Genomic DNA, 71581 nt, shown 5'->3' with positions numbered 1-71581 from the left:
ATTTGGGTCGGTGTGAACACAGTCCGAGACCTCTGAAGTGAACTAAACAACCGGACTCTGGTCCGCTAAAATAGGTGGTCTCGGAGCGCTTGCTTGCGAACTCTGGAGCGGTTCATTGCTGGTGTGAACGCAGTCCGCACCAAAACATAAGAAGCGCAGTATTTACGTGTCACAAGAACGCAGATATCTTCAAAATTCTTTAGCGAAAGAGTCTTTCAAGACATCCGCGGTTGTTTAGTTAAACAGTAAAGCAGAATTAAGTGTTGAACAGTGTCGTGTAAATTAAAAATTCTCCGTCAGCTACATAAAAGTAAGAACACCTGTCGTCGGTGAAACGCCAGGAGCATTAAATATAATAAAATAAAATAAGCATTAAAAGGAAAAATACATGGATAAAAGTTACAGTGCAGTCTAAAATATGAATAGTTCAATTTAACATTAAAAGAAAAAGTTACATGGATAAAAGTTACAGTGCAGTCTAAGATATGAATAGTTCAATTAAAAGCAGCGACAAAGAGAAAAGTCTTCAGCCTGGATTTAAAAGTAGTCAGAGTTGCAGCGGACCTGCAGGTTTCTGGGAGTTTGTTCCAGATATTTGGAGCATAATAACTGAACGCTGCTTCTCCATGTTTAGTTCTGACTCTGGGGACAGAAAGCTGACCAGTCCCTGAAGACCTGAGAGATCTGGATGGTTCATAATTTAGCAGGAGGTCAGAAATGTAATTTGGGCCTAAACCATTCAGTGCTTTATAAACCAGCAGCAGTATTTTGAAATCTATTCTTTGACACACAGAAGCCAGTGTAAAGACTTCAGAACAGGAGTGATGTGATCCACTTTCTTAGTGTTAGTGAGGACTCGAGCAGCGGCGTTCTGAATCAGCTGCAGCTTTCTAATAGATTTTTTAATTTAAATTTTTTTGAGACCTGTGAAGACACCATTGCAGTAGTCCAGTCTACTGAAGATAAAGGCATGGACAAGTTCTTCCAAATCCTGCTGTGACATTAGTCTTTTAATCCTAGATATATTCTTGAGGTGATAGTAGGCTGATTTAGTAACTGTAAATCACGTACACGTGTGTGTGTGTGTGTGTGTGTGTGTGTGTGTGTGTGTGTGTGTGTGTGTGTGTGTGTGTGTGTGTGTGTGTGTGTGTGTGTGTGTGTGTGTGTGTGTGTGTGTGTGTGTGTGTGTGTGTGTGTGTGTGTGTGTGTGTGTGTTTGTTTGGGGGTAGCCAGATGTTCCTCTTTGTGCCTTTAGGCCATAAAAAAAACCCAATGGTCGCTCTGTGGTCTGCTCAGATTCTCTTCCCCTCCAGAGGTCACACCTGTGTCTGACCTCGGGTGCAGAACTTTAGGAGCAGAGGAAGGGGGAGATTCCGTCCAAAAATGTGTGAAATAGCACCATTTATTTATTTGAACTGTCCCTGACTTGTCTTTAAAACGTTCTTTAAGTCCTGTATTAAGTCTTCTGTTATGTAGCGGAAAATCCCATTTAAAAAAAAAATGAAGAGCAAAATAGTTTAGTTGAAAAAAAAAACTTCTCTGTCTGTTCGGATTTGGAAATGTTTATGATTTATTTTGTGTGCTCGTGAACGAGAGAAGGACAAAACAACATCTATCTTTGAACTGCAATTACTTATCTTAAAAATATTGCAACATTATACTCCTTTAAAAAAAATTGCTCAATTAATTTAAACACATTTATTATGTGCACAATAAAACCTCAACAAGTATATTGATCCTGGCTTAACCAGCGACCTTTACTCTATTGTTCATAAGCTCAGTATTTGACAACTATTAGGATTGTAGTAATGTCTGTATAGACCAAATGTACTAGAAATAATTTGAAACAGTTTAATAAAGAATGTTAAACTATATTTAAGCTGTAATTGAACTTCAACGTATATCAATTATCTGATTCCAGTGGCCAGTTGGAAACAGACAATCAACAAGGTTTTCATTTAGCAGCAACAGCGCAAAAAGTTTCAAATACTGTCTGAGTATCATTACATTACATTACATTGCATTTTGCTGACGCTTTTATCCAAAGCGACTTACAATAAGTACATTCGACCAGGAAGACAGAACCTTGAAGAAAACAGAACCATATAAGTACATCAGGTTTCATAGAGCCAAGTACTTCAAGTGCTACTCAACTGGCTATAGATAAGCCAGTCCTCATGCCTGAGTCTGGTTCTGTCTTATCTTCTTTGTTTCGGAATGTGTTCAATACATTAAGTTTTGTTATTCATTATTACCATATAATACATAGATTAAGAATAAATGAAACAAATAATACAACATTGAGCTGTTTGAGCTTTTCATCTTTACATTATTTATTTATTTTTCTCAAGTCATTTAATTTTGGTGAGATAACTGAAGTTTAGTTCATTTTACCCTGGCTGTGGACTGATTCATTATGAGTTGTTACAACGCATGCACAAGACGGCGGGTAGACAAACAAACACGAAACAATTATACAAACAAACATGAACACTCTCAACAACCAACGGCTTGACAAAAACTCTTCCAGCCTAGTTTTAATCCGAATTAGGGAGACTTTCAGAGGGGGTTAGAGAAATATCTTGTTTAATTATGAGAGCCTTCTTACTCATAATCTTGTGTTCAGCAATCCATATTATGACATTCTCACACCACGTATTAACCACTTTCTTTGGTTCAAAAATGGTAATAATCGCGGAAATAATGACTATATAATTGTTCCTCTCTCTTTGTCTGCATGCGCTCTCCACAGGCGGCGGAGAGTCGGCAACTCAGCAGAAATGCTATTGATTTAAGCAGTTTTTTTTTTCTCTCCCCTTTTTTTCTTCAAAACACAACAGCTAGATGCAGCAATTGATATATAACATTCTCATACCACGTATTGACCACTTTCTTTAGTTCAAAAATGGTAATAGTTGTGGAAATAATGCCTATGTAACTATAGGTTACTTACGTAACCCCAGGCCTCAGAGTAACATGAAGTGAGATGTCTCACTATGGGATGCGCCTCATCGCGGAGCAAACAGAAGCATCAATCTCATTACGCCAATCCTGATTGGCCGGTGATTCTTGACGTCAACGTCAGGGGAAATCACCCCCTATAAGTAGCCTGCGCCACGACGCATGCGTCATTCAAAATAAGCACCTCTTCTCGCTTCACCGTAGCAAGGAGGGCCGTCTGGTGAGACATCTCACTTCATGTTACTCTGAGACTGGGGTTACGTAAGTAACCTATAGTTCTCATTCATAACACTCCGTTCGATGTCTCACTATGGGATATTGTAGCTCCCGTATTGCCAGACGAGCTTATCTCGAAGATCACCGATCAACCAGAATTTAACAGGTGGAGTCCCGACTCAACAAGGTGCCCAGCACTGCTCGGGTCACGCTTGGAGCGGAGACGTCCAGCCTGTAAAAGCAGACAACAGTGAGCGGCGAAGACTCGCTTGCCGCTGCACAGATGTCTTGGATGGGAGACATCCTGGACAGAGCCCAGGATGCAGCCAGACCCTGATTTGAAAGAGCTCGCGGACCCGAAGGTGCCTGCAAACTCTGACTCACAAGGGTCTCAAAGCAATAGCCTCCACACGACAGTGGGAGAACCGTTGCTTAGTAACCGGCTTGCCCCCCTTTAAGGGTTAGCCCAGGACACCAGGAGTTGGTCATTATGACCAACACCCCTGATCTGTCCATACAGGTGCGTAAGCACAAACTGGACACAGCAAATCCCGCTGCTGTTCCCCGTAGGGACCCAGCGGCTGAGGAAATGTCACAATATCCATTGGGTACATGTACAGACAGTGCATGAAAACATTACTGGCTCGCCTGGCGGAAGTCAGGGTCAGTAACCGCACTATGTTAGAGAGACCTGGTGTAGGAATCTCTCGCACTCTGAATAGTGTTAACACCCTATGAGGGAGTCTCACTATATTCAGGTTGTACCACCCACGGGCCAGGCCCATAAGGCCAAGCGCTCTGGGTGTGGGTGAAAAATCTCACCCCCCGCCTGGGACAGTATGCCCCTGTGTAGTGGGAGCTGCCATGGCTGCCCGCACAGCAGCTGATAAATCTCCGCCAGCCAGTACATAGCTGGCCAGTGCGGAGCTATCAGAATAAGTGTGTGGCGTTGTTCCCTCACTCTTGCCAGAGTCTGGGGAATCAAAGCCAAGGGTGGGAACGCGTACAGAAGGCCCGAAGGCCAAACGTGTACGAGTGCGTCGACGCCTAACGGTGCGTTTAGGTCGCGCATCGAAAAGAACAGCTGACACTGAGCATTTTCTCTTGATGCGAACAGATCCACCGTGGCTCTGCCATAACGCACCCACAGCTGGCTCACAATCCTTGGATGTAAAGTCCAGTCTGCATAAAGTGGTGTACCTCTGGACAGCAGATCTGCCCCGAGGTTCGACACACCCGGTACGTGCGTCGCTCTCAGGGAGAGGAGACGCCCGCTGCTCCATAGGATCAGTTTGCGTGCCAGCATGTGTAACTGGAGAGAACGCAAACCCCCCTGGCGGTTTATATACGATATTGTCGTCGTATTGTCTGTCCTGACGAGGACATGGTGTCCTCTGAGAAAAGGCAGGAAGTGCTTTAGGGTGAGGCGGGGTGTGCCCGCTGGAGGTCTCTACTCCAGCCGAGCGGCCTTCATAAATACCTCCCCAACCTGTCAGACATGCGTCTGTGGTGACCACCCTCCGTGACTGGACAGCACCCATAGGCACGCCCCGTACTAGAAAAGTCGGGTGCAGCCAGTGGCGCAGTGCCGTTACGCATTTCACAGTAACCATTACCCTCCGCGCGCCATGACGCGCGGGGTTTAGTTTTAAGGCGGCTACCCAGCGCTGAAACTCCCTCATGTGTAAGCGTCCTAGTCGTACGACCAGGATGGCTGACGCCATGAGCCCCATCAACCGCAGGCATGTTCTGAAGAGAACATGTTTGCGACGCTGGAATAAAGCGAGACAAGCTCTGAAAGCTTTCACTCTTTCCGCTGACAGGCGAGCTGAAAAGGGCACTGAGTTCAGGTGTAACCCTAGGAAGAGTATAGTCTGCGCGGGGCACAACATGCTCTTCTCTGAATTTATTATGAACCCCAGGTTGAGCAGGTGCTTTACGAGAACATTTGTCTGCGTAATAGCCTCGTGCTCCGACTGTGCGAGAAGCAGCCAGTCGTCCAGGTAGGTCGCTAAGCGAATACCCTGTTGTCTTAACGGGGCTATCGCGGCTTCCGTACATCGTACAAACACTCTTGGACTGAGAGACAGGCCGAAGGGAAGTACTCTGTATTCGTAACAGATCCCCTGAAATGCGAATCTCAGATATTTCCTGTGTGGATAATATACTGGGACGTGGAAATACGCATCTTTCAGGTCGACTGATGTAAACCAATCATCTTGTCGCACGAGACGCAGCAGAGATGTGTGAGTGAGCATTCTGAATTTATATCTTTTTAGATATCTGTTCAGAACCCTCAAATCCAGTATTGGCCGGATTCCGTTCCCTCCTCGTTTGGGGACGAGGAAGTACTTGGAATAAAAACCACTCTGACTCTGCTCGGCAGGTACAACAGATATAGCTCTCTTTTCTAGAAGTGAGAGGATCTCTCTCTCTAGAATATGGGCTGACTCTCCTCGGGCTTGTGAATACAAAATGCCCGAGAAACGAGGGGGGGGTGACAGCGAATTGGAGCCTGTAACCCTGTGTTACTGTCTTGAAAACCCAAGCAGATGTTGCGAGCATCTTCCACTGTGTGCTCCTTAGAGCCAGCGGAGATGTCACCTCTCTTGCCCTCTGAGACTCTGTTTGTTGTGTCATGGGGCCCTCTAGTGTCTGAACACGGTGGTACCCCATTTCAACAGTCCCCACCGTTACTGCGCACGCACGTGGCGGTGGCTTCACGGACCCGTCAATAATCCGTCCTTTGAGAGATGCCGTAGCTGCTCTTGAAAGGGAAAGGATTGACGGGCCGCTCTTTACAGCTCTAGCCGGCACTGCGTGCACACGTGGCGGTAGTGCCCTTAAAGCCCCAACCGGCACTGTGCATGCGCGTGGCGGTGGTGCCTTCACAGACCCGTTTATTATCCGCCTTTTGAGAGAGGCCATAGCTGCTCTCAGAAGGGGATTTATGGTTAACGGACTGCTTATTGTCTTTCTTTTCATTTTTTTGAGCTGCACCCTTGGCCGAGGCCTGGATGCGTCAGCGAAAAAGCGTCTCCTGCCTGGGCTGGGGACTCGGGGCGGACTGCGACCTCTGCTGATCTGGTACTCTAGATCCAGCAGGGTTCGGAGCAGCTTGGGCGAAGGGTCGCTGTTGCGGAGGCAGCGGCTGGACCCTTCGAGGGAGACAGAGGTGGAGGGCCTCGTCTTCCTTCTTTTTCGACTCGCACCTCCTCTGCATGGAAGCGAGAGCGGAGCCGAAAATTCCCTCGGGAACGATGGGCATATCCAGCACATCTTCTTTTTCCCGGTCTGGGAGGTTGGTGAGGTTGAGCCATCTAGCTCTTTCCTGCACCACCATGATCCCCATCACTTTGCCCGTGGCCTGGACGGCGCAGCGTTGGACACGGAGACAAATGTCTGTGACCGCTGCTATCTCGTCCAGAGTGGCCGGTCCAGAATCGCTCGACAGATCCTCACAGAGCTCCGCTTGGTACGCGGTTAGCATCGAGGAAACGTTCAGAGCTCTGGTCGACTGGAATCGGTCTGTTTTTGCTGGCAGTGTGGGGTTCCTGCTCGGTGACGGGCCCATCCTCGGTAGGAGGTGGGCTGCCACCAGCGGTTCCATAGTCGGTATGTGGAGCAGGCCGAGCCTCTCCATACCGTCACAGTCAAGGGAGGAGGCACCCTGGATTGGGGCCTTGTTGCTAAAGGGCCGGTCTCTCCACGGGACCGACACCTCATCCAACATCTCCGGGAAGACCGGGAGGAGTTGCCTCTTCGTCCTCGTTGTTTGGAAAAACAGTTTTCCTTCATAACGGGACCTGGAGGTCTCCTTGGCCACTTCGGGCCATGGGATGTCTAGTCTGGCCGCAGCACGTTGACACACGGCTTGTAGGTCCATGCTGAGACAGGGCGAAGCTGGTGTGCTATCGCCCGAGAGAGCAGCCATCGCTCCAGGCTTTGCAGCCTGAGCTGGTGACATGAAGACGTCGTCTTCCTGCTCGTCCGAATCAGACAGGAGGAACTCAGAGGCATCCTCTTCGTCCTCCATGTAATTTAATTCCAGGACATCCTCCGCGGGTGAAACCATGGTGAGGTCCAGCCGGGAGCCCCAGCTTGGTAGCGTGGGGTCCCGTTCCCGCGTCCTTTGCCGCCACCGGGGCCCGGCCTGATATGGCGCGGGAAACCGGTTCCGCGGCTGCCGCGGTTGATGGGCCCCAGGCCGTGAAGGCGAGGGGCTCAGTCTCTGCGGCGGACGCCCCCGTGTCTTGGTTGCCAGCCGGCCAACCAGTGGACATGAGGGGATCCTGTCCCGACAGGCTAGCTTGTCGTGCTAACCGTCGGCGAAGGCTCTTTATGGTGAGGCGGGCACAATGCCCGCACGAGCCGGGGTCGTCGATAGCCTCCTGGGCGTGTTCCAGCCCGAGGCAGGACGAGCACACCTGGTGTGAGTCTGTGCCTGCTATCTTCAACCCGCAGTCGCAGAACCGAGCCTTCGAGTCCCTGACTCCTCTGGTGTGAGGGAGAGAGGCGTCCATGGAGAGGACCCGCTCTTAACAGGTATGTCGAAAAAAGTGTCCCAAACTGTCCTTTATCCGGAGAAAAAGGTAGTGTGGGTATTTTCCTCTCAAAGAATATTACCTGGTGTGGCAATATTCTTTTTTAAATCCTTTTATCCTCCGGGGAAGAAAAAAGAATAAAAAACGTCCTCGCTACCGTGGTGTCGGCAGTGAGGGAAAAAAGCACAAGCTAGCAACTGGTGTGTTGCTAACTTGCAAGTCAAAATCTTACCTTACTTCCAGAGGAAGAAATCGGCGAGGTTGACTATGGTACTTCTTCTGAAAGAGAATAGGGTAGCCGGCTAACGCCCGTCGACCGAAAATTAGCTTGGGTTCAATCTGTGGACTGTTAAGCTAGCCCGGCTACCGTTCGAGATGTGCTCTGAAGCGAGAAGAGGTGTTTGAATGACGCATGCGTCGTGGCGCAGGCTACTTATAGGGGGTGATTTCCCCTGACGTTGACGTCAAGAATCACCGGCCAATCAGGATTGGCGTAATGAGATTGATGCTTCTGTTTGCTCCGCGATGAGGCGCATCCCATAGTGAGACATCGAACGGAGTGTTATGAATGAGAACTGTTCCTCTCTCTTTGTCTGCATGCTGCTCTCCACAGGGGGCGGAGAATCGGCACCTCAGCAGAAATTCTGTTGATTTAGGCAATTTATCCTCTGAAATCTCCTTAATTCGGCAATTCGTTTCAATACAAATCTACGACATTGCTTCTAATTCAGAAACTGCACTTTACTGATGTCCTCTTTCAAAGTTTCTCCGAATATTTGCTGTGTGTAATTGTCCGGTGATTTAATTCCGAGAATCACACACAGAGGAAATCGATGAAATTCGATATTCCGAGGTTATTTATTAGCCCCAAATATTCTCATAGTTTTCACATGGGCCGTGCTTGCTCGTAGGCACCTGCCCCAGCAACAATCACGGGGAAATCGGCCAGGACAACGTCCCCCTTGACACCGATTCCCGAGGTTATAATTAGCCTCCAAATGTAAATGAGAAACACAAAAAAACACAAAAAAAATTGCAGCAGCTCAGTTCTTCCAGGTAAATTTATAATACCGTCAATCCCAAACTCTGGTAAGCCAATCTCAAAATAGAAATGTACTTACCAGCCTCTGAAGATCTTTTGGTATCCTGTTCCGTGACGCCAATTTGTGAAGGAAAGTTCTGATCAGCAATGTGAATGGAAGAAATAGAAGACTGGAGTCCACTTTACATCAAACATCGGAGTTTATTGTAGAGTTTACGGCCGGAGCATTGGCAAGATTTCCACACGACTTCCTCATGTAAATCCCAAGCCAACACTAAAGGTTACACAGAAACACAGCGCAAATCTACCCAGAGAATATAGGAGTGGCCTATATTTGCGCTCTTTCCATCCTAATCGATCACACACATGTTTAGAGACAAAGACAGTCTGTTAAAGTCATCTGCACAATTGGCCACACTCCCCCACAGGAAGGCAGGACCTTTGACCTGTGCCCTGTTCTAAGTTACAGGCAGGACACATAGGAAAACACTAAAATTCTCCCCTGCACAGATATCATTAAAATATTCTCTAACAAGGGGTGCAATTTTAGTTATTTTTCACCCAGTTAATATTCAAGAAAATATCCATCCATCCATCTTCTCCCGCTTATCCGTGGTCGGGTCGCGGGGGTAGCAGTTCCAGCAGAGAGCCCCAAACTTCCTTTTCCCTGGGACATCAACCAGCTCTGACTGGGGGATCCCAAGGCGCTCCCAGGCCAGCGAAGAGATATAATCCCTCCACCTGGTCCTAGGTCTACCCCTTGGTCTCTTCCCAGCTGGACGTGACTGGAACACCTCCCTAGGGAGGCGCCCAGGTGGCATCCTAACTAGGTGCCCGAACCACCTCAACTGGCTCCTTTCGACGCGAAGGAGGAGCGGCTCAACTCCGAGTCCCTCCCGGATGACCAAACTTCTCACCTTATCCCTAAGGGAGACACCAGCCACCCTGCGGAGAAAACCCATCTCGGCCGCTTGTATCCACGATCTCGTTCTTTCGGTCATGACCCATCCTTCATGACCATAGGTGAGGGTAGGAACGAAAATGGCCCGGTAGACAGAGAGGTTTGCCTTCTGGCTCAGCTCCCTTTTCGTCACAACGGTGCGGTAAAGCGACTGCAGTACCGCTCCCGCTGCTCCGATTCTCCGGCCCATCTCACGCTTCATTGTTCCCTCACTGGAGAACAAGACCCCGAGATACTTCAACTCCTTCACTTGGGGTAAGGACTCATTCCCTACTTGGAGTGGACAGTCCATCGGTTTCCTGCTGAGAACCATGGCCTCAGATTTGGAGGTGCTGATCCTCATCCCAGCCACTTCACACTCAGTTGCAAACCGATCTAGTGAGTGCTGAAGGTCGCAGACCGATGAAGCCATCAGATCCACATCATCTGCAAAAAGCAGTGGTGCAATCCTTAGTCCACCGAACTGCAGACCCCCTCCCCCATGACTACGCCTCGAAATCCGATCCATGTATATTACAAACAGGATTGGTGACCAAGCGCAGCCCTGGCGGAGGCCAACCCTCACCGGAAATGGGTCCGACTTACTGCCGAGGACCCGGACACAGCTCTCGCTTTGGGAGTACAGAGATTGGATGGCCCTGAGTAGAGACCCCCTCACCCCATACTCCCGCAGCACCTCCCACAGTAACTCCCTGGGAACTCGGTCATACGCCTTCTCCAAGTCTACAAAACACATGTAGACCGGAAAAGCGTACTCCTAGGCCCCCTCCAGGATCCTTGCGAGAGTAAAAAGCTGATCCGTCATTCCACGACCAGGACGGAATCCGCATTGTTTCTCCTCAATCTGAGGTTCGACAATCGGCCTGACCCTCCTTTCGAGTACCTTAGAGTAAACTTTCCCGGGGAGGCTGAGTAGTGTGATGCCTCTGTAATTGGCACACATCCTCTGATCCCCCTTTTCAAAAAGGCGAACCACCACCCCGGTCTGCCACTCCTTCGGTACTGTTTCCGACTTCCACGCAATGTTGACGAGACGTGTCAACCATGACAGTCCCTCAACACCCAGAGCCTTCAGCATTTCTGGGAGGATCTCATCCACCCCCGGGGCTTTGCCACTGTGGAGTTGTTTAACGACCTCAGTGACCTCCCCCCGGGAGATTGGTGTTGATCCCCCGTCATACTCCAGCTCTGCCTCTAACATAGAGGGCGGAGTTGTCGGGTTCAGGAGTTCCTCAAAATGTTCCTTCCAACGCCCTAACACTCCATCAGTTGAGGTCAACAACGTCCCATCCTTACTGTACACAGCTTGGATGGTTCCCTGCTTCCCCCTCCTGAGGTGTCGGACAGTTTTCCAGAACAACTTTAGTGCCGCCCGAAAGTCCTTCTCCATGTCTTCTCCGAACTTCTCCCACACCCACTGCTTTCCCTCGGCCACGGATGAGGCTGCTGCCCTTCGGGCCTGTCGGTACCTTGCAACTGCCTCAGGAGTCCCCCGGGATAACAAATCCCTGAAGGCCTCCTTCTTCAGTCGGACGGCTTCCCTGACCACCGGTGTCCACCAGGAGGTTCGAGGGTTACCGCCCCTTGAGGCACCTAGGACCTTGAGACCACAGCTCCCCGCCGCGGCTTCGGCAATAGAGGCTTTGAACACCGACCACTCTGGTTCAATGTCCCCAACCTCCACAGGAATGCCTGAAAAGCTCCGCCGGAGGTGTGAGTTGAAGGCCTCCTGAACTTGGGCCTCCTCCAGACGTTCCCAGTTCACCCGAACTACACGTTTGGGCTTACCAGGTCTATCCAGAGGCTTCCCCCGCCACTCGACCCAACTCACCACCAGATGGTGATCAGTTGACAACTCCGCCCCTCTCTTTACCCGAGTGTCCAAAACATACGGCCTCAGGTCCGATGATACGATAACGAAATTGATCATGGACCTTCTGCCTAGGGTGCTCTGGTACCATGTACACTTATGAGCATCCTTATGTTCGAACATGGTGTTTGTTATGGCCAATCCATGACTAGCACAGAAGTCTAGTAACAAACCACCACTCCGGTTCAGATCAGGGGGGCCGTTCCTCCCAATCACGCCCCTCCAAGTGTCTCCATCATTGCCCACATGTGCGTTGAAGTCTCCCAGCAAGACTAAAGAGTCCCCTTCAGGAGCCCCATACAGGACTCTTTCCAGGGTCTCCAAGAAGGCCGTATACTCTGAACTGCTGTTGGGTGCATAAGCACACACAACAGTCAGAGTTTTCCCCCCCATAACCCACAGGCGTAGGGAGGCGACCCTCTCGTCCACTGGGGTAAACTCCAACAACGAAGCACCCAACCGGGGACTTGTGAGTATCCCCAAACCTGCCCGGCGCCTCACACCTTGAGCAACTCCGGAGAAGAATAGAGTCCAACCCCTATCCAGAAGTAAGGTTCCAGAGCCGACGCTGTGTGTAGAGGTGAGCCCAACCAGATCCAACTGGTAACGCTCCACCTCCCGCACAAGCTCCGGCTCCTTCCCCCCCAGAGAGGTGACGTTCCACGTCCCCAAAGCCAGCTTCTGTCGCCCGGGTCTGGTCCGTCGAGACCCTCCGCTTTCGCTGCCACCCTTCTGGCAGCGCACCCGACCCCATCGCTGTTTCCCGTAGGTGGTGGGCCCGCGGGATGGAGAAGCGGAGGTGTTGCCCACGTTGCCTTTTCGGGCTGGGCCCGGCCGGGCTCCGTGGCAAGCCCGGCCACCAGACGCTCGCCGACGAGTCCTCCTTCTGGGCCTGGCTCCAGAAAGGGACCCCGGGCTTCCTCCGGACCGGGTATCCTCACTTCTTGTTCTTGTTTCTTTCATGAGGTCTTTTGAACCAATCTTAGTCTGGCCCCTTGCCTGAGACCAATTTGCCATGGGAGACTGTACCAGGAACACAAGGTTCCAGACAACACAGCCCCCAGGTTCATCAGGGCACACAAACCTCTCTAAGAAAATATATAATAAATATATTATATTCATTGAATGTACAGTAGCTGGATTTTTAAATCCTACCTGCTTTCCTTAGACTTTGAACTGTAATAACCAGGAGAAGATTACAGTAAATCCTGTCTATCAGGTGAGGACAAATAAATAATCCAGGTGGGGGCTCGGTGTGCACAGCACCAGCAAGACTGTGGGGTTTGATGGCCATATATACCATCCTTCCTTCTTTTGACTAACCACGCTTTGTTTGCGTTATTGTCATGAAAAATATGCCCCATTTTCCCCCCTGATAGTCACATTATATAACTAAGTGATAGGATGCAGGCTTTAGATGTGGGAGACATTTATGTACCTATACTGACACCTAGTGGTCTTTACAAGTAAGGCATAACATGATGTGCAATAAGGAGCATCATACACTTAAAGGGGCCCTATTGTGCTCATTTTCAGGCTGATATTTGTATTTTCTGTCTCTACTGTGACATGTTTGCATGCTTTAATGTTCAAAAAGCTCTTTATAGATCTCATAATACCTGTGCTGCAGCACCACTTTTCACCCTCTGTCTGAAACCAGAGCCCAGTCTGCTCTGATTGGTTAGCTGGTCGGCTCCGTTTTGATTGGTCAACCGCTTAGAGATGTCCTGACACTAAGCCTATCAGGTACAATGTGCTGGAGCGCTAGGCAACAGAAGCAAATTTGTTATGTAGTGATGTCATTATGTTAGGGAAATAAATAAATGAGTCCAATCGGGGTGTTTCAGGCAGGGGGGGTGGGAGTGTCTTTGAACTTTGGGAATGTACCCTTTGCAGACCATTTACATGCACAAAAACCTACGGACCACACTACAGTAAGGTGAATCTGAAAAAGGATAAAAGATCCGGTTTGAATTTGCTAGTTGTACAGTAATATCTTCTCTATAATAAATAACTTGCATTTCCCAACAAGTTCCTTATTTTTGTTTCGTACAAGTTTCCAAACATTTAAATAAAAGCAAAAAAAACGTTTAATTACACTCTTCTCAAATAAGTCAAATCTGCTTTGGATAAAAGTTTAATTCACAAAAATACATTGACCAATATAATGAAAATGTACTAAAATGTACTTTAATAATCCATAAAAGCTGGAACATCATTGACAGAAAAACACGAAGCATTATTAGAGTTGGTTTAGTATAATATATTTCAGCTTCAAGAGACATAGAAATCAATCCTTATTTTCCCCATATTTCTTCTATAAAAGACCCATTTTTTTCTGAAGCATTATTATGCAAAAAATGGCATTAGAATATATTATGGGAGCTATGACATCCCAGTGACGGAGTATAAAATTAAGTCACATCAGAGAGAGATTTGCTGAAGAGAAGTCCATGAACAACAGGGCGAACAAAGAAAAAAATATATAATAAAAATAATAATACATATTATAGACCTTGATCTATCATCACTGACATGACAGGCATGGAGAATAGGTGTATGGCTATAAAAGAAATTTGCACTTTTCCACTTGATTTCACTTCAAAACATCTACACTTAATAACTGACGCATTTTCTTCCATGCTCGTTTTTGAATATTTATAATCATACAACTAAAAAGAGGTCAACTTCCATGTCTACGATATTGATATTGAAAAAGATGAAAAATACTGAAGTTCTAACTTTGTTTTCCTTCTTTTCATCGCTGTTATTATCTTTTTGTTTAACCTTCCAAAAATGAAAACGAGGGGGGGGGGGGGGGGGGGGGGGGCTGCTCTTGGGCCATGTAGGCGGCTCATGGACACTTTTTTTTTAAACTTTCAGAGGCTTTTATCATCATAAGTTTGTGGCGTTTGTTGGTGCAGAAAATGGAGACTGTCCGTTCTGGGTTCACACTGAAACTGAGACACAGAGGAAGGTCCTCGGAGGCAAGAGAACGGTCTTCTCTCTCTTACTGTCTTTTCCATCTCACTCTTTACTCTCCCCATCTCCCTTTCTCTCGCTGGTGCAGGTCATCCTCGTCTTTGATAGGAGCAGTTCAGCTGATTCTCCGTGTATGGCTGATGGAGGGGGGGGGGGGGGGGGGGAGTGGGTGGGTGGGAGGGGGGTGGGGGTGGGCTGTTGGAATGCTGGCACGTTCCAATCAGAGCAACAGTTCTTCATTACAGCATTTCTGCAACACAACAAAGTTATTTAGTACACATTCAGCCTGACAGAGACTTACAAGCGTTCTTAGCCCTTGATGTGGCCATTAAACAGACAAAGACAAAAAAGATGTAGCACTTAAAGGGTTTCACCTATTTCAGAATCAGAATACCTTTATTAGTCCCACACAGGGGACATTTGCATCGTTACAGCAGGAAAGAGCCACAGACAGCTTAATGTTACATGTGTTAAAAAAAAGTACTAAGTTATTATATAATAAAAAAAATAAAAGTAAAAAAAATACTTATCAAAAGGGTTAGTATTTATCAAAATACAAATCCTGTAGCAGTTCTTAGGATTTAGCAGCCAGGTGCACCTGAGACTAATGCACCAGCACTTTCAATGGCTCTGCTTATTTATAGCAAATATATCTGTATTGTTCTTATTGTTTTGAGTATGTGTCCTTGTGTTTTATTGCAGCCCCTTTGTATAAGTTCAATTAAATGTAATGCCCTCTAGTGGCCGGTGAATGGCATTACATCTGTTGGAGGGAAACGTAGGAGGAAAACATTTAACTCGGGACATTAAAAGCCACGACACAAAGCTAATATTTTGGTCTTAAAAAGGTGAGAAATGCATTCCCAATATATATTCTTAGAATTAAGATGAAGTCAATTCTGTTTACATCGCTCAATATGACAAATGTGCCTTCAGGGTCTTTACAATATGTAAAACATAAAAGGACCCTCTATCCTTACATAATCGATTTGGATAAGGATAGAATCCTAAAAGAAAACCCTTTAAAGAGTTACAAATTGAAGTAACCTCAGGAGGAGCAACACATCTACTATGAAACCATCATGAAATATATATACCATTTGAATAGAATAGACTAATATAGTACAAGTGAAGAACTACGTTCAAAATATAAGTGGTTGTTAATGTGCTTGAGATATTCTTGATGTTCAGAATTTGTATCCTCCTGTTTTTTTTACGTAGCTTACTGAAATGAAAAAAAACGACACTCAATATGACACAATTATAAATAGATTGCACAGGTGCAATAATGATGTATTAGCCGAGCGGTGACACACCTAGTACCTTGTGTTTCTTGCTTTTCTGTGGTTGTATCTTTATGATTTATTGCACTAATTGCAATAAAGCATGGATTTTCCTCTTGGACAGCAGCATCAGCTAAATGTGATGTTACGTAACCGCAAGAACTTTAAAGACAATGACAAAACATTAAAATGACTACTTTTAAATTTGATTCTTAATACAGTAACTTCTTTGTAAACTTTTATGGAACCGTTTAATGTTTTGGTTGGTGACATGTTTTATGTTTTTTATTAAAAGCAAAATGGCTGTCATGGGCAGTGAGGGCTGCAGTTTGCTCTCAGGCTGTGAAGAGTGGAGGTAAACCAGTGGAGTGTTTTCACAGCAGGCATGTTGGCTTATGATATTTACAAAGCACAGAGGTTATAATCAAGATTACGGATGGCTATGCTCCAAATAAATGTTCCAGGGCCTTATGCAATCGACTGCAGCTCGCAGGCATGACCAACCAGGGCACTAACGTGGAAAGCAGCCATGTTCAATGTCATTGGTTACACCTGCTTTTTTGTTGCTGTGACGGTCTGCTTTGAAAAGAGCTTATTGTGAAGTCTGTTAAAGTTGCATTCAAGGCCTCCAGCTGGAGTAACATCTAGTAAGTACAGTCCTAGACTTCAAAGTTCTAAAAGACAACCTGAAGCTCAATTACTCAGTCTATAAAACTGTAATGGCAAAGTAATGCAATGATAAAACAACATGTGGGCACATCTGCCTCAACACTGTGCAGCGAAGAAACAAACTATGTGCAAAAAAAGTATTAAAAAGATGCCTGTAACTATTTTAACAGCAAGTCAGGTTTAAAAACTTCAGCACAAAACTGCAAATGCTCTCCGAGCCTGCATCTTTAGAATCAATATGCCATCATATCAAGTATCAGCTTCATTTCAATTTCTGTCCGAGTGAATACAGCGGCAGCTAAAATCAAAGACTGCAGCTCATGAGGTCAGCAAACTGGAAAATGCCCATGTTGTACAAAGTGAAGGGTCCCATTAACTCTCAGTCTGTGCTGTCCGAGGCTGGCACTGTAACCCCTCTCTCTCTCTACAGTGAATGAGATTGTGTGTGGTGAGCGGTGGAACAGTGGGGCTGTAATCCCATTAGTGTTGGTTCATTGAGCCGGCCAGTGTGTGAACGGAGCAAGGTGCGGGGGGGGGGCAGACACCGCCCCGGGGCCTGCTGACTGAGGCCCCTCTCTCTCACCGGACCACTAACTGACCAACACAGATGGATTCAGACGGGGAACGCAGTGGGTGGCTCAGTGACCCTGATGTCTGGGCCGGGCACAATAGCACTGTCTGTTCACTAATCTCCTGTTATCTGTCATATCAAATGTTTGATTCCCCACCCAACCTGCGAGTGAAAAGTGGAGGTGGGTGTACCATCTCTGCTGTTTGGCACTATGGGGTTTTGTTCTGACAACAATGCCCAAAATGTGTTTTCGGAACAGTTCAGATGTGTTGAAGGTGGGCTGTCTGAGGTACTTCGCCATGGTTAGGGTATCACCTACAGTAGAGGGCAGTCAGCACGCCCCTACTTTAGATAGACAGACAGGAGATTTGATATGGAAGCAAAGCAGCATTTAATAGAGTGGGTGCAACACTAATACCAATAACAGCAAACATGTTATATTAGAGAGGGTTTTATGACCATGGTTAACTTCCTAATACTAGGTCTAAGAAGCTTATAATACATAATTAAAACAACAAATGCCTAGATGTTTTTTTTAATCAAGCCAGATATTGAAATGGTAATCAGATCTTTTGTTGTTTTGTATTTGAAGTGTGTTTTTATTCAAATAACCACTTCAAAATGTTTGGCTTTTATACCAACTTCGGGGTGAATAAAATAAATGTATATTATTAACACAAACATACAAATGAATCGAGGCAGCAGTAGAACAGCAAATCCCCTGTGCAGTGGGGTACAATTACTATTGTTCCTGGTCTGGTATAGTGTATACCTAAACAGATATGAGTTTTTCGTTTTGATATCGATTTCTCCAAACATATAGTTATTATTATGACAATGTGAGACTGAGATCATTGTAATTCAAAGGTTTGTCAACTTAAATAAAAAAGGGCTCAGCTACAGGACAGCAGGCCACACATGGTTAAAAGTCGGCATGTATGACACTTGAGCAAGATGTCAGCCATTTGTTGTCAAGCTATTCTTTTAACTACATTAACTACTACATTCTTAGTGTCTGTATATATAAAGGTCTACACGTATAACACCATGATTGCCTTTGAGGAGACGCAGGTTTTTCCAACCAGCCATAGGGAACAGATTAGGCTATTTCCTTCAATGTTTGGAAATACTGACACCCAGCGTATTAATCTCCATGTGAGGCTGGGGAAAGGTCATGATTTGTCACGAGACATGCTCAAACTAGTGAACCTCAAGTCATCTTTTAAAGGAAACTTTCCACTTCAGGGTGGAAACATTCTGACTGAGACTGAGCGGAGGGTTAACTGGGGTGAAATGTTATCAGGAGCGCATAATAACCCCTGACCTTCTGCTAATGTGGCCAGCAGCTAAAATAAGAATTGGGAAGTATAACAAAAATATACTGTGGGAAGATACCAAATATTTAGCCACACAACTTATACTAAATAAGCTTTTCCTTGAGCATTTCTGGCTGCTAACAGATATGCATAATGGAATTACCATATGTATATAGTGACAGAAGTTGCCAAGCTCCAGCTAAAAAATAGCATGTATAATCTTAAAAGCAACTGAATGTAGAAATACGTCCTTACACTTACAGTAGGATGGAAACAATGAAGCCAATATTTACAAAAAGATCTTTAAGGATAGTAGATGACATGTACTGTCAAGCAGCAATCCAGCGCCTATTATCATTATTGCATCACATACAATGCAGATCATTACCAGGACAGCTTAAAATAAATCGACTCGTTTCTATTTAAGAAAGATTGATGGGAATACGCAGCCTGATTTGGGCTGCTTTCAGCCTTCCTCATTAAGTGTCCGGCCTAATAATAAAAAATGCTGTAAAACGATTACAAAATGAAGAAGCGATACTCATTTTCTCTGGTAAACTAATGACAGATTTGGATTTCCTCAGACTCAACCAGCAGCTGCAGTCTGCTGAGGTCCACATTTAAAGCCAGCCATCATACAGTGACTCATTCATTCAACAGCAACAAGGATGCAGAGGAATTGCTAATGCAAGCACTTCACACGTTTGAAGGCCGACTCGGGGGATGTTGGCATGTCCTGAAACATTTACTGGATCTGTAGCCAATCAGCATCGAAGCAATGCTTTTCTCTGTCACGAGATGACAACTGCTGTCATCTTGGAAAGTGACACGACTTGTCCCACACATACGCCTTATAATAGATGTCTGATCTGTTGTCACGTGGAATAGTTCCTCTTCAGATAATGACTACATTTATAACCCAGTACACAGAAGAAGTACCCTGCAACTCCCATAAACTGCACTAGAATGACAACAAATAAAAACCCTTGATATATAAACAGTGGAAAACACTTATTGGGATAATTTTTTGAATGGGTGAAATTGATGGCATTGCCATTTATTTTATGTTTGTATATTTATTTCATGAATATAGAGTAATTCATTTGACAGCGCTTGTATTTACTGGCTCACTCCCAAGTATTCTGCCTTTGTTCAGGTATTATCAATCCACTTGACGAGGGCGGCATCAGCCACAGGTACTTTCCTTGTGCAAACTTGTTTTCTGTAGGCTGCACAAGGTAGGTTGAGGAACACCAAATGTTTGGCTCCTGAGGCCGCTATGGGTTTTTATTGGGAGAAGATTACTTTATCTTTCCGGTCAGGATTTCTATGCGCACGAAGCACAAGCCTCAGGTAGCCGAGAGGCAAAGGGTTACAGCGGGGCAGAGCATTAAGGGAGTAAATAAAGTATAATATAATTCTAAAAATTACTTACATTTTCCTTATTCGTCTTTTACATGTTTTGTATGAAATTGATACTATAGGACTATTTCCAAAGCATTTGTATAGACTTTTTGATCCACAAAACCTTTACTCCGTCCAGTTCAGGTGTTTATGTGAAGTGAGTTCATTTAGAATAAATGGAACCAATAGCAACTTTCTTTTTTTGTACCATTTCCCAGTTATAATATCTGTTGCACATCTACTCTCCATAAGGGGGGGCTCTCTCTCTCTGAATCGCTCCTCCCGAGTTTCTCCACTCCCTCCTAGCTTCTCAAGTCCTCCTTAACGAGCTCAACAAGGCCCACTGGTGACGTGATGTTAAATCAGATTCATTTGACCGCACTTCACTGCAGGCAAAGAGACCCATAATAGACTGTGATGAACTAAAAGTGAGTAGCATCATGTGGGATGACATAGAAAGATCAAAGCTCTTACGGCCCCTACACACGGCGGCGTGCGTTGCCGCTTCAACGCTTCTGCCCATTCACTTTGAATGGGGTGACGTCACTATTCGCCGAACTGCATTGTGGGAGCAAAGCGTAGCTTCTCTCGCGGTGCTCGCTGCAAAAGTAGAGCAATGTTCTACTTTTGCCGCCTCGACGGAGGCGTCAGCCAATCAAATCCTGCGTATGCAAATCTGACAGTACAAGCGCTAGCCAATCAAACCGCGTGTATGTTGGGAGAGCCAGACCGCAGTTATTTCCCATATGTCAAAAAATGGAGGAGAAAATGATCGTGGCGGTAGGGAATCACCCGGTACTCTATGACCAGTCCCTCTTTACATACAGGGATACAAACCGGAGGAGCCAGGCATGGGGGGAGGTGGCAGAGACAGTGGGGGAAACTGGTAGGTTTTCGCCTGTTTGGGGAGTTTATATCCAGTGTACTTCGTTTGAATGGACAGCTAGCAAGCATAGACAGTATATTTAGCCAGCATGGATGTAGCATGAATGCTTTGCTTTGTCTGTCCGGGGCGGGACATTCATGTGATTGGTTGTTGGTCGCGTTGCTCGCGTTGACTTCCCAAGCTCAAGACACGCCCACCACCAAGCGGCAACGCACGCCGCCGTGTGTAGGCTCCGTTATGCAACACTAATTAACCTGACAGCCAGCCTGGGCATCATGACCTCACAGAAAGGTGAGCTCCTGGGCCTTTGTGACTAGACTATTGGAAATGTTACACACACACACACACACACACACCTGGCTCAGAGCTGCTGCAGGGGCTGGAGGGGTCTTTTAAAGCAGGACACAGTTGGATTTCTTTTTCGCCTTCTTCTTTTCCACTGGCGTTTTCCTATTTATCTGTCTGACCAGGTCATAGAAGATCTGAGAAAAGAGGCGACAAACAAATATTTCAATTATTGAACATCAGTCAAATCATATCTCCTCTTTCAAACAAGGCAGTTCCAAACACACTGTGGCGCCTTTAAGAAATCACTTGAGGCCTCATTACTAAATGGATTGATGCTTACACACATTTGGTTTAACAAGGGTGTATTAAGTATAATCCGACTGAGCTCATTAGCACTTGCATCTTGGATGAACCATACCAGTCTTTGTTTACAGAAAACTCAGATGAGGTTATTCTTACAATTAGGTTAGCGTTTCAATAAATCCCTGAGCGATAAAAGTAATATGGTAGCTGCTCTTTGAAGATGTGTGGGCAGGTTAACCAGTGGTTAGTTTCTGGGTGTACTCACATCGAGCACGTTGATCTTTGACTTAGCAGAGGACTCTAAAAAGGCACAGTGGTTCCACTGTCTGGCCAGGTTCTGGCCCTGCTCCTTCCCCACCACACGCTCATCCTCCAAATCGCACTTGTTCCCCACCAAGATCATCGGCACCTGAGGACAAGCAGAGGAAAGAGTGTGAGCCGCGTGTGTGACTTTGTGTCATAAAAATAGACTTAACTTCATACATGCAATATAAATAGCATTCTCTCTTTTAAAATATGTAATTCATATAACATAGCGGCATAGTGATTATCTCAATACATACAAAATTGTCAGCACCGATAAGTGGAAAAACAACAGATCTGAAGCCCTGAAAGATGCTAATTGAACACAGATGTGTCCTGCAATTATTTTCAGTGGTAAGCCCATAGGTTCATAAGTAAGCCCATACAAATAAACAGAGAAAGTAGAGAGGAGTATTTGTGAAAATGCCAGGAATTCTACGTAAAGCTTGGATATTGCAAAAGTGCTGTACATACGAACATCAGTGTGTTCGATAAAGAAACTCTTTTAAAAGCTGCTGCCTGCCCCTTGAAAGAAAGCTCTCCTTAAACATGACTGCCGAGCACACTGCGGACATAAAAGTCTATATCTGTCCAGTGCAAAGTATTGACATAGGGAAGGAGGAAGTGAGAGTATAAGCAGGACAATATGCACTCACACGCATCCTTAAAGTACACAGTGGAGACATTATTATTATTAAGAGCTTATTCATTTCCATTTGAAGTAGAATTACAGGGTCACAAAGAAAATCAATCCATCCCTGTGGTCAGGCAAACTAATCGTTTAGGTTACACAACGGGGACACAAGAGATTAAGAAATCAATGTGAATTTGCAATGATTGCAGTTTCTTTTGCTTCTTTAGAGAAGGAAATCCTAAGCTGGGAACACAACCACTGACATGTGCAGTTGGTTTTGGAGTCTCCCAAAAACCAGACACTTCTTCTTTTGTGGAACAAGTCAGATGTTTTACCAGCCAAGGTCAAAAAAACAAAAACTCTCTGAGGAAGAGAGAATATTCCGGGCATAACATCGGACCCTAACTGTCACAGTGGGCCGAGTCGGGGCAGCCAGGGTGTCGGGATGCGTCTCATCCTGCCTGCTGTTTCCTGACCGTCTATCTAGGGAGCATGCTGGCCTGAGAGGAAGTCATGGCAGCCCCGCCCGGCCAGGATAACATCGCTTTCCTTCCTGAATTTGAACATTTCAGCTGGATTCCACGCTCTGGCTGCTCTCTGGAATTACATGATAGTGTGTGTGATAGACAGTGTGCGATCAGTCTGCATTTAAACTTGGCTTTACTAACCAGCCACCGTCAAATTGTATGGCAACAGAAAAAGGCTCAAGTCTGAGAAAGAGTTCAATGTTTGCCTCAGTTTTCCAGGGGTTCACAGGGTGTGTGTGTGTGTGTGTGTGTGTGTGTGTGTGTGTGTGTGTGTGTGTGTGTGTGTGTGTGTGTGTGTGTGTGTGTGTGTGTGTGTGTGTGTGTGTGTGTGTGGTGAAGCATAACAGGCAAGAGACGTAATCAGCTGGTGGAAAATGTAGCAGGCAGCACAACAGGCGCCAATAATATATCAGCTGGGGAAATCTATTTGTGGTGGTGAGACTGCAACAAATAAATCCATGAATGGGAAATCCTGCCTTCACTCCCTTCTCATGGTCCAGAAATGACACTTAGACATGTCTGGTGGAAAAACTGAATGTCTGTAAGCAACATGCTAGCACCCTGACATGCGCTAACTTGTTTAAACTTGAGACATTCTTCTACCCACAAGGCTACTGTTCAGGGGTCGTTTTTGACAGCGGTGTGGCCACGCTCCTTCAGAAGATGTAACACTTTTCAAAGCACTGGATGAATATTCCAGGATCCTTTTTTTCCTTTTCTGCCTCGCTCTCTCCGGGCTGTGGGGCAGACGACAGGAAGCTGCGATGTTTAGATTAACCCCGTGGAGGTTGCTGCTTGATGTTTGATATCCAAACAAGCCCACTGCACTGCTGAATGACATTTCTCCCAGGGGTCCTGGGAGAACCAGTGGTATGCCCTCCTAACACAAACTGTGAGCCAAGCTGGAATAAAAAGGATGGAGAGAGGGGATGGTAGGATAGAGGTATGCAGGGAAGAAAAAATGTTCAGAGTCAGCAGCATTAGCAGACTGGAGGAATCCGTGCAGGCCACAGAGAAACCCTTCAGACGCTGTTAACATGCTACAGACAGGTCCCGCCCACAACGGCCTCCTAAAGATCTGACTGTGGGGAACGCAGAAAAGGGGAGTACAAAGTACCCCAAATGAATGGATCTGTGAGTCACAAGCATGGAGTCAGGCATTAGTACCATCCGAGTCACACAAGTAGAGACGGAGATGGACCCAGAAAAATCATAAGATCTTTCTTACATAACAATTGTAGAAAGAAGTAAAGGGAGTGAGCTCTTAATACACTGGTGAGTGCTCACCCACTTCATTCTCCTCTTCTAATTTCACCCTACTGTGTTGAAATGTGCAGTCATTAAAGGCTTGTTAATTGAGCTTGGACATTTCAAGTGAGTCTGTACGTTTTGCCAGCTTTGCAGTCAATTGTGCGTGGAAAAGCCGAGAATGAGAACAGCTGCAGCAGCAACCAGAATGTCTGCTTTAGAAATAGTTTTAAAGCTTTCGCCAAATAAAAGAGACCTTTTTAAGCATTTCCTTAGGCGGTGCATTCCTGCAAAGGGCAAAGAGAGATAAACAGATGTGCTGGTCATTGAAGGTAAAAGCTTGAATCACCAGCGGACTGATAGCTAACGGGTGGCCATAGTACCCAGATAAGAACAAACCTAAGAAATGTTGAGGGACCTCGACTGTTTTCTTGCAGCCACTGATCCTGCAATCCATCTGTTAGCCTGAGGCTAACCTCAGCTCTCTAACCACGTACGCTCTAATGAAGCACCACAGCCTCACGATCCAGTGTGTTTCTGATGAGCTGAAGCTTTCTTTGCACATCGTCCCTGACAGTCCAATCACCCGCACAGAGTGCCAGACCACAGTAAGACCACAAGGAAGGCCATAGAGAAGAGGGGGGGGGGGGCAGAGAGTAACAGGAGTTAACTGGCACAGACACAGAGAACGGGAGCAAGAGAAGGACAAACCAAAAGATGGACACAGAAGATTTGAAAACTTCAGCTACCAGCTGCAGAGCTGCTTTTTAGACGGTTGATAGGGAACAGGGAGAAAGCAAGGAAAGGAAGAAGTAAGGAGAGAGAGGGTTATGGTAACATTCACTCTCTCTTGAGATCACCAAAAAAGGGCATCTGAGATCCTGCTGACGCACTATCTGGGCCAGTAGAGAGTGCATGAAGAGCGTACTCACTCTACTGCCTCACAATTCACCAGATATCCAACAAATGGAAATATGCCTTGAAGAAAAAGCAAACCAGGAAAATAATGACGTGACACGTCTTCTTTTGATTTGCTCCGTTACAGATCCAAGCTGAGGGGCACACTTGGAGGGGAAACCACAGTGCATGTCTGTTAAAAGTAAGACTAAAGAGAAAAAGACATTCCCCTCCTTTGTACTGGCCTCTTAGCTTAGCGGGGACTCTGGCTCCGTCCATTTAAACAGATGAAGTAAAACCACAGAGACCTGCGTGACGCTAACATTAGCTAATGCTAGGCCGAGTACAATACACAAGTTTCAGTGAGTTTCCTTATTGTTCTCACTATATAGCCAACAGACGTGACACCGAGTGCATTATGTTTAGGTAATACAAATGTGTAATTACTGGCATAAGATGCAGTGATTACAGTGTTGAATAGTATCCATAGCAACAGTACAAGCAGGTCCTGATCAATGTAGGCGGCTGAGAACAGAGAAGTGCAGAGCTTGTTTCTGTGCTGTTCATTCCCTGTGGCTCTACAACCCATTTAACCATGATAGAACATGAGAAAAACGTCTGTGAAAATGCGAGGAGCTGATGTTAATATGCTAAGTGCAGACTTACATCCTCTGTGTCCTTTACTCGTAGAATCTGTTCTCTCAGGTCCTGCAGGTCGTTGAAGGTGGACTGTGCTGTGATGGAGTATACCAGGGCGAAGCCTTGGCCGTTCTTCATGTACAGGTCCCTCATCGCCGTGAACTGCTCCTGCACAGCAAGATAAAGGGCAAAGGCATGAGCTCTGTCATATTTCCTCTTAGCATCCATTGTTAATGTCCATTACAACTCATAATCACAATATTGTGACCTGCTCTGAGATTCAGCACATATAGTGACAGATTATGTGTGGTGGGGTGTTGCTGGATCTCCGTCAAGTCTCTCCACAGCACACTCACACCATTGTGCAGTGTGTGTGAGAAATACCAGCACCCCACGATTGTCCACTAGAAACGGGCATGAACATGCATGTTGCTTCTGCATAATCAACATACATACATACAATAACCTTTGACACGTACACTCTTCTGCTGGATTAAAGATGGAGATATTCCTGACAACAAGACTTTGAGTATAAAGACATGCTGTAAGACTTTAAGCTCAATTCTAACAACATCAGTTTACAAGCTATAGTATATTGACCATATTCACCATCTTAGTTCAGTATGTTAGCATGCTTACGTCAAGGATTTGGTTTCACTGTAAATCTTGTGCATATGTAAAATACATTTGAAACATACAATGATGCTCAATGAGATTTGAAGTGACCAGTTAAATCGTAAGTTGATCGCTAACAGAGAGGTGAACATCTGCACCACATATCATGGTAATCCAACAAATAGTCATTTCACTCAAATCTACAAATGTCCACCTCAAGGTAGCGCTAGGGAAACGTGTCAGGGGATCAAGTCAGTAGGATGAATGTCTTTATGGAAAAACATAACAGTGTTTCAGGTCATAACTACATGGCATCTCAGCTGGTTAAGTCTTTGACAGCATAGTACTTCTCAATGTTTCTTACAAAACCCACCCACCTCAAGCCTGGGATTTCTGTTTTACCCCAAAATAAATCACTATCCTAGAAGAAAGGAGTTTCCCATGACCTATAATGTGGTCAATACAGTGGTGCATGGAGTGGATAGAGACTTCAGTGGTACAGGGTTCACTTACTGTGCCTGCTGTGTCGAGAATTTCAAGCATACATTGCTGCCCATCTACCTCCACTTGCTGGGAGAAAAAAGGAAACGGATCATGTCAAGCTGCATTTCAGGTCAATGGGCACATCATAGTCTATCATTAAAATACTGGAATGAATACATGCCAAGAGGCAGATACAACAGTGGAGGAGATAATGAAGGAGGAGATAGTAAGGCTGCTCAATTAAATCGTATTTTAAATCGTATTTTAAATCGCGATTACGATTATGGCTTGCAACGATTACGAAAACAACGTAATCTAAATCAACTGTTAAAAACATACTGTTCTCCAATAAATGGATGTGTCTAAGTCAATGAATAATCGAATTTAATAATCACGATTACAATTAGTGACCCAAATAATCGAGATTATGATTTTTGCCATAATCGAGCAGCCCTAGGAGATAGTACATGTAAAAGCACAGGAATTTACTAAAAGGAGAGAAAAAAAAAAAAGAAGGATGAAGGGAGTTAGATGAGAGAGAATAATATCATGAAGTGAACCTGAAGAACAGCTGCTAACAATCCCTCCTCAAGGGACACTCACCTTTCTGTACGAGTCTTCTATTGTAGGGTCATATTTTTCCACAAAGATTCCCTGTACAAACTGAACTGTCTGTAAGAGAAGACACAGAGGAAGACAACGTCAGATCAATGTGACCTCCCGGGCCACAGCAGCGATATATCCAGAGTGGCAAATGTGTCCCCGCTGCTGGGCTGTCACAACAACACGGCCAGGCACTGAGGAAGAGGGTGTTTGTGATGTTGCCAGTCGGAAGACAAAGTTCAACAGAAGCCCAGCACATCTCTGATTCATCGTATAGAGACACACATGACATTAGGCACTGCGCCTGCCCGTGAGTTTACATTAAGGTGGACCGAGTTCACCTGATAATGTCTGAAGGCGTAAACATGTCCGCCTGCCAGTTTCAGAGAGATTAGCGCGACTGCGACACCTGGACTAAGTTAGCTCAAAAGAACATGTAATATTTCAGACAATTATAGCCTTCTGAAAATATACAAAATAATTGGGCAACAGGATATTTAAAAGTTAATTAAGACTTTTCTTAATGATAATATTGGCAAGGCTAGAATAAGCATAACTGTATTCCTAATACCATGAGAAATTTTGTTTATCTATACTATTTTACTTATAATAGTTCATTTATATTACTTGTATTGTTAGTATTACTCAACAAGTTATAGTTATTACTCTATATAAAAAAGGTATTCTGATATTTTTACGTTTTTTTTGTACTGAGCATTTTCCGGGAATGCAGACATTTGTTAGGAAACACAAGCATGTTACCACCCACAAAAGAAAAGCAAAAGCAAAACTTTTATGGTTAAAAAAGAGGATCAGACAGTTTCACATGTGGTGTTGTGGCAGCCAGTGTCAAAAATTCCCTAAATGATTGAACTAAAAAGTTTTCTCCAACAACTTAAAGCAATATTAGGTTTTTGTCGTCCCAGCGAAGTACAAAGGAAACACACTGCAGAGGTGTTAGAGTGGGAGGGGGGCAGGAAGGGGTTCAGGAGGGAATACTCACCAGAGCAGACTTGCCCACACCTCCAGAGCCTAACACCACGAGCTTGTATTCACGCATGGCGGGTTTGCTTCACCGGACAGCCCAACAATCTGCTCTGGACGAATGAGGAAAAGCAAAATGGGAGAAACAAGATGAGAAAAGGGTGTAAAGATAGAGGAGAAAACAAAACAAGATCTAATTTTTCAAAACAAAGGAATTTCCCAGTCTCTGTTCTCAGAGTTTTTCCCCTCAAGAGGAAGGATTCTAGTCATTCCTGGAACTTATGGACAAGAAGCAGCACCACAATGGAGGGAACACCCATAAGTGGAGCTGTTTCAGGGTGGAGGAGGTGAATAGTATGTGACCCCTCTCTAACACAAACCAGCTGTGGGGTGTGTGTGTGTGTGTGTGTGTGTGTGTGTGTGTGTGTGTGTGTGTGTGTGTGTGTGTGTGTGTGTGTGTGTGTGTGTGTGTGTGTGTGTGTGTGTGTGTGTGTGTGTGTGTGTGTGTGTGTGTGTGTGTGTGTGTGTGTGTGTTCTGTATAACTTCAGAACTTCTTTGCAATTTTTTTTACTTTTACTTGTATTAGCAACCAACTTTTTGGAGTAAAAACCTTCCCCTTTTTGCACTATCAACAGAAACATGACAACTTGTCAAACAAACACCATACAAAATGATTTAAAGACGAGATAAGACTATTTTCAAGATTGTTACACAGTGATAACTGAAATAGGGGACCAGTGTACACTGATATTATTTACTTGCTTCCTTTCTTGCAGAAAATACTTCCGGTTTAAGGATCCGGTTCTTTATCATACCCGAGCTATCAAAGATGTTGGTATTTGCAGATATAATATTGCACGTAGCTTTCCTGTCTGAGGTAAGAGTCCGAGTTAATGCTTACAAAAAGAGCATTCTTATGACTTTACAAAAACCCTCACATTTTTCACAAATGTTGACGATGGTGTGTGTGTGCGCGCGCGTGCATGCGTGGAACTAAAGGGAGATGATCCATGGATCTGGCAGATATTCCTCATAATGACACAAGCATCTGGCATTCACAACCCAAAACACACCCTGCTGTCAGATGTTGAAGTCACTCCAGTTTGTTTTTGTAAGACAGCAGTATAGTGTCAGTGTTTTTGACTAATGACAGCAAACAGCTGAAAGTGAAACCTGCAGTGGGGAGGACATTGGGAAATAACTGGAATATCCCGGTTTAAAGGGATGCAGAGGCTCCTAATTACTGGCACACATTGTGGCATAAAGTCAGTGGAGTTGGCCAACTGTGTCACTGCAGAGAGAGAGCCCGCTACACTGAGGGGTGGTGGGGAAAGAAGAGGGGGATTTCTGGATCATAACAAATTAGATTTATATGAAAAGCTATTGTTCACCAGCCAAGTAATTATTTATTTGAAGTACAAAACATATAGAAAAAAGCCCTACTCTGAGAGAACACAGGCTGAGCTACACAGCCTGATAATAGGCTTTTATATATACACACACACGCTATTAAATTCAACCCTGCCTACACGTCTGTATTAGAGGTACGTTATTTAAAAGCCAGAGTTTCAGTGTTACCTTAAATGTGACTAGGTTTGTAGTGAGGGGAAAACAGACACCAGGTTGCTTAGGCCTCACATCAAAGGACTAGCCCTGAGAGGACAGCATCTCCAGCATGAGTTGAAGTGCATGCTGTGTTGAAAATCAGAAAGTGGCTTCAAGTTCAAATCAGGTCTAAAGGGACAAAGTATAGCCACACGTTAATAGTCAACTCTTTTGCCCAAATAAAAAGCTAATCAGAAAGCACTCTGGGAAGCAGATGATCCCCTCCTGCACTGTTCTTTTTGCAGCACACTCCATCAAAAATACTCAGGGGGGGTGGATGAAGGAACCAAGGACCTCCAACTTCAATTGCAAGCAGTGACCATGTGGGATATGAAGCCCGGACTGTGAATAATTCATATTCACTAATCCTCTACACAACAAAGAGAAGTTCTCCTTGCACGATTAGGGAGGAGCCATGGGAAGAAAGAAAAAAAAAAGAAACCAGGGCGCACGAGTGCTATGCAAATAGTGCCTGCTGCACTCATGTAAACATTCAAGACCAGAGGCAAGTGCATGCACAGTGTAACATATACAATGTCATAAAGAGAATGTCTCACTTACATTTAGGCCTTACTGTCAGCTATCCACATGTCATGGTTGTTGTATGAACACTGAGGGTTCACAAGATAAGAGAGGTGACATCAGGAACCCACTCTGTGATAGTCACTGTTAGATTAAAGGCAACGCTGAGATGCTGCAGATCTGTGTTAGGACCCAAAGCTGAGGTATTCATAAGGCTTATTGGTTTCATTTTACAACAAAAATACTTTTTAAAAAGGACTGGTTGTGTTTAAACTTAATCCCTTGCATTTTTCATAAAACTATTGTTTGTTTTTTTCTGATGTTGGAGGAAGTGATTTACTTTTTTTCCAGGAAAGGTGAGATAGACATTCTAAGGGATAACAAATGTAGTTGTGTGTCCTGTGTCAACAAAAGGGAATGATGTTCAACTAATCTTAAAATAGATTATGTTACCAGCTCATAAAAGTATGGTAAAAAGATTTTCAAATATGTATAACAAAAACTGATGCTACTGAACACATTTTCAATACATAAATAGAGCATTGGGGCAATAGTCATTTGGGAAATAAACGTCATAATTAGTTATTTTGCCATTAACTTATTGCACACAACCAGAAGGGCAGTTTAAGAGCTCAGAACTCAGTAAATCATCTTCATAAATTAAAATATTGGTCTATGTAGGCGTGGTGAGAAAAATTAATATCTTAATATTTGTAATGCTGTTGAGCTACGCTTAACTTTTGCTTACAAATACATTTTGAAGTTAAAATGCGTTGTTGAGCCGAGCGTCAAAAGGCAAGACAGTGTACTTCTCTCTAAGCTCGAGTAGCAGTGAAGGACAACGTTTTGCAGCTCGAGTGTGTTAAATGAGGTTCTCGAGAATAGCAAAGTGGATGTGCTTGATGCCTGCCAAGACAAAAATACCACTTTCCCCCAACTCAAATGACATTCCCAATCAAGCCCCCAAAAATGCTGCTTTATATTCAATGAGTGAACAACTTTCTCCTTTGAACTCTGGTCTTATTGAGCTTCCTACTCATAACTGTAGCATCTTCTGCAAAGGATGCTCTTAATTTGACTCCTTTTCTACAAACTTTCACAGACACTCACTACACGCTGCACTGTACTCCCTCAACGGCCTGCCTACACACTCATGACACACACAAACAGACACACACGGATGGCCATTTAAGGACATCTCCCTTTAAAAACCAAACCTCTCCTTCTTTCCATCGCCCTGAACTACACACTGTCATTCCCAACAAAACAAACACATCGCTGCCGTTCCTCTGCTCTCGTAGTAACCCCAGCAAATAAGGAGCGAGGGAAAGCCACATGCCACAGAAAACATGCTCTACCATGACATCACCGCATCACTCACCCTCTACAGCCAAAGGTATGTATCCATCTAAGGCTGGAAACTGGACGAGGTGGTGCTGCTAAGCAAGAATATGCAGCAAATGTGTCTGTATAAACTACGCCTCAGTCGAGAGGAAGCTGAAATAAGAGAGCAGGAGGCTTCACAGCTATGCTACAACATTCAGGATGCACCGTTTCCTGCTGTAGCGAGGCTAATCCAACAGATGTGAAGCTGTCACAGCGCCTGACTCAGCAGGGCGGTTTGATTGACAGCTGCCCTCTGTATCCTCCGCCCAATGTAGATGGTGAAAATGCACACATCCGTTGGTTAAGCTGGCAGCTTGATACCGACTTGTGTCATCTTCCGATTTGCTTGCTTGTTGACCTACATGACAATTACGGGAGCGACGCTGATAAAAAAATACCCCTTGAGGTTTTAAGGCGAAAACAGGGTGACATAATAGTGGTTCTGGTGGAGCGCGTTTTAATGTTGATAAGCTCATTGTTACTCATTACCTCAACCACAACCACAGTCCACATCACTTGTTCACACAGCACTTGTTCACACATCACTTGTTCACACAGCATAAGAAACCCACACACTAACAGGGAAATCACCCAGGAACTACTGACAGCAGAAAATCTGTCAAGCAAAGGTCTTGAGTAAAGAAGACATAACGCTTTATTTTACATATAATTTATTATCCTCTTTTTTTATGATGTCTTTTGGTGCCATTAGTAGAAGACACCGTTTATTGGCTTGGGTTGAGTTCAAAATCAGCTGTTGAATATTCAGAGGAGTTTCCCTATAAGTACTGTTCAATTTAAAATCGGGTTGAAATGTATTTTATTTTCATCAAATTACTTGATTAATTTGCTATTAAACATGTTAATCTTCATATGTTAAACTGGATGATGCCTATACTCAAATTGCACTTTTGGGATGTTTTTGATGACCTGCTTTCGCCAACTGAAAGACTAGCAAGCTTAGCAGTTAATTGGAATTAATTAATTGGAACGACACCAACACTAATTTGACCTATAATGAGTGCCAAACTTACAAAGTTCTTTCTAGGAAACATCCTAGTAAATAAAAACATTTACAAGCCTATAAAATAAATTGCTACCACCAGAACTTAAAAAATAAAAGCTAGTTTATTACAACAGCAACTACCGGTACTCATGAAAGCTGACATTCACATGTAATAGATAACACTGCATTTACATTACTCATGAACATTTAAACTGATGTAAAGGCCAATTGAAATGTTATCTCTCCTTAAGATGGTATCAAACTTCCTACGCATCTTCTCTTTCAAAATTATACCTCAAGACTGAATAAGGAACCAAAAGCTTTGAAGTTATCTAGTTAGATAGTTGTGACATCTCTCTTCAGGTCCCTGAATGTCCCACCGCGAGTCAAAACCAAACTGCAGCCCGGCAAACGAAACTTCGTGTGACTAAGTTATGACAAATATCTGTAACTGACAAACACCCACAGAATGCATGTGTTTGGCTGAGGCTTTGACCTGTAACCACATCCTCTTTCCAGAGAGCAAGAAGGATTCATGCTGATAGGATGGAAAAGGAGTAGCTATCTTCTAAAATAGATTCTTCCAGTCTCGGTTCCTGTTCAAAGCTCCAGACAACTAGGCTTGCTTAGGGAGGAAGTGGGTTTTATAGCCTATACCTGATTATGAGCTATGGGGAGATTCAGGGCACAGGATGAGGCGGATGCATCATTTCAGTTAACACATGTTGAAAAGGAGACGATAATCCACCTCTGCAGGGATGCCTACACCTCTTGATACTCTATTTTTAATAAAGCATCCCGACTGTGTGTTTATAGTTTGAGGATGTAGTACACCTTTCCTGTTTCACATCACTCTCCATGCAGCAGTAAAAAACCTGCAACAGGCAACCCATAAAATAAGAGCTTGGCCCCAGACAGGAGAAAGTCAAATGAGCTCTTGGGTTATATCCCTGTGAATCTACCTAATTTGCTTACGGCAGTGGCATATGTTTATCACTCCAGGTCATGCTAAATCCCTACAATCTGTGGCTGGCTCTATAACCACAGAGCAGCAACTAACACTCCGTCGATGCATGATTACACCCTTCAGCTTCATAACACCAATCAAATCAAATCACAAACCCGCTTACAGATACTTAAAATAACAATCTTTAATCCAGACAGCATCTGTCCATAAACAATCTAGGTTCACATCGGCGACTACGCTAAATCCCGTTTTCAAAGCTCGTTAGCACAATGCCGCTAACTAGCTAGCTTTAACTGCCTGCGACGGGCCGCCGACACTTAACAACCGCTAGCTACAGCTCCGTTAGCATCAAGCTAGCTAGCCGACACATTCCTGTCCTCCGTGTACAATCAAAACACAGCTAGGCTGTCAGAAACACGCTGGAATCAAGCGCATTTTACAGCTCACACGTCAACCGGGCCTGGCAGGTCTTAAGTCAACCCCTATCACGGTGTATTTTCTCAAGAAAGAGCGATTGCTGCTAACGTTACCTGCCCTTCCGCCTGGCCTTGACTAAAATGGGAGTGCACACTCCGTTTTGTACTTGCGGACAATTTCTTTTCATTTAAACTACACACGCCATGTATTCGATACTAATCCCGCATGTGTCGACAAGACGTGCTCCCAAGCAAATGGGTTATTTGTCCGCGTTTAGCATGTAGTAAAGTTTGTGGTTTGCACTCACCGTTTCTCTCGCTGTCTCTCGCCGCTCCGCAAGTGTCAGTTTGCCTCCGGCCTGTGTGCGCAGCAGACGTCACTCCCCACTATTTCTCATTTTTCTTAAAAGGGCATGACACATCGGCCTCTCGTCCCGCATCATTTGCATGATAACGGGGCAGCACAGTAAAGATGAGTGTCAGAACACACACACATCATTTTATCCATTATTACATATTTACTGCGAAAAACATTTCTTCCTGGTGAAGACATTACACATTCTTGAGGATGAGTTACTACTTTATTACTTTCAAAATGTAAAACAAAGATATATTGAAATATGCCACTTTGTTGTGTTGGTAAGTACCGAAGTAGCAGTTAACAGTTACTCAAGTACTGCAGCATACTTAACTTTGAGGAACGTGTAGGTTATTCAAGTATTTACATGTTATGCTACTTTATTATACTATTCCAATAGATATACTTTCTACTCAATGACTGAGAACTGTAAGTCTTTTGTCCAGTTTAAAGTCAAGTCTCATGTGGTAAAGAAACATAACGTACACATGTCCTTTATTGAGCCGTTTTGTTTTGTGTCATTCTTAGTCATTAACAACTTTTTTGTCAATTTCAAGTTTCACTCACATACACCATTGGACATGTTTCTTTTACTTTGTTAACATTGTTTTTTGATTTATTAGAGAGGAGAGCATATGTATTTTCATCAAAATAGTAGGATATATAAAATGTAATACAAAGAATGTCCCTAAAACTAACGTTTCATTTGATCAAATGTGAATATTTGCTGTTTTGAAGTGCCGGTTTTACATAAGTTGAATTCTGAACAAGTATAACCAAAATGTCAAGTCTTAAAATCTAACATTCAAATAAACTTAAAAGTCTCCACATAAGGTCTCTGACTCTGAGTCTGAATACTGGCCAATAAAACGACTGGTTAACCCACATCTTTTATGAAAGCATACTGAATTTCTTTGCAGTTTTTTGGGGATTTGATTTGTCAAAACAAGCCCTTGTGTTTTCCCTAAATGCTTGGACATTTTATTGATAACACGACTTGAATGATCAAGCAAATAGGTGGATACATTCCTGAAATCCTTTAGTAGATATTAGTCCGAGATAGTTAGTCCCTAATAGCTAAGGTGTGTTAATTAGAATGGAATCACCATATTAAACCTTTTACTTGTTAAAACTGCATCAAGTATTATGCAGTAAGTTTTCTAGTATCTTTTTTGTGACTAAAGAAATAAATGAACCCTGACCCTACATATCAAACTGGTGACGTTGAAGTTGCATCAACAGTTCCTTCCCCGTGTCCTTCACCTGTAGCTGCACAGAGCCGGCTTCAAACAGATAACGTGTGTGTGTGTGTGTGTGTGTGTGTGTGTGTGTGTGTGTGTGTGTGTGTGAGGAAAGTACTCCCTTATGTGGCTTTTATACACACATCCTAAAGGAGTCAGTAACACAATTGTTGGCCAAGTAAAGAAAGAGCCATACTTTTAGCAAGGACTGCCCTCTAGCGGAGAATGAGCAATCCTGCAAAGGCAGCATGAATTACGGGCATGTGTAGCTGTTTAACAAACTCATTCTTAAATTTACACTTTTCCTATAAGCCAGGACAAAGACCATGGCTTAAATGTATTCATACAACTACAACAGTCACTTTAACAACTTGTTTCTTTATTGTACCATAGTCAATCTATCATACAGACTTCATACAATATGCATCGATCCCTTGCTTGAGTTTCTCCATTCATTTGTACTGCCTATGCCATCCTTTGTCATCAGCAGCCTCTTGCACACCTTTGTGGTGAATGTAAAAGCATGGTCACATAAAAGGGAACAATCAGGTACTACTCTTCACAAAATAAAATAAATAAAATCACTCTTTATAAAAACTAGGAATAGCATTGTATCTGATTTGTATTTGCCTTCATAAATCTAAAATCTAAACGGCTAGCCCAAGCAGGTGACATATTTAAAAAGGCAAATAAAGACTGACATGGGTGAATACAAGCAGAAAGCCTTTACTTTATATATACATAAGTATACCACATATTTATAATTCAATAAGTTCGGTATGTGGCATGTTTTTGATAGATTAAACATTATCCAGCAAGGGTTTAGAAAAAGGCCTAGTGGAAAAGAAGCGGGGCAGTCCTCTCACTGGTATTGTCTGTAGTCTCCGAAGGGAGAGGGCGGCGTGGGAGGAGGGGCGGGCTCCTCTGCAAACTGGGGTCCTGGGGAGACAAAATAAAGTTCAATTCAGATTTACCCTAAATCAGAGGTCCAACAGCTGTTAACTAGGTGGGGTGATACCTTAATTAAAAATAAATGTACTCCTGAGCTGTGCCAAGATTCCATATATACAAGGCAGATTGTTTAAAGTATGTTGTGTAGTGGTGCTTATAATTATGCTTAATATTATTGTGCAGATTTATTTGAATGATTTGCCGCTAATATAAAACATTGAAAAATAAAAACACTCATAATAAATGTTATTTATTATATCTGGGCTTTTCCTGTTATGAAATGTCATAATGTATTGTATTAATTAATTGATAAATAATCTATTGAGATTCATGTTTTTGACATAATTAGGTGAACATATTTTGTGTTTTACCTTCAAATATGGTCTTTGGGTCAGGACACTTTACACAAGGATTACAAATTGTTAACCCAACTGCATAAACTGAAAATAAGTAGTCAAGCTACACTAGATGTTTTACTCAGTCTGTGGACAAATATCTTTCATATCACACTACACCTGGTAACTACAGTAAAATCTAAATTTAGTAGTTTTTGGGAATTTACCCATATTATATCGACAATTCATAGATGTTTTAGGTATTTGATCTCCCAGCCTGATGTTTTAGTAGGCTATGAATGGGGATTGGAAGCTGTTTGTGTAAAGCATGGTAGCAGGTGGGAATGTGACTAATGTATCACAAGTAATCCAAATGTAGAAAAACTTGTCAGGTGTAGGGCGACCATAGAAATAGCCGTTACAGACGGTTACTACTTATTTACCACCGCAGAGGTCATCTCTCATACATACATGGCTGAGTTAATCGTCTTTGTTATGATAGCGTCTGTCTGACAAATAAAGGTCAGGATAGACGGACACAGCCAAAGCAAGCTCCTCCATTTTTCTATAGTCAAGTTAACGGGTGAGATATGTTCAACTAACAGCACACAGAGCTGCCGCACATAGATGCAGAAGTCTCTGAAAAAAGACGCTGGGAGCTGCAGTTGTTTGCTCCTCAATGGGAACATTATTATTTTTAAAAGGTGGCACTCTGGAAAAAAATGATATGTGGAGACCCACTCACTTCAAGGTTTTAATATCTGGTGTAAAGGAGGCAGACAGACAGCTGCGTTTTCATTTAGGCAAATGCTTAACATCCCTAAATATAAATGACACAAACTTCAAATATCATAAGAAGTACTCACCAGTTGGGAACTGTGAAGAGGCGAACCTAGTGAGCAAGATTCCTGCGCCCTCTATCAAACCCAGCAGGATGCCTCCCATGGCTGCAGAGCCCATCATAGCAACCGGACCATCTACAGAGGAACAGGATGGTTAACACACAACATGGAAGGGTACACATTGCACAAAGCTGGTAGATTTACTTTAAACTCTTTGTTCAGTGTAAAACAGCAACACCACCATTTGCCTCTTGCATGTATACGCTGTCTGTTGACTGTAAACTGCCAACTTCTTCTCAGCTTACTCACTTCTTGCAGCAAGGATAGCTCCCGTCAAGGCCCCACTTGTTATTGAGTTCCAGGGATCCTCCTTCCCTCGTACTTTTACTAAACCACAGTCAATCATGGAGAAAAGGCCTCCCCAAACTGCAAAGCTTCCTGAAACCCAACATTGTTTCTTAAAACAAGTTAAACTAGACAGTTACGACATGCTTTGCACTTTGTTAGGCACTTTGTTATGTGAGGTCAAGTTAAAAACTACCTAGTACTAGTCTCTCCTGTCCCTAGTAAGATTCTATGGACCAAACATCCATAAAACAACGAACATTATTAAATTGCTTTTACCCCGTCAGGTTGTTGATTTGACCTACAGGCAGATAATATATACATTCAGCTGTTATTCTTACCTCCAAGCTGTGGGGCTCTGGTCTTGATTGCAGTCAGGCTACCTTTCATTCTGTGGTTCATTCCCTACAGGAGAGCAACACAAAACACAGGTGAATGGAAATGTATTTAGCATACTCAGTTGTAACTTGTAATGACAAAGAATTGTAATATTTATGTTTTCTTAATATTTTCCAAGCGGCGGGTAATACAGCAAAGAACAGAGTCCATCTACATGACTGAACTTACTGAGGGTGAGTTTCTGAAGCCTTTGACTGCCTGAAATATCCCTCCTCCAATAGCTCCCATGGTGAAGGCTCCCCCACAGTCGTCCACGATCCTCCAGGGGCTGGAAGCATAAAACCGCCATCAGCTATCCTTGTTTAATGTGCAGTACATAGTGTGAAGCGGCAGGAGCCAATGTCATAATCATTCATGGCAGGTTCAGCCTAGATAAGCTCTACAAGTATTGGATTTCAATCCAAAGGAGAGTCTCAAGGAATAAGCATATGCAAATGTATAATAATAATCATTTATGGAACATAATTTAATTTCTCTTTACAGTTTACTTGTGTATTTTAGAAAATGTGATTTTTAAAATACAATGTCCATATTAAATTACTCTCTCAGAGCATACTGACTAAAGACACTTGAAAATGTAATTATCATTTAAATCACTCATTTTCAACATTTCTGCATTAAATCATATCACATTGTTGGATGTAAGATATGTGGTGTCATCTGCTCTGCAGAGAAGGTGATCGGCTGCAATCTGCCACCCCTCCACGACCTGCATGCCTCCAGGACCCTGAGGCGGGCAGGGAAGATAGTGGCCGACCCCTCCCACCCTGGACACAAACTGTTTTCCCCCCTCCCCTCTGGCAGGAGGCTGCGCTCCATCGGGACCAGAACCTCTCGCCACCTGAACAGTTTCTCTGCCACATCATAGACTATATGCATTACATTAATGCACACAATGTCATACACCTTTCTGCACATATTCTGATTTCACATTTCATAGTTTATATGCAAAAATGCATTCTATTTCCATGTAAATTACTGCTTTATTTAATTGTTATTTTATTGCTATTTAACTGTATTTTATTACGGTGTAAACGATTTTGTGATTTATATTATATTTCTTGTTTTTTATATTTTATGTATGCACCATGACATCAAGTCAAATTCCTAGTATGTGCGAACCTACCTGGCAATAAACCTGTTTCTGATTCTGATGTTTGTGTGCATGTTGTTGAGTCTTGTTAAAAGCAGAATATCTTCTATACGTATCCATGAAAGGTCAGTAGTTTATTCAAATCTATCTTGTTTTGTCAGTTTTTTTAAGAATGCAGGAGGGTTACCTTGCAGATGTAATTTAAGGTGTTTTAATGAAAATCTGGTGATTGTGAAGCAAGAAATATTTTTCGTGAAAATGGACGATAACATTTAATCATATTTTAACAATTAAAAAGCTAAATTAGTTGCTTTATTTTACTGGAATTCAGACGTTTCATTAAAATGTTCGATTCATTAAGCAATGCATACATCCATTTACAAAAAGCGCTTTTGTTATGCTGTAAAATGTTACAAACTTATTTTTTAAATGCCCTGGTTGATAACTAAACCTGATCCAGGACTGTCTAACTGCATGAAACCGGACCATGGTATAATCGGTGTCCCTTATCCTGATCAATAGCAAAGTAAAATACCTTATGTCCGCATTGACACGGATTTAAATTGCAGTGTTGCTAGATAAATGGGACAAACCTTCAAGTAACCTTCTCCAGCTGTTGTACAATCCGTATTCCCCAGGCAGATAACATTAGCACACAGGTGGCTAACATAGATAGCTTACTAACATGCTAAAGCAACATCCTTTACTCCAATTTAACATATGATATTGCCGAAACATTGCTTGACACTCAAATCTAAATCACATGTCAACTCATGGGCAGTGACTAGAGTCAGTTAAGTAAATGTAATGACATGTGGGCGAGTAAACTAACAAGGTCAATAACGTGATTTAGCAACTGATGCTAGCACACACCGCCAATGCATTTCTATGTAGAGTTAGCATTAGTGCTACAGCTAGGAAACTAGCAGTGTTGGAGATGTTTTGGGTAATGCCACCTTTTGTAACAAAGACTAGTTATACACACTTTAAGTGTTAGTGACTTCAAATAGATGAATTATTAAAACAAATGATAAATAAGTATATATATCTGGTTATAAGACTCACCATGGTTCTCTAGCATATTCCTCCATCTTGTTCTTTTGCTGTTCCCTCTGACGTAGACCACGTGACGCTTATCGAGTATCTGACGTAACGCGAGGTCTTAAAGGGACAATTCATGGTTTTGAAATTAAAAAACGTTTCCGCGAGTTTAAATTGCGGTTCATGGTAAGCATGACAACGTTTTAGGTAAGTATGAGAAAGTAATGTTACTCTGTGGGAACAGCAGGTTCTTATCTGTTGGGATAAGACAATATACACGTTGAGCTTATTGTTTGGTTATCCTCTGAGTGTTAAGAAGAAAACATATTTTTGGCACTTCAGGGACCACGCCTTGCCTCCAGCAATTGTGTATTTAATGACGTCGACGGCTCTCTACGTTCTTATTATACACCCTTGCTCTCTACCTCTACCAACATTAGACCCTGGGGCTCCAGTTCCAAGGTAGCCTAACGCCCGTGGGTGTTTTCAAGGAGGCATGTTTTGCTGCCATATAGTTATAGAAGTAATAATAAAGATCAAATCAGAATTTAAATGGTGTTTTATGGGAGGATGATATAGACTTGGAAAACAAGTAGACAGAGTTCAGACAATACACAACAGCTAATTATAAATGACAGCGGAAACAAGCAGTTGTAGGTTGCTCTTCCCAGCTGTGCATTGATTTGAACTTTTTGGCACTTTTGGGAGGCTGGCATTACAGTTTTACTTGTTGGAGTTTACCATCCAGTAATCTCAACATTTTCATTCCTTCCCCTCTCTTTCCTCCATGTGAGATTGTGCTGCTGGTCAGGGGAGCAGCTAGCCGAGAGACAGACCGCTGGCCTGCAGCCCATTATTAGGAACGAGAAAGGAATGAATTGCAGGGCAAGCTTCCATTAAGAAATGCCCAAATAAAGGCATATCGTGGATGCAGAGGCTGAGGCAGGGCGATGGAGACACAAACTGGCCTGGTGCTGTTCACAGGATGACGGCTGCTTCACTAGCTGGAGGGATCACAGCTTCATGTTTAAGATGTATAAAGCTGAAGTGCTTTGTGTTAAGAAATGGAAAGATGCATAGTTATTTTAATTAGAATAATGATGGAGAGATTCTGCTCTGAGCCTACATTTGTTGCCAGGATTCACATTACAGGTCTATCTATTATTCATGCTGCAGGTTAGTTGTTGGCTATTGATACATATCTATATATATATATGGCTCTGTATATAATTAGCATATCTTCTTAGCAACAGCTATAGATCTGAAGTTAAATGCAAATAATCTAAATTGATACACCTGTGTATACTACTAAAAGTGAACACTTACATACAGACCATAAACCAACTAAGATTGATAATAGCTCATTATTTATATATACTATAAAATAATGCAAAGTCAGTTATATTTCATTTCACATTTCATATTCTCCTTACTAATATCAGCCATTACACTTGTGATTTATCAATGCAAACATACCAAAATATGTTATTGAAGACATACAGGCTCGGTAAGAAAGACATGTGTAATCATATATAGCAGAATTGTTACACGGCGCACACATGAAAGGCACTCTTTGTTCATCACATTAAACCCCTTTAGAAATGACATTCACTTAAAAATATGGTATTGAAAAGTATGCCAGTAATCGTTTTACAATACGCTTACGTTTAAGACATGTGGATGCATTTCATTACAAGTTATGGAAGGTATTAGAAAGACTGTACAAAATATAACATCAGATACTGAAGGGCAGCCATTTTCACTTTCTGTTCAAATGCATCAGGTCATTATTTCTATGTTAAAACTCTTTCGTCATGCACCTGGATTCCAATGGGCTTCTTTCCAATCCATTAAACCCTGCCTGAGATGTTTTGAGATATGGGAATGAGACACACAATCAAAGACCACTTGACCTTTCTCTTTTTTATTACCCAGATTTTTCTTAAGCCATGTTTGTTATTTCCTGATCATTAATATCAGAATTCCCAGTTTGAACAGATTTACGACGTACAAGTATAAGAAAGATTCTCTCTCAAAAAATAAATAAATGGTCAAACTAATGTCCACTATATCAACGATAAACTTTTTTTTGTATATTAGAATTTTATAAAGAATTCATTGTATCTCTTATTAATAAACTAATCACACTCTCATCACGCTCACATTCAGATGCATACAGAAGCCAACATGTTATATGATGGGTTTCATATTATCTAGTGCAAATAACCAGCAAAGCGGAAATATGTACTGAAGACAAACAACCACAGAACGTGGCAGTCGGTTGTCAGAGAGCCCTGCATCACTCATCATTCCCCACAGGGTACTTTTGGTCCAGTGTTGAGGGGAGAACTCATAGTGTGGGCTCGTCATCAGACCTATGGGCATCTCATGTTTCTCTTTTCTCCGTCCCAAAGTGCAATTCTTCAACTGCATCTGGAGGGTGTAGAGTTCATGTTGAAAACCACTTCTCCCTCTTTCTTCCCTTTCATGGCACATTCCAAAGGAAATATCATTGCAACCACTTTGGCACTTCCACCTGTGGGAAGAATAAAATGTAAGTATGTGATGTGAGAATGTATTATGGCAGAGCTAACCTTATACACAGGGCTGTGCATTAGCAACAATCAGGCAATACGATAAGTATCATTATACAGGTGTGACACTTCTATTTGTAGCAGCATATTGTTATTCTTAAAATATCATTTAAAGGAAAACTGTATACATTTGCTTTCCTGGGATCTGCGTTTGCATTTATCACAGCCCCCGTCACAGTACCATCCAACATCATAGTGCTACATATTATGCAATTTTAGCGAAGGAATTCACATTTTCCTATGTCAGTAAGCAAATGCTTGCAGGATGTTTAGGTTACCAAATTAGGAAACATGAAACGTATACTAACACACTGCATATAGTTTAACTATTGATTGAAATAGAGAAACATCAGTAATGGAGGAAAATGATAGACTATCAAACTTACATTTTAAAAGAGCATCTGCACACTAAAGATCGATGCAAACATCTTTTGGGCAGAGACCTTCTTCAAAGTAAGAACAGGAAGCCATTGAATGCAACAGCACTAAAGATCAAAGGGGAATCCCCTAATTAGCACAAATGCATCAGTTGACCTGTGTATGTGCATATTGATAGTTTTTGCACATATTTGAGTAAACAGATGCTCCCTTTCATACAATTAGTATGTTGAAATAGTATCAAAAACATAATATTGTGATACCCAAAGTGCGTCAATATTTTCGCGCAGCCCTACGTACCTTCTTGAGTTGTTTCTTAGTGTTCCCTCTGATTGAGGAGAGCAGTTGGTCCCTCGTGTTCTCACTACCGCCCGGGCTTTTTCCATCCAGCTTCCTCTGGGACACGGGGGTCAGAGAGTTCCTCAGGGCGTCTACATTCAGCATGGGAGGGGGAGGAGGCGGTGGTCCACCCCCAGGTGGAGGCGGGGGTGGTGGTGGAGCCCCAGCTCCAGCTCCTCTTTTAGGAGTCAGCTTTGGTGATGGCATAGGCGAGGGTACGGGAGAAGGTTTAGGGGACGCTCTTGGCGAGTTTCTCAGAGATCCTCCACCCCCTGTTTTGGGGACCTCAAGCGCCCCCTTCTTCTCTCCGTTGGCCTGGGCCAGCTTCTGCTCCTGCAGGCGCTTCTGCCTCTGTCGGTCCATGTTGCGACTCAGGGTGTTTGTCGTAGTCATCCTGGGTCCGGCTAACTCAAAGTGGTAGCCCAGTTTGAGCAGCGTGAAGTTCTCCTTCAGGACCTTGGTCATCTCCATCTCGGTCTTCCCGCCACAGATGTGACGCTGGTTTTGAAAGCGGAGCTCAGTCAGGGTGGCGTTGTGTGGCAGCGCCTGGATCAGAGACAGGATGCCCTTGCCGGTGAGATGGTTGGAGTCCACGTTGATGCTGGTGATGGTCTTGTTGTTGCGCAGCGTGCCCGAGATGGCATAAGCCACGTGGTCGTCCGCACGGCAGTTAGCCAAAGCAAACTTCTTAATATTGGTGTTCTTGTGCAAAGCCTCTGCAAACTCAATGAGCGTTTTGGTCTTTATGACCTCTGAGTTGTTGACGTTGAGCTCAGTGAGGGAGGGGTCGTTGCTCCGAACCTGCTCCATCAGCTCATCAAACATGCTTGAGTCTTCTTCCTCGTCCTCCTCTTCCTTGGCCTTGCTGATTGGACTGTTTTTGGCCACACAGTTGCCAAGTTTCTCACTTTCCTCAGCTTTCTTTACTTTTTCTTTTTTCTCCTCGTCATCCTTTTTCTCCTCTACTTTCTTCTCCTTCTCTTTGATGTGGTCACTATGGTTAACCAGCTCTTCTCTGTCACTTCTGTTCTCGGCCTTGTCTTGTTTCACCTGCACCTCACCTTTCTCTGATGCCTGTCGCTCAAGTTTCACCTCAGGCTTCTTTGTATCTTCAGATTTCTTCTCCTCAGCTTTAGGCTTCTTCTCTTCGGGTTTACTCTCCGGAGCCGGGCTTTCTTGGGCCTTGCTCTGCTTCTCCAACATTTTAGAGACAAGTCCTGATGTCCTGAAACCTTCAGATCGCCTGTCCTTCTCCTTGCCGACTTCCTTCTCTTGTTTTTCTCGTAGCTTCGAGATAATGTCTTTGGTTTTGCTTTCATCTTTTCTCCTGCAGTCTTCTTTCCTGTCTTTGCTGTCATCCTTTTTTTCCTGTAGCTTAGAGATCATATCCTTTGTTTTGCTACCTGTGCTCTCTCTGTTGTCTCTTCGGTCTCTTATCTTGTTGTCTTCCTGTTTCTCACTGTCCTCTTTCACATCACTCTCTCTGCTTTCCTGCTTCCTGTACCGGCTCGAAAGACGACTCCCCTCCTCGTTCGAGTTTCCAGGACCTTTGCTGTTTCTGTCCTCCACCTTAATATCTTTTTCACTTGAGACACTAGCTTGTCTTCGTAGCCCGACTGTCACGTCGTCGTTCCCCTCCTGGCTCAGGCCCATCTTCCTCAGATATTCCTGCTTCCGGCTTTCCTTCTTTGTGTCTCCCTGCAGGAGAATGCATTTGAGGATATAGAGTTATGTCACAAAGTAAACCACCTAAATGTAATCTAATACCATTTTCTCGCAGACATAGTATACAATGTATGGCATGTCTAGTATGATATAACACCAATACCTAAATATTGTGTTCCTTTTCTGTCAAACAGCTCCTCGTCCATCTGCTCACTTTAAACACACACACCCTCCTGGACACAACATGCCATGTGTGTTTACATTCAGCGCAGGGATACATTTGTGGGGAGTAGCTTGCAAAGTGTTTGATTTGTGAGTCTCAATCTGTTTTGCTGTGTGACGTCGTGGCCCTGGCAGATGTAACCTTAAAAGGCAGTGAGCGTAGGAGCAATCAACCAAGGAATTCCATCAGGCCGGGATTAAGCAGCTCCGCAGGGCCTCTGCTCCATCCACTGAAGTGCCTCTCGTCTAAACACACACTGCAAGAAACCTGGCTCTCAGACAAGGAGGGCTCTTTTCAGAATAACATAAATGTCTTCCTGTGTTTTTGATACTGTTGTGAGACATTGATCAAGAATGTGAAATGTGATTAAGCCTCAGAGGGAAAACTGTCTTATCCCTGGCACAGAAGCCAACACTATTTATGAGCTGATGGAGTCAGTGTTCATGAGGTCCAGTTGGCGCTTTACTTCAAGCTAAATGAAAAATGGCACATGAAAGCTATCATTAGACTACCTCGGGGACAGTGGATGTTACATAAGATTGACCTTTATTGATCCCTGTAGGCAAATACTGTACTCTATTAGACATGAGTACATAGATTGCCATTTGAGTTTGAACTCATCTAAGAACACTCAAATACAAACAACATAAGATGGTAGTGGGTTTAGTCTAATCTAATATAAGGTGACACTTCATCAGACAAAGATTCACAAACCTCCAATGACGGCTCCCTCTCGCTGAGCCTCCCTTTACGGTCACTCTCTCGCCTGCTGTCCAGTTTACAGTCCCGGTCGTTGTTGCTCGTAGACGGCGCCGCAGCTTGGCTCTCCCCTGGGGCGAGGACCTTATCATCCTCCGGCTTGAGGTCCGGCACTTTCAACATGTCCTGCTGCAGCTCCTCCACCTCCTCCGGGGAGAGGGTGGACAGCAGGTTGTCTAAATCTGGGTCCTCGCTGACCTGCCGGCCTATACGGGTCAGGGCTTTCATCCTTCTCCTGGACATGGTTTCCTTAAACTTCACACCCGTGAAGAAGAGCAGGGAAATGTGGTTTCTCTGGAGGAGCTGAATCTGATTATTTAGAAGACAGAATAGGTCTGGAAACACTAATATTTGTGTGGCTTTTCTCTTCTTCTTTCAATAGTTACCCAGACTTGGAAGAAACTAAAACCAAATCCCATCCCTGTCCATACTGTGTGGTAAGTTCTCCCCTAAGGTAAGGAGGCGAGTATTCCCATTGACAGAGCTGGTGTCCTGCTGTGCCGTCGCACCCTGCTCACCAAAAAGCCAGCGGAGGCATGAATCCTTCTGCAAAGAGGCTGGACTCTCAGCCTTACAGAGAGGGGTACCAGTGATGAACTGTGAGAGCCTCGCATCATCAAAGCGGACTGTGAGGCTGGGACATTCTTCGAAATCCAGTAAAAGTGCATGTCCATATTTAGATCAGGGTACACACTCCTTTAAAGGTAATGGGGAGGGCTGAAGTTTACAGAGGCGCCAGAGCACAGACTTCCTATTACACAACTTATGTTTATATTGAAACCAGTCCCTAATATTTCTGTTTAGTACGGCTAATTTTAAACACATTTTTCTGCCATAGTTAACACATCAGTGTTTCTGTTAGGAACTGTGTTCCTAGTTTCTTGAATCAATGCCAACCTTTTTTGGGAGAAAAAGTTCAAGTTAAAAAATAAAGTTTTGTTTTTATAGGAGCTCAATAAAACCCCAACAGGCCAATGACTAAAGAGGGAACATGTGAATGACGTGTTGGATTAACGTGGTCAATAAATAAATGCAGTGAAATGCAGATTGGCTTAACTCTTGTGCTAACGGCTAGAGGTTCAAACGAAGACAGTAAAATAAAGAAGCAGGAAATCATGTTGTTCCAATTGCATCCTAAAATGATCCAATAATGTTTCAAATGATTTGAGAATACCAAATAAACCAAAATAAATAATGTCAGATATAAATTCAATGGTTTAAGCATAATATAAATAAATGTAATGATTGTATTTATATATTGTTTGTTCCATGCTTACTATATTATGAATGGCTATACATGTACTGTGTAGTCATAAAAGTACAAATAAAATGTGAATCTAATGTAAGTAATACACAGCTAAATGTATCAGCTGTGTGTGTAGGTGGGCTGTGAAATTGTAAAATGTACATATGCCACAGTTTAAAAGGCATAATATACACTATAATCATGTTTAGCTTGAGCACAAATATGTAATTGAACAAATAATTAACAATCAGTGTGTTTCGTGGCACATATTTCTGTTGGATAAGATATTCCCTCTGATGACAACGAAATAATGTATTCAGCCAACATGTGAACATTGTTTTAAGGTTAATACCACAGTCTATGGTTAATACAGACCTCTGGTGGTCAAATGTATGTAAACACATAATAACCTCCTTCTCAAAATGTTTAAATTAGATTTCTTGACAAAAATAAGACACATCAGACAGTTGTATTTTTACATTCCAAAGTAACATTTTATGTTAATAGAAATAAAAACGTTTCACTTTATGTTACAGTGCCATACCATCCATATGACAAGACAAAAAGTAATATCTAGACAAAGTTATTTTGCCACCTGATTTCAGTTTCAGCAAACACACTCATGGAGTTGGTTTAGAAGCACAAATAATCATAAATATCATTGAGCAAATGTTATGCCAAACTACTATGAAAGCATCTCACTAAGAAAAAGTCCAGTTCTCTTTGTGCTTTACAATGGCTCAACAAATCTGTACAAATGGACGTCGCCATTTAAGGAAACAATTTATTCTGTAAACTAGCCGTTATAGTTCTTGTTTGGGGACAAGTTACAGCAGTGAGTCCCAAACAAGTGCCAGGCTTCTCAAACCCAACAGCATATTATTATCTAATGTCTCATTTCGACATGAGATAGATACATTACACCCGAATAAAGATCATCATCACCTATTAGTCGGACCGCTTACTGTACAACACATGCTCCATGTTTCACAGCTCACACATCTTACAAAGGGAACAGGGCTGAGCACGATGCTAAACCCAATTACAGAATCATTACAGGTTACAGGCCCTGACCTCACATGAGCCCACGTCTGTAAGTGTGAATTAAAAAGAAGAAGTTTGACATTTTGGGAGACGCACCTATCTGCTTTCTTTTCGTTGACCGCCAGATCAGAAGACTGATACAACTATTCACTTCTGTGTGGTAACTGTAGCTCTAAAAGTTAGCTTAGCAATTAGCTTAGAATTTGAAATAAAATAATTACCAAGCGATTTCTTGATTTTCTTAATTACATTATGGAATTCATATTACAATTATGATGAGGAACAATTCCAATTGTTCATATCTGAAATCATGTTTATAAATGTACATTCTATAAATCATAAAAGTTGCCAAATTATGACTGGCAAATGTGACAGTTTTATGTTTAGGAAGAATGAGATTGTTGATATCTGAAATCTTTTTTTTACAAGAATAATATATATATAGATAACTGCAGTTTAAATCCATTCTATCACTTTATTGTTCAAATTAATACTTTCTAAGATATCCCAGATTTATTCCCAAAATGTCAAACTATAATTTTAAAGAGAGGTGATCAATAAAATAGACTGTTTTCAAACAGATGTTTGGCCTTGTAGCTAGTCCACAAGGTGAGAACCCATTCACAGTAAAAAAGTACACTCAATTATTATAATAAATACCAAATGGAAAAATGTCGTATTTTATGTTAGGATTTACCATTATGATTAAAATAACTATAATATTTAATATATTACAATATCATAACATATTCAGCTGAAGAAAAGATTTGCAAAATAAGATTTTAAATGTTAATCAGTTTTTTGCTCGTTATGCTTATTTAATGAAGTGGGAACATTTGTTTTAACTGAGCAGCATAGACCTGCAACACCCTTGACCCGATATGTTACAAAAAAATGAACATTTAACATGAAATCACTGGAAAACATCCTACCTGGCATTATGGGATTAATCTAAAGACTTCTCATCCATTTAAAACCAGAAGAGGACAGATCACTTTGACTGGGGTAGCATGTTGATGTCGAGATGTTACTCTATGTGGTGCAGCTAATATAGCACCACGACGTAAATTAGTCAAGTCAGATACAAAGAAGAAGAAAAGTTGAAACAAAAGACGACTAAAGGCTTCATACATGGATGGAATAAGGAGTACCTTAAAGTCCTGCACATCTAAGACAGGATCACACTGCCTTTTTGAGCCATACATGTCACCCTTTTCTCAAACATGTAGTTTGGTTTTCCTTTCTGCCCCTATCACATTACAGGGGGGAGAAAAACATCAAATGCAGAAATAAATACATCATGTAATCATATTTGTGGAGTGTTTGACCTGGGATGTAGCTTCAGGCAGTTTTACATTGATTCAAATGTATCAAAAGTGACAAACTAAATCACTCTAAAACTAAAGAGGAAGTGCGTTATAGTTTTTAGGAAATTCCTTCTGACCCCTCTCCTGTAAGGTAATGAGCCCTGTCTTCAGACGACATCTTGTCATTGAGGTGAGCGTTCCAGAGCACAGAGTCACTTTGAGGGAGAGTGTGATGGCCTCCACAAAACTGACAGGAACAATTGGTCACCAGGATGCTGACCAGATTTTGACTTGCGTAAACACTCCAGAAAAGTAGGACAACATTGTAAATATACATAGAAAAACACTAACTTAAAGTGCCTGCTGCTGGTCGAGCTGTAGTGTTCATTTGAGTGTGTGTATGCGAGTGTGTTGGAGTGCGAGATTGTTGCTGCCTTTTTATTTTCAAACAGTCCTTTTTCTCAATTGCTATTGTTTCCCACTCTTGTGTGTGTGTGTGTGTGTGTGTGTGTGTGTGTGTGTGTGTGTGTGTGTGTGTGTGTGTGTGTGTGTGTGTGTGTGTGTGTGTGTGTGTGTGTGTGTGTGTGTGTGTAGTTGAGCCCATCAATGACCAGGATACTGAGGTGGAGAGTAAGGTGGAGGGGCTGAAAAACAAACATAGAAACATAAAGAAAGTCAGATCTTCATGTACTGCTATGACTACGTTAAAAACAATGGAGTCATTAATTGGTAGCATAAAATGTGCACATTTCAATCTGCCTCTTAAGTCGTGAGATGTCTTGCATCAAAATGTAGCTTTTTAACCGTGGCATGTTTACTGTGGCTGTTGGAAGAAGCACTCACTGTCTTTCTCCCCGTGTATAGTGGCTTGAGCAGGAGTGGTGTCATATTCTATGATCATTTTTCATGAGTAGATCCACTTTCCCAAAAGTAGGTGACACCATTTGGATTTTGTATAGAATAAATGCACAGTTTTTGTTAGCATTTATTTATATGCAAAGAATGTATTTGTAAATAAAAATAACACTTTTTTTTTTTCATTATCAATACATATGCTGATTCAATATAGATTAAAGCTTCAGAAGTCTTTTGTCTTTCCGAATGTCTTGTTTTGTCAATCCACAACCCAGGGGTAGACATTAAGGGTACAATTGTATTGTCACTGGCCCCACCATTGTAACCACTGGCCCGGAACATTCGTCCAAAAAAAATCGACCAGTAATGAAGAAAATTAACACATTTGTTGCAATAGTAATTTATGCACTAACTACATTACTACTTGTACTACAACATTTGAATCATCAGTTCTTCCTCATTTTCCTCAATTGTTCATATTTGGTTTATTAAAATAATGATATTGTGGTCATTGTTAAAAAATGTCTGCTATTATTATGAGTATTATTATTTGTATAATGCGCTTTCTGGCTTCCTGTCATTAGGAGTTAGAAATGTAATGGCTATGTAATTGATTGGATTAGAACCTTCATTATTCTAAACTGCTGGGACATTTCGCCAATACCTTTATATTGTCTACTCTTCACTTACTTGTCAGCAATCAGCATAGGTCGGCATTGATGTACAGAGCCGACAGAAGACCTTGTTTATATTGGCATCATATTGAGAGCAGTGCAGCCAGTGATGCGTCCTAAAACCAGGAATTAAGCTGCTGGTTCCCTCGACAAAAAGCAACGGGATTTCTCCACAGGGTTTTGGAAAATAGCTGGAAATAAGGTCTGTGGAAACAAACCTGTTTGATAAATGCACGTTTTGTTCAGCCGAATAATCTCCACATGTCTACCCTACTTTTAGAATTTTCGAATCTTAAATGTAATCGACAGATTATAAAAGGGTTTTAGGACGCGTCACTGCACCACTCTATAGAAGCCAACTCCATCGATCAAGCTGGCTGAAACTTTCTCTCCCTCTTCTTCTCATGCTCCCTGTCACTCTCCTTTAACTCCTCCGGTGACTTTCTTTTATTTGAAGATTGTTTTTTGCCCGGCTACCGCTGGTATTAAAAACATTTTTGGCGAATGGTTAGGTGGCGCGATAGTCTGTAGTGAAGGAGCGCGCTGCCGCTCACGGTAGCCTGCTCGCGCTGCGCTCCGCAGCAAACAGCTGTTTGCTTTTCACCCAACAACGACAACCGACTCAGGAAACGCTATATTGTAGCGTTGATAAACAAAACAATTCAACAAAATTGCTAGTCAAAATACCAATACCACAGGAAACATTTTTTTTAAAAAAAAACAATATTTTTAGTTGCCCGAGCGGGCAAGTGGAAAGTACGTTATGCTGGCCCGGGGTGTCTAAATAGTGCTTCCGGGCCAGCGGGCCATTTATAATGTCGAGCCCTGACAACCCATAATGTAGATATTCAGTTTAATATGATTTAAAACAGAGAAAAGCAAGAAACCTTCAGATTTAAGAGGCAGCACTTTCACATAAATATTTTTGATGATTTATCGATATTTAAAATGGTAATAGGTTATTTTTCCTTTCAATTGACTTATCGTTGCAGCTCCATATGTGAAGTCACTCTTACCCTGGCCGTATGTAGGATCCATCATGTGTGGAGGATAGTGTCCAGGCGGCATCATAGGGTAGTGTGGGGGCATGCCGGGGTAGTGGGGCGCCATTGGATACCCTGCATGTAGATACTGAGAGGGTCCCAGGGGTTTCCCGTAAGCATCATACATCGGCTCCACTGGATAGCTGGCCATGGGGATGTGCTGGGCTGTGGGTAAAAAAGGGCAGACTGTCATAAAGGGAAACTAATGGTATATATAAAAGAAGGACATCATTAAGAGGAGGGGTCTCACCATCGTAGGGCGTCCTGCCCCTCCGCTGCCTCCTCTGGTAGAGGTAGCAGCAGGAGCACATGAAGCAGCAGACCATGGTGGCGATGATGGCCACAAACAGGAGGATGGAGGAGGCGATGCCGGCTAAAGTAGTGGAGCTGAGGAGAGACAAAGGAGGACTTAAAGCAGCTTTACTTTCATCACCAAGCCTCGTGTGGAGGATTAAAGTGGAGATGTGAAGCCTTTGATTCAGACACCACGTTAACCACCGGCTGACCCTGAAATCACACCCGAGTTAATGTCGTACACCACGCATCTCTCCATCTCTGCGTGGTCTCAGGGAAGCTACAAAGCCCTCCATTTTCAGCCCAGCCTCCTCCGCCCGCTGCTCTGATCCCCCTCCAGATTTAATAAGCTGCAGGTTGTCTGCTCGCTGCCAGATAGTGATGGATGCTGTGGTGGAAAGTGCCATGTTGCAGTCTCTCAGGTATGATAGCTTAGTCCAGAACTATAACGATCCCCCCCACGGGAGGTTCGGTGTGATAGAACGACTAATGAGAACATATTACACTTGTGGGGACAAACGCAGGGCAATTCAAGTCAAATGCAGTCAGTGGGACATGAGCAAAAGTGACTAATGATGATCTGCACAACGCAGGGTGATGCTGGAAAATCTTTTCTATATTTGTTTAAATAATGCCGTCAATTCTCCTTCCGACTCAAATCCCATGATGATTATCCAGTACTGATATGCAACTCCTTACAGTTAACATTTACAAAATTATTAACACTGCTATCTGCACACACTGGACAGTCAACCCATCGCCAAATTCACATACTCACAAAAACTAGTTTTCGCAAATGATAAATTACTTAACACTCTGTTTTGGAATACCTGTGTCTTAATTTTAATATCTATTATGGGGATATATTGTTTTTTGTCTCCATACTGCATATAGATGCTCATAACATACAGTTTTTCCATATATCCTTTAGTAACGTTTGCAACTTTGATACTTCAATTTATTTTCCATGCTTGGATTATAAATTGATCTAATGTTGCTACATGCTTGTAATGGTGGCAGACATTTGTTTTGGTATTTAATGGAAGCTCCTTGTTGCAAATGTCCAGCATTTAGACGTCGTCATCACTAATGAGACCTTATGCCAAAACATGCCTGCATCAATCACAGGAATTGAAAAACAAACAATACTGATCATCCGACAATTGGAACCTGCTCTCGATGCCGATCCCTACTTTATCTTGGTCAGACGTTATTGTCAGGACAGTGTGTACTTTGTATAGATGTATGTTTGTAGATGTTGGAGCCCATATCTGATCGTGCAATGTCCCCAATCAGGATGTCCAAGCATCTCTCTGCCTTGAGAAAAGAGAAGATATCTGATCCTGCAGTGATGGCCTTGAATTGTGAACACAGACAGTGACTCTTGGTGTGGAGAAAATAAAAACAAGTCGTTCATTTAACCCCTGCCGCTGCCCACCTGAACTGGAAGAGCATGCAGCGCTTCTGCTCCCTCTCTGTGATAATCTTGAAGGCGTCCAGGCAGCAGTAGCGTCGGTGGCAGTTCCCGCAGCAGAACGTGATGAGAGGGCAGTCGAAGCCGTTGTGCCAGGTGCCGTTCTTATCCACGTACCACAGACAGTCCTCATTCGCACTGACTGCAAAACAAATGTCACATTACAGGGAAGATCACGATGATCAAAAAGACTTCAGCTTGTACTCTGGAGACTGTATTGTCCTCTTTTTGATCTCTCACTTTCTCTCAGTTTGACCAACATGCTGTTGTTTTATCGCACATTTGCAAAGTGAGGAAATGCTTCCACTTACAGATACTGCTTTGTTCTGCCTTGAGGAGAACATTTATATTTATATTGACGCTGTACGAGCTCTTTTCGTCCTTTACAGTCAAATGGTTCCAGGCTAAATACAGTCATAATACATCATTCATTAGTTCACTGTGGCAGGAGATGAAAAGTTATAAGGTGAATAATAAAAAATAATCCTTTTTTTATAGTTCTACGGCAACTGAGAAATATTTTCTTTGATCATTTGGTCTATAACAACACGGCCCTGAATCAAAACTATGATCTGTGGAGTTATATTCCTGTGGCACAAAGGCTTGCTGACTGACTGAGATACATTTGGCACATTGTGTGTCATAAGAATAAACACATAGCAAGTCATCCATTGAGTTGAAAGGAACTGGTATGATTATGTTTTTCACAACATAGCATTTCAGGCACTTCAAATGACAGCCCGCTCACAGCCACATTAGTGGAAGGCTTCTAAAAGTCACACCTAATTGTTCATTTTACACAAGTTTTCTTACGTCTGTGTGAGCAATGGTATACATAAAGCGTCCTTGACTATACAAACTGACTGAATACTGTAAACTAAACTTTATTTAGTTACTAAACAGTATTCCCAGAGAGCTGCTGTTCCTTTATTGATTTCTCTGTGTGTATAACACGGATGGAAACTTTGGACGTCTGCAATACATTGTTGAGTCTCTATCTATTTATACTGGCACCTAAAACAGTTTAGACTTTTGGACAGAGACCTTTGGAAGGCTGGCATGGAGATGACTTATTCTGTCATTTAAGCTGACTTTAAGCTTAAGCACTGATATTACAACTATTATTTGATGTAGAACTATTATTGTCTGGTTGTTTACACAGCGCGTCTTAATATGAATCTTTGCTTAACATGTTGACTAGCAGTTAAGTTAATGCACAATTACATATTATTGATATTATTATTGTAACTGCATATTTTAAGGAAAGCTTAAATATCGATAAGCAATACTCAAAAGACATGCCTCCTAATAATATAATTTATTTTGTGAATAAATCTATATTTATTTAACTGTTTTTTGTATCAAGAGTTTGTCCAGAGGTGGAAGAAGTACTCAGATCTTGAACTTACTTACAAGTAGAAGTACCCAAGTGTAGGAATACTTTGTTACAAGTAAAAGTCCTCCATTCAAAATGTTACTCGTGTAAAAGTACAAAAGTATCAGCATCAAATTATACTTAAAGTACCAACAGTAAAAAATAATCATTATGCAGATTGGCCCATTTTTAGAATAGCATATTGTATATTTTGATCCTAATTATTGATGCATTAAAGTTTGTATCAAAGTTTGTACATGAGCAGCTAATTTGTATTATTTTGTATACTGCAGGGTAGCTTGTACATTTTGCTCCAGGTTTTTTAAGTGTTGATTATGTCAAATCTTATTTCTAAATCTGCAAAGTAACTCAAGGTATTAAATGTATTTAGTGGAGCAAAAGTAAACAATTGACCTCTGAATGGTAGTGGGGTTGAAGTACAAAGTAGAAAAACATTGAAATACTCAAGTAAAGTACAGGTTAGTTACTTTACACCACTGGCAACCAATAATATCAGTGGAAAAAAAAGAATGCATGAAATAATAAAAACAAACAAAGCAATTTAAAAAATGGTCTGTATTGCAAAAGACACAAAACTAATGCAATAAAGTAACACTAATTTCTTAAGCATTGAGTTATTTATTTGTTTTACAGGGATACTTACTACGTTACTATACTAGCCGTAATGTTATCAATATTAGTGAGCGAACAATCAATATTATTTGCCATTTAGGTATAAAAACTCCTAGAAAGCTCGCACATACTTTGGATAAACAAACGCATGAACAGCAGTAGTGCACAGGGGACTGAACTAATGGGTGCTAACAACATAATGTGGACGGTCAGTGGAACAGTTATCCGGGCCTCACATAAACCTCGAGGTTTGGAAGTAAACAGCCGGACCGCAGCATTCGGCTGCTGCATTAATAACGGCGCGCGGAGCAGACGTTGTTAGCTAGCCGAGCGGCCTGCACCGTGATCCGTAATCTTACCGTGAGAAGAGCAGAGGACCACGGTGAGCAGCGCCAAACCCGCCGCCATGAGCGACATGTTGCCCGCTGCAAACATCCTCCTAATTCAACACCAAGAGAGGGATATTGTGAAGAACAGGTGTAATTAACAATAATAACCCGACTAACTGTCGTTTGCAGACATTGTCTAGGCTTCGGAACAGCATAGAGTAGCGGTAATTTATCCGTCGCGATGACACATCGCAGCGACGCCGTGAAGCCCGGAGAGCAGGGTGATGCCTTTACGTGCTGCGTGAACCGTCGGAGAGAAATCTCCATTAAGAAGCCCATTATGAGGGACCATTAATAAGATGAAATACATCCTGTAAGTCACCAAATGACAAACTAACATAGCATGAAGTATCTCGAATAATGACTAATCTAAAAAAAAAAATGAAATTCTAAGTCATCATTTTGAGAACGCTTGTTTGTCATTTTGAACAACCATTTGGATTTAAGTCATTCTTTTGAGATGCTAAGCATTAATTTATTGACATATGTTCTCATTGTTTTGGACTATGTTATTATTTCCATATCAAAAAGTCATTATATTGAGATACTTAGCATTATTTTAAGAATGGTTCTTATTATCAATTATGTTTACGAGCAGCATTGAATGCACCTTGAGGTCAGTTTTCTCCCTCCCTCCCAAAACGAAGAGGATTTGACCGCTTTGATTTTGCATTTACAAAAAACCTCGTCATAAAGTGAGAACAACTACTCAAGACATGTTCTGTGTTGGTAAATTAAACATAAATAAATATAAAATAAAGTTAAATAAAAAGATAAAGAAATATAGTTGGGTATCATCGGTCAAAGTTTAGGTTGACTGTAAAATATAAATGCACAATGACAATTCAAATCATCTTTTAGGTAAGCACATTTCTATTTTAAGGATTAATGATGAAGCCAGTGGGTAACACCTCCCCCTTGTGGAACATCTGGAGCCTGCTGTATGATAGTGTAAGACCAGATGTGCCATGCATCTAAAAATGATAAAGTCAGGAGGATGAGCATTAAACAAGGTAACCCTGTTAAAGACCATGCACAGGTGTTTCCCCTTTGCCTGATTAGACATCTGCAGCAGACTGTAGTTTGTGGCAGAAATGACAGCCTAATCAGTAGTACTTTATTTGACACCCCCCTATTTAGCATTCGTAAGCAGCATATAAACATTAAATGTAGTTTATAATGAAATTGTAAGATGATAGGACAATTATTGTGTAGTAATGTAGTGTTATGGTCCACAACGTTTTACTTTTCGTATAAAGTTGTTTGTTATATGATTACAACTGTGTTTTACTATATTGTCAAACAATGGGACTTTGAGTATTGTCAATGTAGTAAAATGAATTTATAATTGACTGTTTATTAAAATGAATTATTCTTGGAATAACATTTAATTGACCTTTGGTGTAACTTACCAAGTTTCACATGGTACTATGATTTATCCCCTTTATTTTAAACACCTTGAGATTTCCATGTCATTTTCAGTGTTTTATTTAAATAAAATTCATTAAAATAATGTCTACATTTTTACTGTATACTTTATTTGAGCTGAAATGGTTAAGAAATATAAAACACAAATCACCACCAACTTCAACTGTACAGTGAACCAGAATATGTAAACCAATACACTTTCAATTTCCATAAATAGGTAAAAGAAAAATGTAAATAACATGTATTTTACAGTTTTAGATTTATTTGAACACGTGATTAAAAAGGACTTGCATATTTCAGTATTTCCCACATTTCGGGGAGACAAGAGAGGAATCTGGACATCTGGAAATCTTGTCCTTTCTGGACTTTTATTTAGAAATCTATCCACCCCATATTTCAATGGGTATACAAGGAAATGACAATGCTGCGAATCACCGTGGCAACAGTTAGAATTTCCCAAATACCCATCGTACCCCGAGACATGACAGCCGGTATAAGAACTTTTTATTTCCTGTCAGAAACAGTTAACGTTTTTTGTGGAATAAAAGGCTGCCAATATTTCTCTCCCTCCCCCAAATATCACAATGTTTGTTTTTATTTGACTTCCTTCAAATCAGTGTAGTCTGTTGAAAGCATTTTCTATGTTGCATTTTTTACAGAAATGACAAAAAGAATGGGCTAAGTTACAAATAGCACATAGCAAAATAGTCTGTTCATATTTCATGTTTCACCTGTCCCACTGTGAAGCCTCAAGCTCTTTGTCCAATGCTCTCGTCCGTCTGAAGTTTCTCTAAAATGACGAGTCCTCTGAGTAGCGCCAGGAACAGACCAGGGAGTCTCTCACCTCCTCGCTTTAACATCTGCAAAATCCTTCATCCCGTGAGCACGTAGAAAAAGGGAGTTATGGGTAAGTGCTGTCCGTCTCTTTTAACCCGTTTCCCTCCTCGCTCATTCCATTTCTCCTTTCCATTGATACGTTGTTTTAAATTTAAATGTAAGCGCACAAGTATTAGGAGAGTTCAGATGGAAGAGGAGCTCAGGCTAGAGTCCTATGTTGCCCTACAAAGGCAAAAGACCTTAACTCGCCCGCCAGAGTGTAGAACTGAGAAAAATGACTTTAAAGTTGTTTTGTTGTCCAGCCAAATGAATTGTAGGCAGAATATTGAAAATGTTGCAATTCTTTGTTTTTTTAAAGAAATTAAATATCTACATAAAAATCTTGAGCTCAAACTTAACCTTTGACCTTTTTTCGGAAGTTAATGTACTCTGCCTTTGCATTGTCTGCAAAATAACAAGGGGTCATACCAAGGCAAAAGGCATTAACTTCCATTTAATCGCTCACTTGGTTGCTGATCACAATATAAAATCAGTTTATGTTACTAATGATAACATCTACATAAAATATAGTGATCATGGTGCAAATTAGGCTCAATATAATATAAACCTAAATAAAATATAATGCAAATGAGATGGAATTAACATGTATTTGAAGGTGACAAAGTTGCATTACCAACTCACATCATTATGACCTATTTTATAAACCCATTGTTGTATTGAATTGAAACAACACTAACACTCCTCTTCTTATTCCTTAAATTGCAAGTTACATCTGATTTTGCAATGGCAATAATAGGTAACAATGCCCTAGGTTAAATATCAGTTAATGTTTTCAGATAAAACGTAGAGGGAATAAAACTTGTTGATGATGTAGTGTGTATGTTTTCTAATAGTGTATAAAAGTCACATCCTACAAATAAATTCACTTGCATAGAAAGTCAAATAGTATTTAATGCAAATGCTGATGGTATACAAAATTAGAATTTATGTTCTTTCCATAAAGTTCTCTCCCATAAATTAGATACTAGATTAAATCGAATGTGATGCAAATGCCTTATTGGTAACAATTAAACAGAGAGCTCCAGAATAGCCTCCTGTTGGGTGGCATGAGGGGACCAAGCTTCTTGAGGATATCCCTCTTCTTTGCCTCCTCTATGCCCTTGTCTTGTGGCCTCAAGGTGGTGGGTATTGTTAGAAATTAAAATCAATGTTTTATGGCATAATGTACCTTAAACATACCGTCAGTTTAAATGCTATTTTATTCTGGAAAAACCCGGAAGTTCTCAATACCAAGCTTTTATTCTGAAAATCCGTCATGACGACATACGGGACTACTGCCCATTAGTATCATTAAAGTGGCTATTGACGCCGTTAACATGTATTACATATAAAGTTATGAAAGAGATAAGGAGGAGAAAAGGCATGTGGAAGTAAGCAATGAATGTAAAATGTCGAAATCCTCTGTTTAACGCGATATCGGACACAGACGAACGAGGGGGGAAGTCCCCTACGTCACTACAACTCCCAGAGCAACCTGATCTCACCAGAATGCGTGACTCCACCACGACTCCTTAACACCGCATTGCGTGGTGGTGTCACGAACTTTGTTACATTTACGTGTCTGCACCACGCAAACAACCCCAATGTAAAGTGAATGAGGCTCCTTTGTCGTGGTGCACACACGCATTTCTACAACGTCCTGCAGTGAGCTTTTATTCTATAAAACGTTTTTAAAATCTACTTTATAGCACGGGAGGCTTCTTTTATTTTATTTGTATTTATAATAATTTTTATTTTTCGTCAGAATGTATTATGGTGCATTAGTTACGAATTTTTGTTCTCAAAAAACAGTGCATTGTGTGTAATACAACTGTGATTTGTATTACATTAGTTAGTTTTTAAGGAAGGCCAGAGCTTCAGCTGTGTCAAATAGATTGTTCCCTTTAGTTAACGTTTTTTAAAAGAACATTATATTCCGATTTGATCATGTCCCCTTTATTGTATTACGGAGAGCAATGTGAGCGTCCATTCCCATTGGACAACGGAGGATTTTACACCCGGAAGTAAGTATACTCTTTACTGTCGATTGATTTTACAGTGATATCTGCACTACTCATCAACTAAAAAACACCAGATTATCCTTGTTGATTACACAACATTGATTGGTTTAAATTGTGTACAATGCTTTTGTAATTTTCCCCTTCGAGTCGGAGAAACAAACATTTGTTCAGTTTAGGATGGCCGAAGACACTACACTACCCAGAATCCTCAGCTATCGTTTGGGACTACACCATGTGCTTTGCTTGACAATGTTGAAGTTTATGCTGAGCGACAAACAGCATTTTGAAATGGAATGAAACCCATCGACGGCACACTATTCAAAACAGGAATCGAACGTCTCCTACCCCCCCTTAGGTCACAGGCTCCTCCTGTAGTGCAAGTCAATACAAAAAGAAAAATAGTAAAAAGTGAAATAGTGCAATAAGAGTCTATACAAGTGATTGGAATATATGATATATTAGACAAATCATTTCTAAGTAGCAGCCAGATGAATGTTATGGATGTTATTTCAAAGTTCAGGTGTTTAATAGTCTTATGGCCTGTGGGATGAAACTGTCCCTGAGTCTGGTGGTTTTGGTCCGGATGTAAGATAAGATAAGATAGGATGGTACTTTATTGATACCAATTTGGGAAATTGTTTTTGTTGCAGCAGCATAAAAGACAAGGCATTTTACAATAAAACAAAACCACAAATAAACAATAATAGAAAGAAAAGAAAATAGAAAATATACGTGTTGAAATAGAAAATATACATGTAGATATTATATATGCAAATATACATATTCAAAAATATATGACAATGGAATATGGAATATCAAATATTGAACAGATTATATATGTGTACAATGTACAGTGAGGTTGTATTAGAGAAACTACGGAGCAGAGAGTTCTCTTCCAGCCAGAGGTGATTTATTGTACAGAGTTATTGCAGTAGGCAGGAATGTGTTCCTGTATCGGTCCTTGTGACAGCGGAGCTGCAGCAGTCTGTTGGAGAAGGAGCTCCGTTGTCTGTCCAGCTGCAGGTGGAGAGGATGGGTGGGTTATCCATCATGGACAACAGCCTGTTCAGTGTCCTCCTCTCCACCACAGCTTCAAAGGGGTCCAGCTTGATGCCGATGACAGACCCAGCTTTCCTGATCAGTTTATTGATCCTGCTGGTGTCACCGGCTCTGATGCTGCCCCCCCCAGCAGACCGCAGCAAAGAAGAGTGCACTGGCCACAACAGACTAGAAGATCTCCAGCATCTTGCTGCACACGTGGAAGGATCTCAGCTTCCTCAGAAAATAGAGTCTGCTCATCCCCTTCTTGTACACAGCGTCAGTGTTGATCCTCCAGTTCAGCCATAAGTGCACTCCCAGGTACTGTAGTCCTCCACAACAGCCACATCCTCTCCTAGAATGTAGCTGTCGTGCCAGACGGCAGCAGACAGAACAGTTTGTGGCTGGGGTGATGGGGGTCTTTTATAATCCTGAGGGCTTTCTTTAAGGTTAACCTGGTATTTTTACTGCACCACATTTATTTTAGTTACTTTACAAATTCTGATTAATGATGTGAAATATAAACAACCCTTAAAGCAGACTTTAGTTACACCTGAGTAAAATTCAGGGAAGGTGATTGTCAAGTGCCAACAATCAGGAGAGATATTTCATTGGAGTACTGGCTTATCTAAAGCCAGTTGAGTAGCACTTGAAATGTTTTGGCTCTATGAAACCTGATGTACTTTATGATTCTGTTTTCTTCAAGCTTGTATTTTGTTGGTCGAATGTACTTATTGTAAGTCGCTTTGGATAAAAGCGTCAGCTAAATGCAATGTAATGATTGTTGGTGCTTGAGAAGACTACATATGTATCTGCAGATCCCTATAAAGTATATACACTACTCGTTATTCTCTACAAATAGTTAATTAAAAACTGTATATAATTGCTATTTTGGACATCCCTTTTCAAGATTTCAATATTACTCTAAACGTGTAATAACGTGCTTTAACCAGCAGGTGGTTTGGGTTAAAAAGCTGTCAAGTTTACAGTGTTAACAAAATAAAATATACTGCTGTTTCTGGTTTAGTTTACGACGGATATATTTAGTTATTGTTTTGATATTTGTAACACAAAAGCGATGGAAAAACCCCACAGCAACACAGAAAAGATAGTTTTAACATGAGTAGTTAATAAAAAAACAATAATATCAAAACAAATTATTACTACTAACTTTATTGTGAAATTAAAACAGAACGGTAAAAGAATAGTTTCCGGTCTATTCTGAGCCAGATCTCTGTAGATAAATACAAATACAGAACTACGACAGATGTGTAATATTTAATGCAGCCAAACCATTTATTACAATGCATTTATGTGATGACTTTCAAAGAGTAAAGCAAGCACTGCTGAATAAAGTATGATTTATCTTTTACGAAACGTTTTTTTTTATATGGAATGCAGTCAACCAATCACAGAGCTTGAGGCAACGCAGACAATAGCTGAGGATTCTGGGTAGTGTAGTGTCTTCGGCCATCCTAAACTGAACAAATATTTGTTTCTCCGAATCGAAGGGGAAAATTACAAAAGCATTGTACACAATTTAAACCAATCAATGTTGTGTAATCAACAAGGATAATCTGGTGTTTTTGAATTGATGAGTAGTGCAGATAGCACTGTAAAATAAATCGACAGTAAGGGGAATACTTACTTCCGGGTGTAAAATCCTGCGTTATCCAATGGGAATGGACGCTCACATTGCTCTCCGTAATACAATAAAGGGGACATGATCAAATCGGAATATAATGTTTCTGGTTTAGTTTACGACGGATATATTTAGTTATTGTTTTGATATTTGTAACACAAAAGCGATGGAAAAACCCCACAGCAACACAGAAAAGATAGTTTTAACATGAGTAGTTAATAAAAAACAATAATATCAAAACAAATTATTACTACTAACTTTATTGTGAAATTAAAACAGAACGGTAAAAGAATAGTTTCCGCTCTATTCTGAGCCAGATCTCTGTAGATAAATACAAATACAGAACTACGACAGATGTGTAATATTTAATGCAGCCAAACCATTTATTACAATGCATTTATGTGATGACTTTCAAAGAGTAAAGCAAGCACTGCTGAATAAAGTATGATTTATCTTTTACGAAACGTTTTTTTTATATGGAATGCAGTCAACCAATCACAGAGCTTGAGGCAACGCAGACAATAGCTGAGGATTCTGGGTAGTGTAGTGTCTTCGGCCATCCTAATCTGAACAAATATTTGTTTCTCCGAATCGAAGGGGAAAATTACAAAAGCATTGTACACAATTTAAACCAATCAATGTTGTGTAATCAACAAGGATAATCTGGTGTTTTTGAGTTGATGAGTAGTGCAGATAGCACTGTAAAATCAATCGACAGTAAGGGGAATACTTACTTCCGGGTGTAAAATCCTGCGTTATCCAATGGGAATGGACGCTCACATTGCTCTCCGTAATACAATAAAGGGGACATGATCAAATCGGAATATAATGTTCTTTTAAAAAACGTTAACTAAAGGGAACAATCTATTGGACACAGCTGAAGCTCTGGCCTTCCTTAAAAACAAACTAATGTAATACAAATCACAGTTGTATTACACACAATGCACTGTTTTTTGAGACCAACAATTCGTAACTAATGCACCATAATACATTCTGACGAAAAATAAAAATTATTATGAATATAAATAAAATAAAAGAAGCCTCCCGTGAGTTACTAAAGCTATAAAGTAGATTTTAAAAACGTTTTATAGAATAAAAGCTCACTGCAGGATGTGGTAGAAATGCGTGTGTGCACCACGACAAAAGAGCCTCATTCACTTTACATTGGGGTTGTTTGCGTGGTGCAGACACGTAAATGTAACAAAGTTCGTGACACCACCACGCAATGCGGTGTTAAGGAGTCGTGGTGGAGTCACGCATTCTGGTGAGATCAGGTTGCCCAGAGAGGAGGAGCGAACAGCCAGCAAGCGGGAAAGACGAATGCTTGGAAGCTCTCTTCTGCACGGCCATCACAGGGAGAGGAAGCTGCAGACTTTCTCTCCTGACTGAACAATATCCTGCTTGTAACATTACCGCGCTTTTTATTAATTAAAGTACCAATTTTGAACCTTCTCAGAGACTCCATTTAGTCTCCTTTTTTAAGCTTCTTACCTGGACGCGAGAATAACGAACACAGCATAACATTTGGTGTTAACCCCGACGTGATCTCGTTTCGCCAGGAAGAGCAGTTGCAGTTTTCAAAGGAGTTTGAACAATGCTAGCAGATATACACTCGGGCCCAATAAAGAAAGGTAAAAGAAGTACCTGTTTATTCAAAATCTTCAATAGATTACATAGTGAACAATAGGAGTGTGTGTCTGTCTGGTAAGTTGGACTCCTGAGAGACTGCCTAAATTAATGTTAAAACAACCACATTTATAACAATAACAATTGTATACCTTGGGGCGTGGCTTTGTCACAAGGGTGAGTTCATATTTCTTCTTTTTCTTACATTTAACCCTGCATGTTACTAATTTGTGTGTGTTAGTATTTTAACTATAAATGTGTGTGGTCATTGTACTTTGGATAGGTGTCTTGTTGCGTTTTCATGTAGGTGTCTCTTGTTACGTTAGTAGTTAGTTAGCCTATGACGTAAGGATATATATGTCCATTTAACGATTATTGTTAAGATCTATGAGACATAGCGAGTTGGTTACGGGCCAAGTAATTGAAAACCAACAAGGCATAGCGAGTCAACTTCGGGTTGAGTAACTGAAGACAGTGCTAGTCGAAAACAGTTGAGAACTGTTTTAAAAAAGTCCTTTTTTGAGGAAAAGGCTTGATTTAAGGTGTAAGCCTTTATCAGTGGTCATAACTGTTCTATTTTCAACCAAGATATTGCGGGTGGAATACAGTATTTGGGGTTACGACAGCATTACGTTAAATTGACGACGGTCATTTAATAGTCGCTGATTGGTTCCCATACTACATCCACCTAGCGTGTCTAAATGGCAGCAGTTGACTGTAGTGGACTATAAAGTCAAATATTACGCAGATAAGTTTATGGCTTAAGCGTAAAGGGTTCCTAACTTTAAGTGATGATATCAATAAGATAAAGCCCATTTGTTCATAGTAAACTAGATAGAAATGTTATTTTAAACTGCAGTGTTGTTTTGTGTTGAATTTTCTTGACAAGATTGCCCCGCCATTATTTAAACCACCCCTGTGAGAGACAGGAGGTGTGTTATCAAATCCCTTTGTTCTTCAGGTTAAAGGTTGGAAAATCAGTTGCCATCTTGTTTTGCCCTAGTAGTTATACAAATGCCACATTCATCTCATTAGTATGCATGGAATGTGACAGGTCGCCCCGCCCCTTTTTGGCATTTTGACCGGAAGTCCCGCCTCTTTTGACCGGAAGTCCCGCCCTGCTTGACCGGAAGTCCCGCCTCTTTTAACCGGAAGTCCCACCCCGTTCGACCGGAAGTCCCGCCCCGTTCGACCAGAAGTCCCGCCCCATTCGACCGGATGTCCCGCCCCCACTTCCGGCGGATGTCCCGCCCCCGCTTCCGGTTTACAAAATTAAATTAAAATTAAATTAAAAAAATTAGAAAAATAAAATGCCGTTGTTTCAATCAATTAGTATGCATAGGATATATGTCCCGCCTCCTAACCACTTCCTGTGTGGTTAATCCTGTATACAGTATTGAATGTAACTTACAAATACTTGCAAATAACATGAAATTAATCAAAGTAAAGCATCTAAAAAAAAACATATATTTAAAAAAAGTCAGCCTCTCTGTTTTTGCGAACAGGACATGGGGGGAACACACACACACACACACACACACACACACTTTCCCCGCCCCTCTCCCGTTAGAGGTTGTTTAAATAAAAGCCAGCGTCTTTTGGTCACTCTTCAATATTTTTCAAGTCGAGAGAAAATGGCCAAGAGACGTCTTGATATGAGTTTAATCAGCGAATGCAGTTTGTATGCCGGGTTCAGGCGCCTACAGCCGAAGAACTTCACGAAGAATGGATTCTGAAAAATGGCGATGTTTGGGGTTATATATTCAACTATATGGCTAATGAACTGCATTTCTACAATCTGAAGAGTGGAGAAACGTATGGACCCCGTAGTGTTAAAGCGACACTGACCTCAACAGATTGGGCTGTGTTAACTCTGGTGTCTTCCCGAGATCTACACGCAACCATTGTATCGGAAGAAGTAGTGCATCAAGAAACCATCGTGGAACCACCGGCGTACAAGATATTTGCAAAGAAAAGCAAAGAAACACAAACAGCATGCGAGATTAAAGAAGAGTTTGCATCGTTACCCCTCGATGTGAAGGAAGAAGAAGGAGATATTTCCACACAGCCAGAAGGGAGAAGAGTCCTGACAAGCACCGTCTGGGAAACTAAAAGCGGACCCTCTGGGCGTTGGTATTACCGCTCAAGCCGTTTGGTGACGTTGGGTAAGGATCCCTCTGATGATTTTGTTTTGGAGTATTTTAATTCTACCTGCGGGGTATTTCAAACGTCCTTGAGGGTGCCTCTGACTGCATGGCTGGAAATGATTGATGGAAAAGCTACAAAGCTTAAAGAACTTTTTAAACAGAGTCAGACATCGATGGACATTATACTGGTGAAAAAGACCCTCACGTTTGCAGAGGACTCCGCCCCCCAATCAACATAACAAGTCCCACCCACCTCAGCAGATCATTTTAAAAGTAAGGACCCCGCAAGGACATTTTTAGAGAGCAGCAACCATGGATCTGAGAAAAACCAAGTCTCCCCCCACGATCTGCAGCATGGATCAAACGCCTACAGGACCGCCATCCTCACCAACAATTTGGACACCAGATCTCGACAACTATATGGCGGGTATTGATATCACGGGGTGGCTGGATATGCCTCAACATCCATCTACTCCACCTGAGTCTCCAGAGGAATCAACAGCAGTAGGCATTGATTCGCCATGCTTTCCTTGTGCTCCAGAGGTTGGCGTTGATATGCCATGCTTTCCTTGTGCTCCCGAGGGTGATGCTACAGAACGTGCTAGGACATCAGCATTCCTGAATACGGTAAAAGCAGTTGTAGTTCATCTGTTGGATAGAGTCGTATACCTTTACAGAAAGGAAACATGTAACTGATGTCAAGTCGATCACCCCAGTCAGATGCAGCACGAGTGTTTATTCCCTACCGGTGAATACTATCTGGATCGAAAACTATGATGAAGTGGTAAAGAGACTATGGACCGTTCGTTTCATTCCAGCCATTCGGGACGCTCTGCACCAGAACCACCTTCATGTGTCGGAGAGGAGAGTCTTTGGAGCTACCGAGGCGATTCTGTACAACCTCAGAAACACCAGACTCTTTGAGGCTAAAATCGAGAAGCTATACGAACAGCTTGTAGAGAACGACGAGACCCAACTGAAGATTACAAGAGCAGCTTGGGCCTTCTGGCAGCATTAGGAAGAGTCTTTATTTATTTTTGATACTTTTTCGTTAAAGTATGTTTTATTTTAATTTTACTTGATATAGTGTGTCCTTCCTTTTATTATTCTCTGCTTGGAGAAATGTTGTATATACATATCAATAAAATGCATTGTAAGAAAAAACTGTTGTACTCATTACCTCATCGGGCTGTAACAGGAAACATGTCTGAGAAACGTGTTATACATAGGGTGTATTACACTCCATCTAATCCAGGGAGTTTAGGAGGTGTGGATAAACTCCATAGAGCTGTACAGAATGAAATGGGTAAACAAATAAATGTAGAGAAAGTCAGAGAATATTTATCTGAGCAGGACGCATATACTTTGCACAAGCCGGCTAAGGTGCATTTTGTAAGAAACAGAGTTTTCGTACTCAGACCGCTGCAGCAATTTCAAGCAGATCTCTGCGATATGCAAAAAAGCTGCTGCCAAAATGAACTTTAAGGAGGGCGAACTTGTAAGGATATCCAAATTGAGAGGGGTATTTGATAAAAAATATGAGCAGAGTTATACTGACGAACTATTTACGGTGTCTGAAGGCTTACCTCGGCAGCCACCTGTTTACAAGTTCAAAGATTATGAGGGTATTTCAGTGAAACAAGGCTGTTTTGAACATTTGACAGATTTATGCTTAAATTCTCTGAGAAAGTTACTGAAAGATACACTTTTCTTTTTAAAAAAGCTGAAAAGTAGATAATGAAGTGTGCTGTGTGTGTACAGACACACAGAAAACACTGAAAAACACAACACGAAGGACTGTAATACACATGTATCAGACACGCTCAATAGTTATACTGATTGTAGCATCCCCAGGACAGTCTCCAGCTTAGCATTCCCCATATTACTGGAGATATCGTGATGGAGTTTTTTCACTTCAGTCAAAATATTCACGTGTATGCTGTTTTTGACGCAAAGATGCATTACATCTACAAACAGAGCATACAATGAGAGCACATGATACACTTTTGATGTTTGTTTCATTTCTGAGATAATGTTACAGAATGTTTCGGAAAATGAAGATTCCAGGACCACTTTAAATGTTTCGTTTACAATCGTTTCCCAATGACCCGGAATAGTACTGCCAGAACGAACGATATCCAAAATGTCTTCCAGTTTACAAACTTCGGCCATTCTTTTTACACAGGGGTCACTACTCGTTCTGTTTTCAATCGTCCCCATCACCACACTTATTAACAGGGTAATGACTACATTATGATCAATATATACAGAGCGTTTTGCATAGTAGTTTCCCATTTTTATTTTACTTAAAGAAAAAAGTCAATGTATCGAACAAGTCCCTGGCTTCTCCATCCAACTGCTGGTTGTTAGTCTTCTTCTTCTCCATCCAAATCGGCATGGATCTTTTCAAGTCTCTCCTTGAGGCGTCTGCAATTTTTGAGATTGTGAAGAAAAGCCTCCGAAGCGCCTTGGATCCTCCAATCATCCGTGAAAATGTCTTTATCATTAAGACTCTGGTTGATCTCAGTAATGAAGTCGGTGAGCCAGAGTCTTTTCATTAACGCGTTGTAATTGTTTCTGAAGTAAAAATCGGACATGTCATTCAGAAAATCGTGTTGCCTCTGGCCGGGGTGACTGACTCGGCACCGTTGCATATTTCTTCTCTGTACCGATGTATCACCCTCTCCACAATATCAACCAACACCGCTTTCAATGTGTCCATAAACAGAGACGTTTTGGCCCAAGGAGCAAAATCAGCAGCAGTAGTATTGCAAGATTCGGGTTTCCCCCTTGGTGGTGATGATGGTAGTCCAGTAGTCTGTTCCTGGCTGCAACTCGCGGGGGGAGTCTTGGCTTTTCTCTGCTCCATGGCTCGTTTACAACGGTCGTCTTAGCGAGGTCCTTCGTTTTAGATGATTTGCTGAGTGTAGGGTGGGGCTTATTGCGTTGAATGGTGGTAGTCAATTATAGAATTGAGAGTTTTTAGAAAAAAAGTTCTTTAAGCGTTGTAGCTTTTTCATCTCATCTCCAGCAATAGGTCATCATTTAAGAACAAGTAATAGTTTTGTCAAGATTCTACAGAAAAAAAGTCAGAAAAGTATAGAATGTCAGAAATATGGAAAAGTCATTGTGTACAAATAGTATGTTGAAAATCAAAAAAGAAAACTCAATTCAATACAATTTAATGAATATTTTACCCTGTTCTAAAGTTTTGCACCGTTAAAGAAAAACCCCTTCCTTACCAAGTACTTCATATTATACCCTTTGTTAAGTGTTGCGTACATCAGGGTGTATCTCAAAGTATCTTGGTAAGGCAAGGCAAGGCAAGGCAAGGCAAGTTTATTTATATAGCACTTTTCGACGCAGGGTAATTCAAAGTGCTTTACAAAAAAGAAATGAAAGACATTAAGCATTAAAAAAGAAAAGCTAATAAAATAAACATTAAGGAAAAATACATGGATAAAAGTTACAGTGCAGTCTAAAATATGAATAGTTCAATTAAACATTACAAGAAAAAGTACATGGATAAAAGTTACAGTGCTAATAAAATAAACATTAAGGAAAAATACATGGATGAAAGTTACAGTGCAGTCTAAAATATGATTTAATTTAGACAGACTTTCTTCACCATATTTTGCTCGCATGACATCCACAATCGGACCCTCAGGAGGCTGTACACACCCCCTCCCCTGCTTTGCTTCCATAACAAAGTCTTTAAAGTGTTACCAAAACACTCCGTGTTACCAAAACACTATTTTTCATCCGTCGATGCCA

The 71581-nt window shown here is 41.8% G+C and overlaps 4 protein-coding genes across 7 annotated transcripts; all 4 read right to left on the bottom strand.

The window, feature by feature from the left end:
• Positions 1 to 14744: 14744 nt before the first annotated feature.
• LOC117446294 (ras-related protein Rap-1A) lies at positions 14745 to 34540 on the bottom strand. Of its 4 annotated transcripts, none has more exons than XM_034082412.2 (8): positions 34441 to 34540; positions 28249 to 28337; positions 27246 to 27314; positions 26673 to 26729; positions 25572 to 25712; positions 21562 to 21705; positions 21062 to 21187; positions 14745 to 14826 (listed from the first exon to the last, which is right to left on the bottom strand). In XM_034082412.2, exons 2-7 carry the CDS (start codon positions 28303 to 28305, stop codon positions 21098 to 21100), a joined length of 558 nt encoding a protein of 185 aa, XP_033938303.1. In that variant the 5' UTR covers positions 28306 to 28337; positions 34441 to 34540; the 3' UTR covers positions 14745 to 14826; positions 21062 to 21097. The 4 variants fall into 4 exon arrangements, with proteins under 4 accessions (XP_033938303.1, XP_033938304.1, XP_033938307.1 ...); XM_034082413.2 differs by having other exon boundaries at positions 28249 to 28342; positions 34441 to 34531; XM_034082416.2 differs by lacking the exon at positions 34441 to 34540 and adding an exon at positions 31739 to 31906 and having other exon boundaries at positions 28249 to 28342.
• Positions 34541 to 36089: 1549 nt separating this feature from the next.
• Positions 36090 to 40856, bottom strand: timm17a (translocase of inner mitochondrial membrane 17 homolog A (yeast)). Its single transcript, XM_034084002.1, has 6 exons — positions 40762 to 40856; positions 38772 to 38871; positions 38546 to 38609; positions 38169 to 38297; positions 37884 to 37994; positions 36090 to 36670 (listed from the first exon to the last, which is right to left on the bottom strand). The coding sequence occupies exons 1-6, from the start codon at positions 40785 to 40787 to the stop codon at positions 36594 to 36596; spliced, it is 507 nt and encodes a 168-aa protein (XP_033939893.1). The 5' UTR covers positions 40788 to 40856; the 3' UTR covers positions 36090 to 36593.
• Positions 40857 to 42082: 1226 nt separating this feature from the next.
• LOC117447228 (leiomodin-1-like) lies at positions 42083 to 47301 on the bottom strand. The gene is made up of 3 exons (XM_034083909.1): positions 46651 to 47301; positions 44010 to 45746; positions 42083 to 43273 (listed from the first exon to the last, which is right to left on the bottom strand). Exons 1-3 carry the CDS (start codon positions 46936 to 46938, stop codon positions 43247 to 43249), a joined length of 2052 nt encoding a protein of 683 aa, XP_033939800.1. The 5' UTR covers positions 46939 to 47301; the 3' UTR covers positions 42083 to 43246.
• A 1107-nt stretch (positions 47302 to 48408) lies between these two features.
• On the bottom strand, positions 48409 to 57243 carry shisa4 (shisa family member 4). The gene is made up of 5 exons (XM_034083812.2): positions 57000 to 57243; positions 54597 to 54774; positions 53115 to 53251; positions 52838 to 53029; positions 48409 to 50936 (listed from the first exon to the last, which is right to left on the bottom strand). The coding sequence occupies exons 1-5, from the start codon at positions 57073 to 57075 to the stop codon at positions 50896 to 50898; spliced, it is 624 nt and encodes a 207-aa protein (XP_033939703.1). The 5' UTR covers positions 57076 to 57243; the 3' UTR covers positions 48409 to 50895.
• Positions 57244 to 71581: the final 14338 nt, after the last annotated feature.

Source organism: Pseudochaenichthys georgianus, chromosome 5 (assembly GCF_902827115.2).
Source record: "Pseudochaenichthys georgianus chromosome 5, fPseGeo1.2, whole genome shotgun sequence".
Classification (NCBI taxonomy): Eukaryota; Metazoa; Chordata; class Actinopteri; order Perciformes; family Channichthyidae; genus Pseudochaenichthys; species Pseudochaenichthys georgianus.
This window is presented reverse-complemented; position numbering and strand designations above follow the sequence as displayed.

Coding starts and splice junctions, on each gene's coding strand:
- LOC117446294 (XM_034082412.2), bottom strand. CDS start 28,305: ATGCGTGAATACAAGCTCGTGGTGTTAGGCTCTGGAGGTGTGGGCAAG. Junction 27,315..28,248: donor GTGTGGGCAAGTCTGCTCTG/GTGAGTATTCCC, acceptor CTTCTCTTACAG/ACAGTTCAGTTTGTACAGGG. Junction 21,188..21,561: donor CAAAGATCAACGTGCTCGAT/GTGAGTACACCC, acceptor CTCTTTTCTCAG/ATCTTCTATGACCTGGTCAG.
- timm17a (XM_034084002.1), bottom strand. CDS start 40,787: ATGGAGGAATATGCTAGAGAACCATG. Junction 38,610..38,771: donor GCTTCAGAAACTCACCCTCA/GTAAGTTCAGTC, acceptor GCTCTCCTGTAG/GGAATGAACCACAGAATGAA. Junction 36,671..37,883: donor CTCTTCACAGTTCCCAACTG/GTGAGTACTTCT, acceptor TTGTCTCCCCAG/GACCCCAGTTTGCAGAGGAG.
- LOC117447228 (XM_034083909.1), bottom strand. CDS start 46,938: ATGTCCAGGAGAAGGATGAAAGCCCTGACCCGTATAGGCCGGCAGGTC. Junction 45,747..46,650: donor AGAGGGAGCCGTCATTGGAG/GTTTGTGAATCT, acceptor ATTCTCCTGCAG/GGAGACACAAAGAAGGAAAG. Junction 43,274..44,009: donor CTAAGAAACAACTCAAGAAG/GTACGTAGGGCT, acceptor TTCTTCCCACAG/GTGGAAGTGCCAAAGTGGTT.
- shisa4 (XM_034083812.2), bottom strand. CDS start 57,075: ATGTTTGCAGCGGGCAACATGTCGCTCATGGCGGCGGGTTTGGCGCTG. Junction 53,252..54,596: donor TGCATGCTCTTCCAGTTCAG/GTGGGCAGCGGC, acceptor GTCTCTCCTCAG/CTCCACTACTTTAGCCGGCA. Junction 53,030..53,114: donor GGGCAGGACGCCCTACGATG/GTGAGACCCCTC, acceptor TTTTACCCACAG/CCCAGCACATCCCCATGGCC.